The sequence below is a fragment of the Hibiscus syriacus genome, unplaced genomic scaffold, assembly GCF_006381635.1.
Source record: "Hibiscus syriacus cultivar Baekdansim isolate YM2019G1 unplaced genomic scaffold, ASM638163v2 tig00002237_pilon, whole genome shotgun sequence".
Lineage (NCBI taxonomy): Eukaryota > Viridiplantae > Streptophyta > Magnoliopsida > Malvales > Malvaceae > Hibiscus > Hibiscus syriacus.
The window spans coordinates 2,336,214-2,408,302 of record NW_024061918.1 but is presented as its reverse complement, the minus strand read 5'-3'; the positions used below and the strand labels follow the sequence as shown (position 1 = coordinate 2,408,302).

Here is a 72,089-nt window from a genome sequence, read left to right as displayed (position 1 = left end):
AACAAGAGCAATGTTGAGGGATGCAGACCTAGAAAACTCACTATGGGAAGAAGCAGTCAATATCGCATGTTATTTGGTGAATCGAGCTCCATCAATTGCAATAGAGATGAAGACACTAATGGAGATGTAGACTGGTAAACCAACTGATTATTCAAACCTCCATGTATTTGGAAGTATTGTGTACGTGATGTACAACTCCCAAGAAATTTCAAAGCTGGATCCAAAATCCAGGAAATGTAAATTCTTGGGGTATGCTGATGGTGTAAAGGGGTATCGCTTGTGGGATCCCATTGCCCGCAAAGTGATCATCAGCAGGGATGTTATCTTTATAGAAGATAAACTACAAAGAAAAGAAGACGATGATAGCGCTAAAAAGTTAGAGACTACTTAGATACATGTGAAAAAAGAGTTTGAACAAGGAGATTCTTCTGAAGCAGAACCAACACATGATGAACAAAAACCAGAGTTCTAAAGCTCCAACAACTCGTCAATCAGATCTTGTGAGAAGACGTCCCAATTGGCACTTCGATTATGTTATAGAAGGAAATATTGCATACTGCCTTTTAACAAAGGACAGTGAGCCATCAACATACCAGGAGGCAATAAACATCTCAGATACTTCACTGTGGATGATGGCGATGCAAGAAGAAATTGAAGCCCTTCATAAAAATAATACATGGGACCTTGTGCCACTAACACAAGGAAGGAAGCCAATTGGTAACAAACGAGTCTTCAAAATTAAGCGAAATGGTGACGATCAAGTTGAGAGGTATCATGCAAGACGGGTGGTCAAAGGATATGCTCAAAAAGAAGGTATTGATTTCAATGAAATCTTTTCTCATGTGGTTTGACTAACAACAGTTCTATTAGTTTTGGAAATGTGTACTACATTGAACTTACATCTAGAGCAGCTAGATGTTAAAACAGCTTTTCTTCATGGAAATCTTGAAGAAGAGATTTACATGCTCCAGCCTGAAGGTTTTGAAGAAAAAGAAAAAAAGAACCTTGTTTGCAGGTTGAACAAATCTCTGTACGGTCTAACGCAGGCGCCGAGGTGTTGATATAAGATATTTGATTCCTTCATTATGTGCCTTGGATACAACAAACTTAATGCAGGCCTTTGTGCTTATTTCAAGAGGTCTGTTGATAACGATTTTGTTATATTGTTGTTGTATGTGGATGACATGTTGGTTGCAGGACCCAACAAAGATCATATTAAAGAATTGAAAGCACGACTGGCTAAATAATTTGAAATGAAGGACTTGGGATCAGCAAACAAGATTCTAGGGATGCAAATTCACTGAGACAGAAGTAATAGGAAGATTTGGCTTTCATAAAAGAATTATTTGAAAAAGATCTTGTCACGATTCAACATGCAAGATTTTAAGCCAATTTCTACCCCTCTTCCTATTAACTTCAAATTATCCTCCAGTATGAGTCCTAGCAGTGAAAAAGAGAGGATGGAGATGTCTCGAGTGTCGTATGCATCGGCAATGGGAAGTTTAATGTTCGCTATGATATGAACAAAACCAGACATTGCACAAGCAGTGGGAGTGGTTAGTCGGTACATGGAGAATCCAGGCAAAGAGCATTGGAATACAATAAAGAGGATCCTGAGATATATCAAAGGGACCTCAAATGTTGCATTATGTTTTTTCGAATGGGTTCCCCATTTTCCTCTTGTATTGTCTTCTTTTTTTTTCAACATCGAATGTTCTCTCCTTTTTTTTCAACCCGAATCTCTCTCTCTTTTGGCTTTATGTTTTTTCTTCTCCCCCCACCGAATGGTCCTCTCTGTCTTCTCTTTCTTCTTTTTATCATTTTCTTCTTGCATACGTGACTGATGGCCTTTGAAGGATTAGAATTTCCTCGGGATATCATCTGTACTTGCTTTTGATTTTTTATGATATCTATGTTTTTTCTTACTTGGATTGGATTATTGTCACTGAGGTTCTCACTGTGTGAACATGAATGGCTCGATGAGATATTCGATGATGGCTCGGTGGCTTGGCGGCGGCTCACACATGGGTAGGAGCTGGAAGGCCAAGAGACGGTAGATGTCTGATGGCGTTAATATATTAGGGTTAACCCTAATATAAAAATACATATTAGACCGTTGGATGCTTTCAGATCGGCCGGTCCAGATGGTGCGGTACTTGGAATCATCAGAAACCTTAAGGGGTTTTAGGTTGGATGTTGGGCCTGGATATTGGGTCGGTTTGGGTCTGGGTTTATTTGGGTTGTAGCTGGGTTTATGAGTGATTGTAATTGGGCTCAACTTTGGGCCTACAAAAATAAATATAAATATATAAGTCATATTAATAATAGTAATAATAATATTTTTTTGTAGACCCGGAAAAAAATGAGTGTCTACAACTGCCCCTCTTTGCACATTCTTATGTTAACAAGAATAGGGAAAAGACGAAAAAGATAACAAGTTTTTGTCCAAATCTTCTTTTTTTTTTGAAATTTGATAATGTTTGTTGTTGTGGACGACACGACTCATACGTGATGAAGATATCTGGTCATCTAAGGGTGACGCGGCTCCTACGTGATGAGGAGATCTAGTCAGTGGATGACACAGTTCCTACGCGATGAGGACGGTAGACTATATTTAGGAATGGTGATAACACGATTCTTACACGATGAGGATAGTTGGTTATCTAGGGATGACACGGCTCTTACGTGATGAGGAGGTTTGGTCGGTGGATGACACGGTTCCTACGTGATGAGGATGACAAGCCATCTTTAGGGATGATAACATGGCTCCTACGTGATGAGGACGGTTGTTTATATAAGGCTGACACGACTCCTACGTGATGAGGAGGTCTGGTCGGGGGATGACACGGTTTCTACGTGATGAAGATGGCATGCCATCTTTAGGGATTTGTTTTAAGGGAAACAAACTCAAAGATGATGTTTTAAGATAAGTTGTCTCAAGAGAGACAAAATTGGTTTCAAGGGAAAAGATCTCAAAGATGGGTGTTTCAAGAGAAACTGTCTCAAGAGAGACAAAACTTTGTTTCAAGGGAAAAAGACTCAAAGATTTTTGTTTCAAGGGAAACAATCTCAAATTTTGGTGTTTCACGAGAAGTTTTCTCAAGAGAGATAAAATTTGTTTCAAGAGAAAACATACTCAAAGATCATAAATTTTGTTTCCAGCGAAACAACTTCAGAATTTGTGTTTTAAAGAAAAAAATATCTCAAGCGAGATGAAATTTGTTTTTAGAGAAATTGTCTCAAGCGAGACAAAATTTGTTTTTAAAGAAAATAGTCTCAAAAGCGACAGACAATCAGTTTGTTCCTCCATGTTGAAGAAATGCCTTAGAAGATCTAATCGGTCACTTCAGGATGTTTAATCTCCAAAGATGCCCCAACATTATCATTTCTTGCTTCAACACTGATTCTAAGCATGAGCTTTGTGTCTGAGAGCGACATGTCAACTACTAAGATCCACTCCAGAGAGATTATCTTGTTTGAAAAACATTTTTCTTCTTCTTTTATTTTCAAGAGTCTGAAAATATCAATTAAAAGGATGTTGAAAAATGTTTAATCAAAAGTTTGAAAACATTGCCCCTTTCTAGGTTTTACAATTGAGGTAAATTATAAAACAAGAGTTCATTGGGTATCAAAGAATTAATTACACTTTTAATCTTTCGAAAAATTATAGCTATTTGACAAGTGTCAAGATCAACGCTATCTTTGAGGTAGGATTAAGTAAGGAGAGGATAAAATGTCTGAGGTTGTTATTTTTCAGTCAAAGGTTTGGCATTCTTATTTCTTTGATGTTCACTGATCTGATGAAATAGCTTCTATGCTCATCTACCGGAAGTATTCTCCGACTCCCAGCTCTCATGATCACACTCGGGTTGTTCAATGCCTTATCAAGGGACAACAGCTGCACAGTCTTTATATTCGAGTCACCTTTTTCAAGTTTTCAACTCGAATCCTCCTTTGGTTTCAAGACATTATTCAAAATTTATGTCTTGAACCCCCTTTGTCATTTTTCTCATCTATCATGCATTAAAGATTTTAGAAAACCTTTTTTTAAATAAAAAGATTAATCCTGATGAGTGGGATGAGATCTGAAGATAGTCTCTTCTGTTTATAAATCCATGTATGATTAGAAGGGACTTTTAAGGCACGTAATGTAGGTCATGGTTCATGGTTGTGAAAGAAATGAATCAAAGGCCTAAACAAGTGTTTAAGGGTTATTGAACCAATGATCAATTCATTCTGATGCTTTCGATCTTGTTTTGCTCAATTTGAATTTACTCGTATGTGTCTTTATTTTCTTGATGTTCCATGATCTTCTAGTGAACTAATTTTGGAATGATTGTGCTTGATCAATCTCATAGTTTGAAGCTCGATGCGTCATTTGAGTCAAGGGACTCTTTGCATGTACTTTTTTTTCCTTTTTCTTTGTTTTTTTCTTTGTTTTTTCTTTGCTCTTTTTTTTTCTTTGCTTCATTTTTCTTTTCTTTTTTTCGTTCCTTGCTTTTTTTTTTCTTTTTTTTCTTCTCTCTTTGTTTTGATTTGATCTCCGTACTTTACATTCGGTTCACCTTTCATTATCTCATTTGAATCAATGGGTTCACTCATGTGAGCAGATTTCCTCCATCTTGCCCCACAGTGTGGAGGATGATCCTTGGTTAGGGTTGAATCAGAAGAAAATATCATTTAGGCTCAAATAGGGACATAAGGGATATATATTTTCTCCTGTTGTGAAGGGATAATGAAATAATTTCGTTAATCATTTCATACATGGAAGTCTTTGCAGAAGAGGTATCCCCAGGGGGATAGATTTTAAGGATTAATTTCTATTCATATGAAAACAATGTAATTAATGCATGATAAAATTATTTTGAATTAATTTCTTTTTTCTGCTTCTTGCTTCCAGCATGTATCAATTGTTCAAGCTCATCTTCATAAAATTGATACGAAATGCCCCACATTGTGTCTTTTTGTAAGAAGGTTTATGTTCAAGTGAATAATCTTGTACTCAATTCTTTAGGTTTTATTGGTAGAAGAAGATGTCAGTTTTGTGTCCAAGAAGACGATGGTGTGACTTTATTGGCTCAAAGAAAAGTAAGGGTATGAATTCTTTATCTCAAAAAAGATAAAAGCAATGTTTCAAAGTCTCAAAGAGAATGAATGTCAAACTTTGGTCCTTTGGTAGATTTTATTTTGGGGTTTTAGACGGGATAAGAAAGGTATAATCTTGTCATATGTAAAAAATCTATAATTCTTAAAGAAATAAAAGCATAAGTAATTCATTCGATATTCGAATAACTACAAGATTAAAACTCGTTCAATTATTCAACCTTAGAAGGTAGTATCAGTTTAATCATTAAAAGATTAAGCAAATATGAAAGACAGAACAAAAACGAGTTCAAACAAAACAATGCTCTCACTGCAAATGGTAGATGCAATGCCCTCATCCTTCTTCGATTGTCCATGCCCCTGAATCTATCAGGTTTTGGATCTTGCGCTTTAATGCCTTATAGTTTTCAGCGGAATGTTTGGAGCTTCTTATGTGATAGTTGCATACGATATCAACATCATAGACCTCAGGGAATGGGGACTCTTTTCTCATATCGTCTTGGAATGCTCAGTCTTACAACCAGCTGAACAAGCTCCCACCATACTGATTTTAGCAACTTCTTTTAATTGTTCGAATCTTACTTCTATTCTCAACGTGATTAGGACCACTTCATCGAATCCTCCACAGATTAATTCTATGTTTTTATGAATGATGTATGCGAAAATGCTTAAAAAATGAAATGCATATGCAAAATGTAAAGATGCAAATGCAGATGCAAAAAATATTGATCCCAACGATGAATATTGTAGAATAATTTTCACCAAAGATAAAATCCTTCACATCACAAGACAGTCCACTTTACAGACATGTCTTCGCTTAGATGTTGAGTCTGAAGTGGGTTGATGCTTCATATCGGATCTTCGTCCTTAAAACTGATTCCCCTCAAACGTTCTATAACCTAACTCCGTTAATGCCTCTGACGGTGCTGAAGTCAGTACGTCGCTCCTTGATGACTAGCAATGAAATTATCATAGATAATAATCTACTGTTGTATTACTCCTCAGATCAATGGATCATCTTTTCGGTCTTGAATGTTGCACGATCTTCGAGCAAGTCTCATTCTTGTACTCTGAACTTCTTTTAGCCCTCGGTGCATGTCTGTGTATGCAACTGCTTGATCGAAAACTTTTATTTCTTCTTGTGAAATTTTCTCTAATATCCCCTTACGGATCAACACTTTTGCATTATGTCATAACGATGCAATGCAATGCAATGCAAAGAAAGACGAAAAATGACACAAATAAGAGAAAATAAATAAGTGAGTACAAGTAAGATAATCAATAGAGTTAAAAGATGCTATTTAGAGGTAAATATAACACCTACCCAATCATGATATCTACCGGAGCATGATTTTATTATATAGTAATCCTACCCAGACATGCTTTCTACCCATAATGATTTATTTTCAAGAAAAGATCCTAACTGCATGGTATCTAGTTCACATGTTGTTATTCAACATAATTTAAAGAAAAATGAAAGGTTCAGAAAAGCTCCTCCTTTGTGTACACTTATTTTGGGTACCTACTGACGGACAAGGGTTCGGTATGACTATACCTAGGGTGATTGTTCTATGGTTCACTACATGCATTGTTTCGGCTCTATGAGCAAAAGGGTACTCGAATTATCCTTGATGTCGGTGCCCCTTTAGGCTTTCAAACCCTCGATCCTCGCCCATTACAAGTTTCGAACGGAACGAGTTCAATTCGAGGGGATTCACTGCCTTATAGCCATACGAGGAATAAATCCCTACGAAGGTATAAGGTGTGTATATCATGGGTTATTTGCTAAAACTCATACGAAGAATAAATTCTTACGAGAGTAAATCATTCACCCCGACTAATTTAAATCGAAGCTCGGGTCTGGAGCTTATGTTATGCAAATGAACATGATGTGTGTGAGGAGGAGCGTCCAAACCTTTGACTCTTAGAAAAAGAAAACTCTAAAGAGAGACTTGAACACTGCTAAAAACAAAGATTTAAAATAGTAGTACCATAATTAAAATGAAGAAATTAAAAAACTTCAATAAATGGATCATAAGTTAACTAAAGACTCGAACACATAATTTCCACCACAACGACAGTGTGTAAGCAACTTTACAGCCTGATTCTCTAAAAAAAAGTCCACATCGGAGTCGTCAAGCTATCATAACCATTTTTTGAAACAAAACAATTAAATATTATTTTAAAAAACAATTATGACTTTGATTTGGAAAATTGGTCGATTTTGAATTGATTTTAATAAAATGAAAAATGAGTTACCATCGACCTTTGGGTTAGGTAGATCGAATACCTAAAAACATCTTTTCAAACAATTTTAAGGAAAATCATTTTTTAAGACGAAAATTGTTCTGCATTTACCAAAGATTCGTTTAAACGAGTTCGTGAGTCGGTTACGTGTGGGGAAGGGTTAGCACCCCCACAGCGCCCAAAATTGGTATTGTGTTGCTTACACGTTGTCGTAAATGGTGGAAATTAGGAATCGAAAATAAAATTAAAATATGATTCATTTATTGAAATATAATTAATTTAATTTTAGTTAATTATTTAAAGAAAATCATTTTACACGATAAGAAATCTTAAAATTTGCAATCCTCTGTCGGGAAAGCTATTTCAACTACTTCTTATTAGTGAAAGAATATTATGTCCTCATTAATTTAAAAATGTGAATCGAATATAAATTGACTATCGACCTTTGCATAAATTAAATTGCTACATAAAGACACATTGAATCGTAAAAGATTTAATTAGTAAAATAAATTAAATTTATTTCAAATCCTTTTTTTGTTCGAACGTCATATTAGATTGTACCACTTCGATCAAGTGATACTTTCCACGCCTGTTCTGCAAATACATTCTTGAAATTATCCGAAACAAATTGATAGATAAAGAAAACAATGAAAACAAATACAATTTAGAATTTATAAAATAAATATTTACAACACATGAAACTAATAATGTATATAAAATAATACTGAGAGTCGGAATATACAAAATACATATACATGAAGGATTAGAACAAATTAAAATATTACAAATCAAAATACAAATAATAAAAAACAATAAATAATCATATTTGATTTAAAGGACTAAAATAGCAAAAACATAAACTTAAAGGGCTAAAATAGCAAAAACATAAACTTAAAGGGCTAAAATAACAAAAACAGAAACTTAAAGGACTAAATAGAAAAAACAAAAATTTAAAAGACTAAAATAGAAAAAATAGAAACTTAAGGGACTAAACAATAATTATAAATAAACCAGAGCCAAAATCATAAATATTAAACAGTATAGGTACTAGAAATGAAAAGTAATTGCTCGATGAGATATTCGGTGGTGGCTCGGTGGCTCGGAGGTGACTCACGCGTGGGTAGGAGCTGGAAGGCCAAGAGGTGGCGGGTGACTGATGGCATTAATATATTAGGGTTAACCCTAATATAAAAACGCATCTTGGACCGTTGAATGCTTTCAGATAGGACGGTCCAGATGGTGCGGCGCTTGGAATCATTAGAAACCCTAAGGGGTTTCGGGTTAGATGCTAGGCCTGGATCTTGGGTTGGTTCAGGTCTGGGCTTGTCTGGGTTGTAGTTAGGTTGATGAGTGGTTGCAACTGGGCCCAACTTTCGGCCTACAAAAATAAATGTAAACATATAAGTCATATTAATAATAATATTAATAATAATAATAATAATATTTTTTGTAGACCTAAACAAATATGGGTGTCTACAATGGCCATAGGTCTTGTGAAAACAGAAGCCACCACACTTGACGGGTTGACAAATTGAATCTCAATTCACTAGAGGAATTTTGGCAGTAGGAGAAGAAGAGCTTCAAATGAAGTTCCTTATGAGACGTGTCATTTCATTACAAACGGTCTTAGGAGGGCCGTTTGATTGAAATAAACGGGGATGGCTAAAAGGACAGACTTTACAATAGTAATCCTGCCAGCAAGTGAGAGAGTTTTGTCTGCCCAACCATTTAAGCGATCCTTAAATTTTTCAAGGATAAAGTCAAAATCCTTGCAGCGAGTCCTCTTATGGATAACTGGGACACCAAGATATTTCCAAGAGTATCAACAATCTGAAATCCTAATCTAGAGCTTATTAAAGCTTAATTCTCATGATCAGTGGAGGGGGAAAAGTAAAGTTCAGTTTTTCGCTTGCTACCCGATGGCCAAAAAATAGTCGAACTCCGTAAGGATAGTATCAATAGTTCTCGTTTGTTCTATATTTGCCTTAGCATACAAGATAAGATTGTCGACGAAAAAGAGAAGTGAGAGAGAAGTCCCGTTTCAGCCAAAGTAAAAAGGTTGCCAGTTTCTGGAGTGGACAGAGGCATTGATACCGTGGCCACGACGCTCTATAGCTAGAATAAATAGGTAATGGGAGAGGGGGTCTCCTTGCCGAACTTTGCATTCAGGCCGAAAGGTGGAAGTCAAGCTTCCATTCCATTGAATTTACATTGATTCCATGGTGAAAGAGTTCATAATAATACGAGTAATGCCCGGCGGGAAGCTAATGACATAGAGGGTGTCATTGATGAAATCCCATCGGAATCGATCAAGCCTTCTCGAGGTCAACTTTTATTGTCATCCACATTTAATTCGATTTGGATGAGTGTATTGAGTGAATCACTTCGTGGTTGTGTAGATGCTCGTTTCTGTCTGGGGCTAAGTCAGAGTAGACCTGAAGCAGAGCAGACCCGAAGCAGAATAATTGGAGGACCAATTCAGCGATCTAACTTCTAGCCCACATGAAGATTACCTGGAAAACACGAACAGTTACTGGAAGATTGAGCAAAAAAACGTGGAGACCAGTTTTTCGCGGGGATTGAGAAAGAAACTGTAAATGGGGTGGGGTCGGTTTTTTTATTGGCAATTAACCTCCAGAAACAGATAGAACACTATCATAAAAAATTACAGAAAAAATAGAAAAGAAAAACCAGAGAAGAATTAACCGAGAGGACAGGGAGAGTTGGAAAGCGCAGCGCAAAAATAGAGGAGAAACCAGTAGCCATTACCAACCATTAACAATCCATCAAGAACAAAAAATCGGTAGCCATTCCCAACCATTAACAAGCACCAAAAAAAATATTGAGAGATTCCAATCGGAAAATACCCATTCAAATATATTCATTTAGCCAAAAATCCAAACCAAAAAAATAGCCATCAACAACAAGACAGAAGCTTTTCAACGAGATAACGTAACCCTTACCTTCCGGAGTTGAAGAGGAGAACCACCACGTCGCTTGAAACCCGAATCCAGTCATCGAGGGTAAGACTTTCATATTTCTGAGTTAGTCACTGTAATATAGGGTTGGTGGGGTTTGTTTTTTCGAAAGAGAGGGTCACGTTGGTTAGGAATTTCTACTAGTGAGGAGCCGAGAGATTTGGTTTAGATTTGGGGGTTATGTTGTTAATTTAGAATGGAGTTTCAGTTGGGTTTAGAAGCAGAGGTGAGTTCATACCTATGTGTTTCCTTATCGGAGCTGTAAGCGGTGGTGGCCATGGCGACCACCGTTTGTTGTGTGGGTTTGGAAGAGAGGCAAAGAAAGGGGAATAGAAGAGTGCGGCTGAATGATTGTTTAATTTAGGATTAGTTTAGTTTAGGTTTTATATTAAGATTTTTGGGTTAATTAGTGTTTTGCCATCATAGCTTTAAAGTATAATTAGGTTTTAATCCTCCTAGGTCTAGGACAAATTTACATTTTAGTCCCCGCATGTTTGGTTTTATTATGATTTCAGTACCCTGAATATGAGAGTTTTGTGATTCATGTCGTGATGTTTATTGGATTAATTTGTTGTTGGATCTTTAGAATTGTTTGTCTTTTAAATATGGTCACCAGATTTTGTTACCATTATTGTGCATGCGTTTTTGTTAATTTATAGTAGATTGAGGTATACATTTATGAACGTTATGCGTATACAGGATGCATTTTTTTATAAAAAAAGTTGTTGAAAACATTTTGATATTTCGATATAACAAATTAAGTTAAATGAATTTTAAGATTTTCCAAAATGATTTTCTAAGTATATTCGATATAATTATTCGAATATCAAAACATTACTCAAAATATTTCAAAAATCATTTTTAATCCTTACTTAAGTGTAAAATTAAGTTTTAATCTTAAAACAATTTCAAAATAATCTTTCAAAGTATTTCGAACCATTTCAAAGCCAAAAATTCCAGATTGCTCAGAGAGAACCGATTCCCCCCCCAAGGGGTACCGATTCCCCCCTGAATGGTTTGGCTCCGAGATTTCCAGAATGCTCAGAGGGAACCGATTCCCCCATAGGGGGTACCGATTCCCCCATGTTCAACGGTCGAAATTTTTGAATTTTACACTTAGGGAACCGATTCCCTATGAGGAGGAACTGATTCCCCCCACGCTCCAAGTTGTTTTATTAATTGTTTTCACACTAAAACGGCTATATTATCTTCATTAATTATCCCCAACGTTCAGAAGTGATTCAAGGTGTATTTAAACAAGTTCTGAAGCCCTTGATCAACAAGAAATCATAGAGAAACAAGAGAGAAAGCATCAAACACCAAGTTTGTGCAAATCAAGCCAATTTTCCTTTCAATATTCATTTTGCTTTCAAGAACACCATTTGTGCTCATTTGTAATTATCTTTGAGTGTTCTTTTCTTGTTCTAGAATTGTGCAAACATCTTACCTTGTGAGGTTTTCCTTGTAAGTTTGCAAATTTGTAATCTTCTCTTTGGGAAAAGAGTGTTCTCAAGAATTGGGGTATATTCTTGAGGGTGTTGTAAGGTTATCTCTTTGGCCTCAAAAGAAAGAAAAAATTAGTGAATTTGTTGGAAAATCCTTAGTGTGGATAGCTAAGGTAGTGTACTTAGACTTTGATTGAGAAAGTCGAACCACTCTAAATCGCTGTGCAAATCTTTTCAATTTTCTGCAAAAGCTTCCACCGAATTTTTAATTGCCAATTCACCCCCCCTCTTGGCTAATTCTGTCGATCGATTAACTCAACAATTGGCATCAAAGCCTAACTCATTTGAAGGTTTAATCGTCTCTTGAGTCGATTCGGGAAGAGTTATATCGATTATCAAAGTCATCAATGGCCTCTACTTCAAACTTCGACTTCGGTCTCGATTCGATGCCCGTCAACAAGCCTCCTTTCTTCAATGGAGCTAACTATGCCTATTGGAAGAATAGAATGATGTACTTCATTCAAGCAAGTGACATGGGAGCATGGAATGCTGTAGAAGAATGATACATCAAACCTCTCACTCATCCAAGGTTGTGGAGTGAATGAGAGACAAGAATGTTCCAGCTCAACTCCAAAGCCATCCATATCATTTTTTGTGCTCTTGGACCAGATGAATATGGAAGAGTTTCATCGAGTACAATCGCAAAAGAAATATGGGACAAACTTTAAGTCACTCATGAAGGTACCGATGAGGTAAAGAAATCTAAAATTAGTATTCTAACGCATAGCTATGAAAATTTCAGGATGAAACCAAATGAAGATATCAAAGCTATGACGGATAGATTTTTAACAATTGTCAATGGTCTCAAATCATATGGAGAGATCATTTCAAATGAAAAGCTTGTGAGGAAGTTAGTCTACTCCCTCCCAAAATCGTGGCAATCAAAGAAGACGGCAATCATCGAGTCTAAGGACTTAACGTCCTTAACTCTTGAAGAGCTAATTGGGTCACTCCTCACTCATGAAATGATGCTCGAAGATGAGGTGGACCTCGACAAAATTGACGAGACAGCAAAGGAGAAGGAGAAGAAGAAAAACATTGGAGTTGCTCTCAAATCCACAAAAGATGAGAGTGATTCGAATAACGATGACGATGACGAGGAAATGGCATTGTTTGCCAAATGGTTCAGAAAAATGATGAGACCTTATCGAGGAAGAAAATTCAAACGAAATGAAGGCCTCAAAAATGAACCGAAAGAGAAGGACCCAATCATTTGCTACGAATGCAAAAAGCTAGGGCATGTTAAATATGATTGCCCACAATTGAAGAAAAATGGTCAATCAAAGAATAAGCACAAGGCTCATGTGGCTACATGGAGCGATGAAGAAAGTTCCAATGAAGAGGAACAAGAAGTAGCTAACTTGTGCTTGATGGCATTTGGGGAAGATTCTAAGGTAACCTCTAACTCATCCGATTTTGATGATTTATCCTATGATGAGTTATTAGAGGAATATAATGGGTTGGCTTCGGATTATGAGAACTTATTTTTAAAATATAAAATGATGTTTCAAAATTGAAAAATGAAAACAAACTCATATCCAAAACCAACAACGATCTTGAAAGTAAAATCAAAGACTTGCAAATCAAACTAGAAGAGTTTGAAAAGAAAAATTTATATTTGGAAAATTTACTTTCAAAGATCAATGATGATCATCAAAAGAAAATTGATGATCTTAAAACTTCTTTTGATAAAGTTGGAACAAAACATTTTGAAAAAGGTGGAAATTCAAAATCCAACTTTGTTAGAAAAAGTTTTAGAAACTACAATCATAGAGGTCCCCAAAGAACCTCTAATGGAAAAATCGTTAGAAGTATGTGGGTTCCTAAAGAACTCATTACTACTAAATATAAAAATATCCTACACAAATGGATACCTAAGGGGACTAGGATTTTGGAAACTAATGAATATGGACCCAAAAGAATTTGGGTACCAAAAATCAAAAATTAATCTATGTTTGTAGGGAAAGGAGCATTGCTACAAGGCACGGGAAACAAATTCAAATTCATGGTACCTTGATAGTGGATGCTCAAGACATATGACCGGAGACAAAAGCCGGTTCATTGAGCTTAACGCCAAAAATGGAGGAGAAGTGACTTTTGGAGACAATTCAAAAGGTCACATTGAAGGTATTGGTACAATAGGTAATACCTCTTCCATACAAATTAAGAATGTTTTATATGTTAATGGATTAAAGCATAATCTATTGAGTATTAGTCAATTATGCGATAAAGGATTCAATGTCTTATTTGAAATTAATGGTTGTAAAGTCATTGACATTGTATCTAATCGGATTATGCTTGTTGTTCATAGAATAGGGAACATTTACATGGTGCATTTAGATTCTTTTGATATGACTAATTTATGCCTAGTTGCTAAAGATGAACATGATAGTTGGTTATGGCATAGGAGACTAGGACATGCTAGTATGAGTGTTTTGCAACGGCTAATTCAAGGTGATTTAGTTCGAGGGTTGCCTAAGCTTAAATTTGATAATGATAAAATATGTGATGCTTGTGCTAAAGGAAAACAAAAGCGTGTTTCTTTTAAATCCATTAATGATGTATCAACTAGTAGAGTATTACAATTGATCCATGTAGATCTTTTTGGGCCAACTAGAACTACTAGCTTGGGTGGAAAACAATATGCATTTGTCTTGGTAGATGACTATTCTAGATATACTTGGGTTCTATTTTTAAGTACTAAAGATGAAGCATTAGAACAGTTCATCACATTTTCAAAAATAATCCAAAATGAAAAGGGTTACTCTATAACTAGTGTTAGGAGTGATCATGGCACTGAATTTGAAAATCTTGGATTTATTGAATTTTGTAATTCTAATGGTATTAGTCATAATTTTTCAGCACCTAGAACCCCTCAACAAAATGGAGTTGTTGAGAGGAAAAATCGAACTTTAGAAGAAATGGCTAGAACCATGCTTTGTGAAAATAATTTGCCAAAATATTTTTGGGCGGAAGCCACAAATACCGCTTATTATGTTGTAAATCGAGTAATGATTAGGCCAATTTTAAAGAAAACTCCATATGAAATTTTCAAAAATAAAAAGCCTAACATTAGTTATTTTCATCCTTTTGGATGTAAATGTTTTGTTTTAAACAACGGTAAAGAAAACCTTGGCAAATTTGATGCTAAAAGTGATTAAGGAATTTTTCTGGGTTATTCCTTAAATTCTAAAGCCTATCATGTATTTAATAAAAGAACTTTAGTTGTAGAAGAGTCTATACATGTTGTTTTCGATGATAATCCCCTTCCGAGGAAGGATTCTTGTGTGAATGATGATATAGGTGTTATAAATACAAATAACGTTAGACATGAAGTTGGAGAACCATCATCAAATGAAGAAACGAAAAATGAGGAAACTCATGATCCTCTTGAGAATCCAACCATTGAAGAAAGGGAAGTATCTTATCCAAGAGAGTACAACTATGTCAAGGATGGTGAAATTATAGGTGATCCATCAAAAGGGGTAACAACTCGATCTTCTCTTAGAAATATTTGTAATTATGTTGCATTTATCTCATGCATAGAGCCTAAGAATATTAAAGAAGCATTAAATGATGAACATTGGATTATGGCTATGCAAGAAGAGTTAAATCAATTTGAGAGAAGTAAAGTATGGACATTAGTTGAAAGGCCTAGTAATAAATCTACAGTAGGTACTAGATGGGTATTTAGGAATAAGCTTGATGAGAGTGGTAATATAGTGAGAAACAAGGCTAGACTTGTTGCTCAAGGGTATACTCAAGAAGAGGGCATAGACTATGATGAAACATACGCTCCCGTAGCTAGGATGGAAGCAATTAGAATGTTATTAGCATTTGCATGTTTTCATGAATTTAAATTATATCAAATGGATGTTAAAAGTACATTTTTAAATGGTTTTATAAAAGAAGAAGTGTATGTGGAACAACCTCCAGGTTTTGAAGATTCAAAATTTCCAGATCATGTTCTTAAATTGACAAAAGCTCTTTATGGTTTAAAACAAGCTCCTAGAGCTTGGTATGAAAGATTTTCAAATTTTTTAATTGAAAAGGTTTTTTAAAAGGAAAGGTTGACACTACATTGTTTTTAAAGCATAAAGGTAAAGATTTATTAGTAGTTCAAATTTATGTTGATGATATAATATTTGGTTCTACTAATGATGTTCTTTGCCAAGAATTTTCTAAGCTAATGCAAAGTGAGTTTGAGATGAGCATGATGGGGGAGCTCTCATTTTTCTTGAGACTCCAAATAAAGCAAAGAAAAGATGGCATCTTCATTAATCAAGCTAAGTACGTCAAAGATATGCTCAAGAAGTTTGGACTGGAAAATGGGAAACCTCATGACACTCCAATGAGCTCTTCAACAAAGCTTGACTTAGATGAAGGAGGTAAATATGTAGATGTTAAATTATATAGGTCATTGATTGGCTCTTTGCTTTATCTAACTGCAAGTAGACCGGACATTATGTTTAGTGTTTGCTTATATGCTAGATTTCAATCATGTCCTAAGGAATCACATTTACTAGCTGTTAAGAGAATCTTTAGATACCTTAAGGACACTCCTAGTTTAGGACTTTGGTATCCTAGAGACTCTAGCTTTAGCTTGCATGCCTTTTCTGATGCGGATTATGGAGGATGCAAATTAGATAGGAAAAGCACCTCCGATACTTGTCAATTCCTTGGAAATATGATGATTTCTTGGTTTTCAAAGAAGCAAAATTGTGTTGCATTATCTACCACTGAAGCGGAATACATTTCGGCCGGTAGTTGTTGTGCACAGGTTTTATGGATGAAACAACAACTTTTTGATTATGGAATTGAAGTAGGTACCATTCCTATCAAGTGTGACAATACTAGTGTTATTTGTCTCACTAAAAATCCCATCCAACACTCTAGAACTAAGCACATTGAAATAAGACATCACTTCATTAGAGACCATGTCACTAAGGAAGATGTAGTTCTAGAATATGTTGATACTTTGCATCAATTAGCGGATATCTTTACAAAACCCTTAGACAAGGAAAGATTTTTGACACTTAGGAGAGAATTAGGTTTGACCAACCTATCTTCACTTAGTGTTTAGAAATATTTTTTTAACACTTTTAATAAATACTGAAAAATGCTCATAATAGTAATTTTTTGATTGCATTCATTGCTATTAATTAGGGGGAGTTTATGATTCTTGATGAAAAATTAATTTTATGTTCAAATATCAATTAAAGATTAATTTAATTGTTTGAACATAATTATTTTTCAATATATGAGTTTCCAATACCACTAGAGAAAATTAATTTAGCATTTTGGGTGTTTAAAATCGGATTTTAGCATTTTGGTGCAGAGGGAATCGATTCCCCCATGAGGGAACCGATTCCCCCTTTGAAGGGGAACCGATCCCCCCACAGGGGAATCGATACCCCCCCTGGGGTTCTGTTAAAATCGGGCAAAACCCTTCAAAACACGCAAAAACCCTCCATTTTCTTCCTTACCGACCAAACTCTCTCTCTATCTCCTTTCTTACCTCAAATCAACGATATTAATCGGAAATCGCTTCAAATATCATCTTCTAAACCTGTTGGAGTCATTAAAATCGTGCAAACATCTAAATCCCCTCAATCTTCATCTTTCAAGGTAAATTTTTCTAAACTCTCTATTTCATTGTTTTTGAACATAGGATTAGTTTTAATTAGTTCTAGGTTGAAATAATGATCGGGCATTGATTGTTTAATGATTAGAAACTAGATGTTACAACTAATTTCATCAAAAACACAAGAATTTTCCAAAATTTTTTAAATTTTCGAAATAAAAAAAATTGTTAATTTTCAAATTATTGTGTTTTGATTAAATTATGTTGTTGTTATGAAAACTATACATATATTGTTTCTCAAAACCATATTTTTCAAAAGTTTTTCAAAAACTTTGCCCATTAGGATTGATTTAGAGAAACTTGAAATATTGAGGACTCAATTGAGTTTTGGGATTAATTTAATTGCATACATTTGTTTTTAAAATTGCAGGTTATCCAATCAATTCCGATTTCCTTCACCATGTCTAATCCTAAACGTGCTAGGTCTTCATCTAGTCGTTCACACCGTCAACCAAATCCACCTCCAAATCCTCCTCCTATTCCTCAAAATCCTATTCCAAATCTGGATCCTAACTTGACTATCCAAAATTCTTGTTTCAATCAACCAGGTCCTAAAGATTATCGTTATTGGTTTTACCAATATTTTGACGCGTATAAGATTAGGGAAGAACGTATCCCATCTCTTCAAACTATGGTTGCTATTAACTTTAAATATCTCCCTATCTTGCACGAATGGAATTTTGATAAACTTTTCGAACTTGAACCCGTTGTCTATCATCAACTTGTTCGTATCTTCTACTGTAATGCCGTTTGTATCAAAAATCGTGACAAGACCAAAACCATAGGAGTACATTCCTACCTCCTAGGTCAATATTTCCATCTTGATCCGGATTACATAGCCAATACCTTAGGCTTGGATAATGAAGGTTTATCAAATGAAAAACAAGTTTTAGGCTCACGATATAAACGGAATGATAGTGCAAGTGTTCTAGATCTTCATGAGCGTTTTCTTCATCTCATGATCACTTGGTGGTTTCGACCATCCGGGGGTCATTATTCTACTCTTAGAGCTTTAGACCTTTGGTGGTTGCATTGTTTTGAACACAACATAAAAATAAACCTTTCCGATATTATCTTTGCTGAGATCGTTGAAACCGTTAACCTAGTGCCAAATAAGAAACTCTGTTCTTCACTAGTTTACGGTTGTATCCTTAGTAATCTCTTTTCTAAAGCCGAGCTTTGAGTTGGTCTAGATGTCTCTTTTCCTCTTAAGAAACAAATCAATCTTCTTTCTTTAACAAGAGCGGGATGGGTCAAAAATAAAGAAACCGGTGAATGGGTTCGATCTTCTGCAACTACTCCGGGAGCTAATTCTTCACAAGCTCCACCCGAAGCTGACGAAGATCTCGAGCAATTAATGCGAGACATCGATGAAGCTGAAGATGAACCTGAGCAGCCCGAGGAGCAGCCCGAAGAGCAAGCACAACAATCAACTCAAATGCCTCCATATTTTCAATCTTTTATGGAGACATTTGATTACCGATATGCGACCATGGATTCGCGCTTTAATTCTATAGAGTCCCATTTATCCACAGTGGGAGCTCAACAATTAGAAATTCTTCGGGAAATGCGTGCAAATAATGAAGCAACCAAGGCACGTATTAATGACCTCACTAACGAAATGGCCGCTATGCGAGCTCGTTTTCTTCCTCCTGATCCGGATATGTGATTAAATGTTTTACTTTCCAAACTTATTGTTTTAACATTTTGAATATTTTGAAATGTTTGAATTTGTGGATTGTGAATTTGTTTGAATTTATGGATGGTGTGAACTTATAGGTTTGGTGTGATTTATTCATTATTGCATCATTTACATCATTATTAGCAATATGACCAATTTTACCATATCACATTGTTTATGAATATTGATTATGGAACTAATGGCTAACGATTCTCTTGATTGTGATCTTAGCAGCTTATGCATACATATACCTAATCAATTAGCTAAATATTTTTCACGTTTATTTGAATCTCTTTTTGATTTAACAAAAAGGGGGAGAAGTGTGTTTTTAAGTGTGTGTTTTTAAGTGTTTTTTTAAAATGATAAATGGGAGAAGTGTTAAAGTAAGGGGGAGTAATTTCAAAACTTGATTTCAAAATCTTAAAATTACTTAAATGTTTTGTTATATCAAAAAGGGGGAGATTGTTGAAAACATTTTGATATTTCGATATAACAAATTAAGTTAAATGAATTTTAAGATTTTCCAAAATGATTTTCTAAGTATATTCGATATAATTATTCGAATATCAAAACATTACTCAAAATATTTCAAAAATCATTTTTAATCCTTACTTAAGTGTAAAATTAAGTTTTAATCTTAAAACAATTTCAAAATAATCTTTCAAAGTATTTCGAACCATTTCAAAGCCAAAAATTCCAGATTGCTCAGAGGCAACCGATTCCCCCCCCAAGGGGGTACCGATTCCCCCCCTGAATGGTTTGGCTCCGAGATTTCCAGAATGCTCGGAGGGAACCGATTCCCCCATAGGGGGTACCGATTCCCCCCTGTTCAACGGTCGAAATATTTGAATTTTACACTTAGGGAACCGATTCCCTATGAGGAGGAACCGATTCCCCCCACGCTCCAAGCTGTTTTATTAATTGTTTTCACACTAAAACGGCTATATTATCTTCATTAATTATCCCCAACGTTCAGAAGTGATTCAAGGTGTATTTAAACAAGTTCTGAAACCCTTGATCAACAAGAAATCATAGAGAAACAAGAGAGAAAACATCAAACACCAAGTTTGTGCAAATCAAGCCAATTTTCCTTTCAATATTCATTTTGCTTTCAAGAACACCATTTGTGATCATTTGTAATTATCTTTGAGTGTTCTTTTCTTGTTCTAGAATTGTGCAAACATCTTACCTTGTGAGGTTTTCCTTGTAAGTTTGCAAATTTGTAATCTTCTCTTTGGGAAAAGAGTGTTCTCAAGAATTAGGGTATATTCTTGAGGGTGTTGTAAGGTTATCTCTTTGGCCTCAAAAGAAAGAACAAATTAGTGAATTTGTTGGAAAATCCTTAGTGTGGATAGCTAAGGTAGTGGACGTAGACTTTGATTGAGAAAGTCGAACCACTCTAAATCGCTGTGCAAATCTTTTCAATTTTCTGCAAAAGCTTCCACCGAATTTTTAATTGCCAATTCACCCCCCCTCTTGGCTAATTTCGTCGATCGATTAACTCAACAAAAGTATTAATTTATCAGCGTTTAATCGTCCTTAATTTCTTTTCAATTAAATGGGGTATGATGTTCTATTTAATTTATTAAGACCAAATGTACCTGTTAATTCATTTTATCATCTAAACTTGTTCTGAAATACTGTGTATATGTGTGCATTCACATTAACATATAGATTAGGTTTTATGTCCTTTATTCATCGGATTTGTATGATACCCTTATGTGCATAACTCGACTTATAAATACATAATCGGACTAAGGGTAATACCCTTTTAATTTAAAATTGTCTTGAGTGGCTTGTCTTAACTGATTAGAGAGTCATTTTGACTATTTTAAATTAAAAGTATATACCAAAAGTGAAACTAAAAAATCGATTCGTCACTTAAAATTTGGGAACAAAAGAAAAGGAAATGTTCGTTTATTTAAATTTATCGAGAAAAGGTTGTTATAACGTTTAAGATCTGATCTCGATATTTGTAAATAATCGAACATTCTTTATCTTTGTAAAACAACTTGGTAATTTTAGTTTAATTTATTTGAGTGCTTTTGAATGTTTTTAAATTTACATCTTTGTTTTATGGGATCAAAAATCAAATTAAGTTTGAATTAGTAAAGTTCAATGTAAAGACATTAATTAATCGATTAGGTACTGTTTTAGGGCATTGTGGGGGCGCTAATCCTTCCCCGCACGTAACCGACTCCCGAACTTGGATTTTGGTAATGCATACCTTAATTTGTTATTTTAATTAAAATTAATTTTTTATTATTTATTTTATTTAAAATAACAATACATTTTTGGATGCCTAATCACACCTAATCAAATATTGGTGGCGACTCTTTGTACAATATGTTTTTAACGAAAAGAGAATTTCAAATTTTTCGAAACGAGAGGTTTTTAAATCGCATTTGTTTTTAAATTAAAAATCAATTGAAAGAGGTAAATTAAAAATTAATGTGGTTTTTCAAAATCTCGTTTTTTCACCCTTAAGGAAAAATCGTTTCGACAGTTTGGCGACTCCACTGGGGACTTTTTTAGAGAGTCAAGCCGATAGTCGATTAATTAATTGTCTTTGCAATTGAAAATTATAAATTCGTTTTAATTTGGTTTTTTTTTATCCCTTGTTTGGTTTTAATATTTTTTTTGTTTATAATTTAATTAATCAATAAATAGTTGTACTGATATGTTTGTTAATGGTTTCAGATTATTTGTGAATTGAGAATTGATTTTTGAGTGTTTTTATTGTGTGTGTTTTCGCTTTTCCTCACACACTGCACAGTTGCATTTTCATGACATGAGCTAAAACCCCGCTCCATCCTAATTAAGTATGAGTGAGAGACTATGCCCTTGTGTGGTTTTCACCTCCGCATTGGATAGTGGATCGCTCCTAGAGCTCACGCCTTATGGTCCTCGTGATGGTATTCACCTCCGCATGGACATAAGGAGGTGTGTTCCCTCGAAATTGAACTCGATCCCCTAAAGCCTGTGATGGGCCAGGATTGAGGGTTCGGTAGCCCAAGGGGACACCGACAAGGACAATTCGAGAACCTATTACTTTAGAACTGAACTCAGCATATAGTGAATATAGAGCCCAAATTTAGGTCGAGCCTAACCCGAACCTTAAGAGTCCCGTGAGGAGGGAACACAAGGAAAAGCTTTTTGAGTCATTTAATTTCGTTTTTTGAATAAATGTATGCGAACTAGAAATCATGTGGTTAGGTTTATTTTTTTTTCTTTTCTTCTCGAACAAGCATGCGAACTAGAAATCATGTGGTTAGGTTTATTTTTTGATCATGTATGCGAACTAGAAATCATGCGGCTAGGATTATTTTTCTCGAACAAGCATACGAATTAGATATCATGCGGTTAGGATTTTTTGTGAATGACAAGGCATGGGGGTAGATATCATGTTGCGTAGGATTTGCTAAAGCATGATTGGGTAGCCAGCATGTGAGGGTAGGTTTTATTTAATGACTTTGATACTTATTATTTTGTTGTTTATATTATGTATATTAACCCATTTTTGTTTTATGTCTGTTTTATTTTGGATTTATTGCATTTGCATCTTCTTCATCCAAAGGTGTTAATTCACAAGTGATTGACTAATAAGAAGGCTGGTCATAATGAGACAAGAAATTCTTAACCATGTAATCAAAATCGGGAGATCCAGAGGCGTTCAGATGATTTATGAAGAATGACATCCGATGAATGAAGAAATTTGAACTTGACTGAAGAACGATTCATGAAAAAGGACATCCAATGAATGAAGAAATTTGAAACTGATTGAAGACTGATCCACAAAGAAAGACATCCTGAAGATGTTCCCTCAGGAGATAGATACAGTAATGCCAAGGATGAGAAGACCCTTCACAAAGACGTGAAGAGCACTTTCCATTGAAAGTGGAGATGGAGATCCCAAGATTCAATTCAAGGACAATCGATTTCATCAAATGTGATAAAATACGCTGACCATTTTGGAGATGCAATGTCAGATTCCATGAAGAGTACGGTTCAAGGAAATGAAGAATCACAATTGTATTTTGATTACATGGTGTAATGAAATCTTGTTGTCTAAATGAAGGTTGTTATATAGTGGTCACTTTTGGAATTAACACCTTTTGCATTTGCATTTTGCATCCACATTTGCATTTGCATCGCTTTAATTTAAGCATTTTTACACGCATCAATCATGAAAACGTGAGAGTAACTCATGAAAGATAATGTGACAGAAGCTCTGGAAGCAAATTGAAGTTACCCTGAGACGTGTTTCTGGAAAGATAGACAACAATGAATGAGATCTTAGCACGAGTTAGTAAGATCGAGAGAATTCAAGAATAGCTTGTAAGGACCCAACAAGAAATGATTGATGAAGCAAGGAAGTTCCAAGTTGAATCCATGGGACAGATGTCCAAGTTGATGAGCGTGATGATTACAGTGATATATGGGGAGAAATCATCAGATGACCCTATTACACAAGAAAATATGAAGACTTCGGGTGAGAATCTGAATGTTAGTGGTGCAACCAATGTGATGATAGCAAATGATCAAGAACAGATGAAGACTTCAGGTGAGAATCTGAATGTTAGTGGTGCAGCCAATGTGATGATAGCAACTGATCAAGAACCTGTTAGGGGATGTGGTAATTCAAGTTAACTCCAAAAATCAAGTAAGATTCCAAAAGATGCTACGGAGATCATACTGGGAAAAGCAGAAGTTAAGGGTGAAACTTCTAATACGAAAGTGGAGCCGGACTCAAAGAAAATGGGCATAGAGGAGGCTCAAATGCCAGTAAAGAAGGCCAAAAAGAATAGAAAAAAGAAGAAGATGACACCTCTGATTCCGATTCCGATCTCATATTCAGACTTGTTACCCTTTCTCTTTGAAAGTGGGCTCTTAAAGCCTTTTCCTCCGAGGTACAACACTTATTTGCGTCTAGACTAGCAAGGCGTCAAAAGATCATGCGGTTATCATTCTCAAGAGTTTAGCCACTCTACAGAAGATTGTACGATCCTGAGATTTAAAGTTCAAAACTTCATCACAAAAGGGTTGTTATGCTTTGAAAATGGAAAACCTAAGCTCCCCGGAAGCTTAAAACTTGTCGATGAAGGGAGATCTGCAAATCAATGTCTCTCCCAAGATGTTGGTCAAACGTTAAGCCTTCAAAGCGAACGTTCCAGTGGTCAGTCACAAGGTCTTCAATATGATCATAATAACGGCAAGGAGAAAGTGGGATCAAAAGAGCTTTCATATAGCCAGATATATCCAAAGTTGCTCCAAGCCCAACTAATTATCCCACGTCTGGCCAAGCCTTTGCTGCCCCCTTATCTGAGTTGGTATAATGAGGATGTTACTTGTGAATATCATGATGGAGCCTGATGACACTCCATCGAGAATTGTAGCAACTTCAAACGACAAGTTCGAGATCTTTTGGCTCATGGAGTTGTAGATGTGGATGCTCAGCAATTGAAAGTCAATCGCCAGAATGAAGTTGATGGGGTTGAAACAAGTGAAGTACATGCCGAAGATAGTGTTGAAAAGGAGAAAAATAAAATCAAGGAAAGCGAGATATGTGAAGCAAAGATAAAAGAATCAACTCTTGAGACCTCTCTGACGCTAACAAAGAAGATAGAAGTGGGAAGTGACAAAAAGAAAGTCAAATGAGAGGTAGTTCGAGACTGGCCGCAGAAGATGTCTTGGGAAAATACGACCCTCAAGGTTTTTCAAGTGCCTATTTCCGACTTGTTATCCCCTTTAATCAAGAATCGGTACCTCACTCCAAGGCCATTAAGAATGAAGACTAGCCCATCCGCTTATGGCTATGACCCGAATAGTTCTTGTGATTTTCATCTAGGGGCATTGGGCCATCACAGTGACAAGTGCATACCATTGATGGAAGAGATAGAAAGGCTTGTTGACAAGGGAGTCCTGACAAGAGAAATGATCGATAAATGGGGAGTAAGTGAGGGTAAAAACCCTAATCCAACAGGGCACCCCCATTCTAGGGAAAGTAGGGCCTTTTGGTTGAACAAGTGAAGGTTTTGCTCCACCACAATCGCATTTTCCATTTGTGGCATCTTGTTTAAACATGTTATTTTTTTACTTTCTCATCTTTCTGTTTGTAAGGATATTTTAATTGAATTCATGCTACTTTATGGATGGTGAGCATTGAATCGAATTTACGACTTGAAATTCTTTGAATATCAACTGAATTAAAAGCTCTTTAATGATTAGAGTTATAAATCTTTGACAAAATGACAAGGTTGAAACCTAATAAAACAAGGACCATGACCTTAACCCTAGAAGATGCACTCGAACACCATACCCTTTTCTTACAGGGACCGATATAGCCTTCTCCTTTCATAAGGGATTGAACAAGAGGCTTGGTATTCAGGTATGTACAGGAGCGGACAACATGGGGCATCTCTTGTGTATGATGTTACAAAACCGACTAGATTACACTTTTGTTGATGACATTCAATGATGATTATGATCTTTACGGATGAAATAGTCGAGTAGATGAATCTAGTTTAGGTCAGTTGCTTGGAAATTAAACTCTAACGATGAGATTTTCTAACTTTCAACAACACCTAGACTATGACAGGTTCTTCTTGACAAGCTTAAGAAATTGGATCCGTATACTTAGATTATAATATTATATGTATACAATAAAGCTTGAGCTGTCCCTCTAGAGCAATTGGTTAAAAGCCCCGGCTTTATGGATAGAATTCAGCTAGCCTGATAAAAATGATTATATATATACAATAAAGCTGAGCTATTCCGCTAAAGCAATTGGTTATAGAGGAAACTTGAAAGCCCTGGCTTTATGAATAGATTATATTCAAACCATGACCATGATTGGATACTTGGCAATTCGGTGTATGCTCCACTATGATTGTCAAGTCAAAGACCTTGTGATGAGATAAATCCTTCAGCTAGCCCGATAAAGGCAAATTACAATAAAGCTGATTTCAGCTAGCCAGACAATGGCAAATTAAATCAATTTTATAAATAAGGAGTTGCGGTAAAAATGGACTAAGGGAGATAAGGAACACCTGTTATAGTCAATTTCACACGTACACTCAGAAATTTCATTTTTAGATCAAAATTTCTGCACTGCCTTGGTTAGAGGAGTCTACGAGACTTGAAAAAATGGAAGATTTCAGAGAACTGAAATGGAAGTGTTCTAGAAAGTCTAGTAATGGATTATGCTAGTTGCGTCATTTTGTCCGCATCCGATTAAAATACCAAGCTAAGAAAGTAGGCCATGTTGCAATAGTCACGATGACCGAGAAGGAAATGATATTTCGGTGGTTGAAATATTAGAAAATAGGAAGCCAGCCCCTCAATTTTGACACTTGTCAAAGAGCTATAACCCTGAAAATATTAAAGAGTTATTGATTCTTTTGATATTCTGTGAACTCTTGTTTATGATTTGATTCAATTTTGAGCCTAAATTAAGGGGCAGTGTTTTACAAAATTATTTCATTCTTTGATCCCTAAAATAAGAGAAAGGGGAGAATATTTTCAAACAGGATAGTCTCAAATGTGAAAGGTCCTTGAGGCTGACGAGGCTCTTTTTGCCTCCATCGAAGAAAGAATAAGCGATGCCAGAACATGAAGCATTCCACAGTGTTGAAAATAAATAGTCCGAGAGATCAGAAAGACTGAGTAATGGAGCTTTTAACACTCCTTTGTGACGTTGTCAATAACCAGTCAAGCAAATGATCACCATATGGGAAAGAGGCGTATATCTCAGTGCATAGTAAAAATGCAAGAGTGTGACCAGTCAATAATAAGATGATCACTTTATTTGAAGAGATGAGCACGCATATCCCAGCTCATAACAAAAAGCAAGACATTGCGTTAGAAGGGTTGATCATTTCTTAAGTATCAATGACAATGTGAAGAAAAACCCTCAAGCTATTTGACAACACTGTTGTGTAGCGGCATGATAATTTGAGCATTCAAAGTTAAGAGATTTAGGTACGAAAGGAACCATGAATACCCACATCAGGGCATGACTAAACCCACATCATGTTGAGATGACAAGATTTGGACCAAGGAGTCATGAAGAATGAGCCTTAAAAATTGAGGTGATGGGGCATTTTGAAGGCTCGTACCAGTATGAGATAATGTCGGGGAACGACTGAACACACATCATGTTGAGATGATAAGATTCAGACCAAGAAGGCATTGAAAATGAGCCTTATAATTTGAGGTGTTGGGGCATTTTGAAGGCTTGTACCTGAATAAGATAATGTTGCGGCATTAGTGAAGGCTTGTTCCAGCTAGAGGTATTATTGTGGGGCATCTTTGGAAGCCAATGAAGACCTGTGGAACCATCATTGAATTGAAAAATAGTTCCAAGGGGATAAAAATGTATGAAGAATGAAAATGGTGAAACAGTGACAGTGGAGTTTACCATATATGATCATTTTGTCCATCATCAGTTGCATTATTTTGGTGATGTCACATGTATCAATATTGGCGAGCCAAAATATCCCACTTTAATCTTCATTGAGTTTTGGTATTCTTATAATCCCATACAAAAACTCTGGATGTTATGCAAAGAGCTTCTCTGGTCAAAAGATATGGGCAGAAGCCACAAGAAAAGATGAATGTGTTGACAAATGATTTACGAACCAGTAAATATGATGATGAATCAATGTTACGATCATGTTTTGTTTCCATTATCCGAGATGAAGGTTGTCATATGCAACTCCAAGGTTAAAATGAGAAATGACGTGGTGACATGAAAAATTGGGATAAATCCTCCTTGTGATATGAGTTAAAGCAGAATAGATGCTACTATCCCATTGATCTTTGTGGAGTTTGGCGCAGTCATGTACAGTCTCCAAAAACGGGGCAACACAATCATGCTTCTGACCATAGCAAGAAGTTGAGAGAGAAAACACTTTCTCCGAAATAAAGATAGATAACAAAGACTACAAGGAGACAGAAGAAGATCAGAGGGCTCGTCAAAGATACAAGTTGGAAACTATGAGTTGCTACATGGGTATATAAAGCAGACCCTGGAAAGGAATGATCAAGTATAAGAAGACTAAGTTCACCACTTTGAAGTCAAATGAAGATGGAATCGACATTTATGCATTCATGAGAACATCATTTGCATAAAAGAAAATGCATTACACTAATACATTTAATTGCATTCGTGTTCGTGTTTCATGCATAAACACATGGTTTTGACAGATCTTCCAGTGAAAAGAGAAGATGCATGATGTCAAAAGGCCAATCGGAAAATACCCATTCAAATATATTCATTTAGCAAAAAATCCAAGCAAAAAAAATAGCCATCAACAACAAGACAGAAGTTTTTCAACGAGATAACGTAACCCTTACCTTCCGGAGTTGAAGAGGAGAACCACCACATCGCTTGAAACCCAAATCCAGTCATCGAGGGTAAGACTTTCGTATTTCTGAGTTAGTCACTGTAATATAGGGTTGGTGGGGTTTGTTTTTTCGAAAGAGAGGGTCACGTTGGTTAGGGATTTCTGCTAGTGAGGAGTCGAGAGATTTGGTTTAGATTTGGGGGTTATGTTGTTAATTTAGAATGGAGTTTCAGTTGGGTTTAGAAGCAGAGGTGAGTTCGTACCTATGTGTTTCCTTATCGGAGCTGTAAGCGGTGGTGGCCATGGCGGCCACCGTTTGTTGTGTGGGTTTGGAAGAGAGGCAGAGAAAGGGGAATAGAAGAGTGCGGCTGAATGATTGTTTAATTTAGGATTAGTTTAGTTTAGGTTTTATATTAAGATTTTTGGGTAAATTAGTGTTTAGCCATCATAGCTTTAAAGTATAATTAGGTTTTAATCCTCCTAGATCTAGGACGAATTTACATTTTAGTCCCCGCATGTTTGGTTTTATTATGATTTCAGTACCCTGAATATGAGAGTTTTGTGATTCATGTCGTGATGTTTATTGGATTAATTTGTTGTTGGATCTTTAGAATTGTTTGTCTTTTAAATATGGTCACCAGATTTTGTTACCATCATTGTGTATGTGTTTTTATTAATTTATAGTAGATTGAGGTATACATTTATGAACGCTATGCGTATACAGGATGCATTTTTTATATAAAAAAAGTATTAATTTATCAGCGTTTAATCGTCCTTAATTTCTTTTCAATTAAATGGGGTATGATGTTCTATTTAATTTATTAAGACCAAATGCACCTGTTAATTCACTTTATCATCTAAACTTGTTCTGAAATACTGTGTATATGTGTGCATTCACATGAACATATAGATTAGGTTTTATGCCGTTTATTCATCGGATTTGTATGATACCCTTATGTGCATAACTCGACTTATAAATACATAATCGGACTAAGGGTAATACCCTTTTAATTTAAAATTATCTTGAGTGGCTTGTCTTAACTGATTAGAGAGTCATTTTGACTATTTTAAATTAAAAGTATATCCCAAAAGTGAAACTAAAAAATTGATTTGTCACTTAAAATTTGGGAACGAAAGAAAAGGAAATGTTTGTTTATTTAAATTTATCGAGAAAATGTTGTTATAACTTTTAAGATCTGATCTCGATATTTGTAAATAATCGAACATTCTTTATCTTTCTAAAACGACTTGGTAATTTTAATTTAATTTATTTGAGTGTTTTTGAATGTTTTTAAATTTACATCTTTGTTTTATGGGATCAAAAATTAAATTAAGTTCGAATTTGTAAAGTTCAATGCAAAGACATTAATTAATCGATTAGGTACCGTTTTAGGGCGTTGTGGGAGAGCTAATCCTTCCTCGCACATAATCGACTCCCGAACTTGGATTTTGGTAATGCAGACCTTAATTTGTTATTTTAATTAAAATTAATTTTTTATTATTTATTTTATTTAAAATAACAATACATTTTTGGGTGCCCAATCACACCCTAATCAAAGATTGGTGGCGACTCTTTGTACAATATGTTTTTAACGAAAAGAGAATTTCAAATTTTTCGAAACGAGAGATTTTTATATCGCATTTTTTTTAAATTAAAAATCAATTGAAAGAGGTAAATTAAAAATTAATGTGGTTTTTCAAAATCTCGCTTTTTCACTCTTAAGGAAAAATCATTTCGACATGTTGATAATGATATTGTCGGTGATGTTCTGTCCGACAACAAAACTTGTTTGGTTAGGCTTCAGAAGAAATGGTATAATTGGCTTCAAAGGACGAACAATAACTTTCGAGAGCATCTTATAAATCACTGAGCATAGACTAATGGACCGAAAATCCCTAAAAAATATGGAGCATCAGATTTAAGGATTAGAACGAGGAGGGTACGGTTGACGTCTTCTTTGATAGAGCCACCTTTAAAAATATTTTGAATAATCGCACAAACTGAGTTACCGGCAATACTCCAATTTTTTTTTTGAAAAAACTCATAATGGAGACCATCGATACCAAGAGATTTTAGTGGAGCCATATCAGTGAGCGCCGCATGAATTTCTTCTTCGGAAGGGACATCGTCAAGAGCCTACATCGTGGAAGAAGGCACATGAAGAAAACAACCACGAAGATTAAAGTTACCATGGGGGCGATTATCCAGTTAGTAAAGCATGCGAAAATAGCTAATTGCCTCACCATGAGAGTGCTATCATTGCTCACACACTCTTCATCGTTAAGTTAAGGCAAGAAATTTTGTTACGTTGTTTTCAGAGAGTAGTTTTTCCGTGGAAATATTTGGTGTTTCTATCTCCCATAACGATCCAACTGGCTCCTGATTTTTGACGCCAGGGGAGTTCTTCCTGATCAAGGACGGTTTCAAGTTCGACAAGCAACTCATTCTCAAGATTAATTAGAAAACTTGAGTGGGGGTATATAAGGCTCGCTGGATTTCACACAAGCGAGCCATTTAAGGACCACTTCTTCTTGCCAATGTAACCAAAAACATATTCATTCCAGGTGTCTGCTTTTTTTGTGAAATTCATGATAGTTTCCGAGAGGTTAACACTCACTTCCAATTATCTTCAACCATGCGCTGAAAATCGATGTCATTGCCAACCAGAGAAATAGCGGAAAAGTTTCTTGGAGGAGTGAATAGGAGGCCCCCCAAGCCGAAGGATAAGTGGCAGATGGTCCGATCGCAGGCGCGTAAGGCGCTCAACCATAGACACGGGATAGGCTTCATCCCAATGAAAATTGCATATGAATCTGTCAAGTCGGACATTATAATTTCCCTTGGACCAAGTAAATTTGGGGTCGTGGAATCCTATATCACGTAAGCCACAATTGTAAATGAACTCTTGAAAAAGCTTGAATGGTCTTGAAGAGTTTGCACCAATCTGACATTCTGAGGAACAAATAGTGGCATTAAAGTTGCCAAAAATAATCCAAGGAGAGGAGATTGTCAAAGCAAGACAGTGGAGATTAAACCAGAGAGAGTGCGGCTTTAAAGTGTTCGGGCTAGCGTAAACAATCGTGACAAGGAACATTTTGTTGTCGAATCTTCTAGAGACAGGATAGTGGATGTATTGAAAGTGATTGGATAGAATTTCTACATCAAGATGATCACGCCAACAAAGCCAGATGCCACATGACAAATAGGCATCCTCTACTCGATGGGAATTCTGAAAACCAAGAACAGCAATGATAGAATCAGCATGGATGCCGCTGATATAAGGTTCCACTAAACAAAAAATATCAGGGTGACTGTAACCCCTAGACCCGGCCTATGCGTTTCGACTAAGTCTAGTGGATCACATTATGATTATTAAAGACATTTTTCGAAACCGTTATTCCATCAATATAAAATCACATTATAAATAACATGAAATTATAAACAAATTATACTATCAAAATCCAACTCGTAAATATAGTACCAATAAATAATAATTTAATTTAAAACATGCCTTCAAATTCAAAATCACAATAAACCGAGCAGTATTAGCAAAATCATCATTATAAAATCCGATATTTTAAAATAAGGTCCATGTCACCAAAATAAAATCAACTTGCCAGATAAAAACATTACAATCTGATTTACTTCAAGAGATATGTTGATCCTCCAAGTGCTCGAACCGAGGTATCTAACCAACAGTATCTGAAAGGGGGAAAACATTTTCAAAAGGTGAGCTAGGCTCAGTGTGTCCCAACATTTCCATAAAATCACAATAGGTACAAATCATAGTCCAGTAATATCACAAATTCGTAAAAGAGTTTAACTTTTTGAAAATCATAGTTTAAACCCTTTTCTGGTACACCATCAGTAGTTCCCAAAATTATTTTTCCATATAGCTTACTTTATGCACATAGCAAAAAGAAAGCCGACTTAAGGATAGGCTCTGAAGCTTGTATCCTTAAGCCCAAGTCAATAAGTCCATATAGCTTACCCTAAGCACACAGCAAAGGAAAGCCGGCCTAATGAAACATCTTGGGGCCCTCAAGAGTCACATTAGGCCCAGTTAGCTTGATCAGAGCTATTCCATCGTAATTCAATTCCAAAATTCAATTGCACCGTGACATAAATTCCATAAATCAAAAAACATGGTAATCATATACCATTTCAAAACAAAAATTAGATAGCAGCCATATTCCATAAATTGTCACATTAAATTGGTGCATCAATAAAACAATAACCAATGAATTCGGTGTACTACATATTAAAACCAATAAAACAGTTCAGTAATAAGTAGGGAACACACCTCGACAATAGATTCAAATAGCAAATCTACTGATTGCTGGTTTCACCACGCTCTGCTACAGTTTTCGAACGGGTGAATACTGGCACACGTGGTTTAACTGATCTAGAAGAGATGGGCCGAGCTGTCGAACGATCCGGAGAGTCTCTTGTACCTTCAAACAATAATATTTATCAGTCACAAATCCTATTTAATTGTTCAAAGCTAAACTTCTTAAGTATATAAGCATTTTTCGGGTTTGACTATCAATTTGAGGTATTTCGAGTCTGAATTTGGCCAAACGGATTGCGGAATCGGAATCAGGGCGTCGAAAAAACATAAAGTATGACTTTCCGAAAATTCAAATTCTTGGTCAAAGTCAAAGTCAACCACTTTGACCGTAGATTTGGAGACCTTCGAATTCTAATTTGACAAAACGGACCACGGAAACGGATTCGGCACGTCGAAAACTATCAGGATAGGTATACTCGGAAAATATTAACGATCGTTTAATAGCCGGTCAAATCCGGTCAAAGTTCTGGTCAAAGGAGGTCAACAAACTATTGAACATTTTACACAAATAGCACCCTTTTAAAAATAATTACCATAATAGCACCAAAACCGAATTATTTACCAAAATAGCACCAAAACCGAATTATTTACCAGAATAGCACCAAAACCGAATTATTTATCAGAATAGCACTAAAACCGAATTATTTACTAGAATAGCACCGGGCAACGGGTCGGGTCAACGGGTAGGGTCGGGTCAACGGGTCGGGTCGTGACCGGTCAAACCCTTAAGAAAACCGGTTGAACCGGTCACTCACTCGCCCGACGGCGGCACGTGTGGCGCGTGAGGTGTCCTCCGGGGCTCTAAAAATTACGGAAAATTTTCTAAAAATTATTTTGAGCGTTTTCGAGATACTTACAAAGCTCGGTTCAAATTTTTGAACGTCGGAGAGCTCGAATTCATCAAATCGGGAAGTTTGACCGGTTTACCTCCCCACGCGCCGCTGCCGCCGGAGAAAAAGGGGAACACCGGTGGACTCGGAACGGCACAAGGAACACGATGGTGCGGGAGGTGTCGTAAACGGAGCAACGATCAGCGGTGAATTTAAGATTCTCTCGGCGATAGAGCTAACAAAAACGTCGCTACTTTGACTGGAAATTCCCGACGTTTGGCCGCGTTTCGCTTCAATTAATTTGAAGGGTTTGTTCCTCGCTCGATGATGAACACAACGGTAGTTTCAAAACAACAATCGGAATTCGGACAACGTCGGAATCGAGTTTGGAAGTTGTGTGCGTGAGGAAGAATTTGTGAAATTGATTTCTGTTTTTCAAAACAGAAATCACGCATATAACAATTGTCTGCCGACACTCCAAGGTTAAATTCAGGGTGGCTGAATTTTCTTTAACTTAAAAACAAGCTCCAAATTTTAAAATCTTTCAATTCAGTCTCAATTTTTGCTAAATTTTCACAATTAAACCCTCTAATTTTAATTAAATATTATTTTAAAAATCGGTTGTTACAGTGACAGTCACGTAATACTGACGGACAGCTGTAACAGACTTTTGATTTCCGCAGCCTTGCACATTCCAAAAGAAAATATTAAAATCCATAAAATAAAAGGAGAGGAGGGAGGCCACACCGGAACTTAGTTCAATGAAGACGAGCCCGGTATAAAGTTGGATTAATATCTATAGCATTCGATATTTTTTGTGCTGCTGCAGGTGGCATCAAAGGCGGTGGGGTGCTCGCATGGGCGCAAGTAGGGGGGTGTAAACGAGCCGAGCACGAGTATTGTCGAGCTCAACTCGAACTCGAAAACTAAAAATATAAGTTCGAATCGACTTAAAAATTCGCGAACTTAAAATTTTTAAGTTCGACTTAAATTCGAAAGATAATATTAAAACTCGACTTGAACTCAAAAAAAATCGAACTCAAAATTAATTCGAAAGCTCGACTAAAGCTTGAGACTCGAACTCGATTAAAATTCGATTTTAAGCTCGAATGCTCACCGTGACTCCGTAAATTAAACCAATGAGTTTAGACTTTAATTTATAGGATATTTTGCGGAGCACTTGTGAGATATCAATACTTCCCTTCAAATTACTATCGCTTTCTTGTAATCCAAACGCCACTTTTCTCTCATCAAATTATCATACCGATGGCTCGTACCAAGCAAACTGCCAGGAAATCAACCGGCGGCAAAGTTCCACACAAGCAGCTAGCCACGAAGGCCGCTAGGAAGTCGGTCGACCAGGACGGAGGACAACAGCCGAGCCTGCTAGAAAGGGCCTTACTTGCAATGCTTTGTTTGGTCTTGGGTTGCCAGAAGTTGTCGTTATTGCTGGAGTGGCTGCTCTTGTGTTGAACCTAAAAAGTTGCCTGAAGTTGGCAAGACTATTAGGAATATTGTCAAGAGTTTTCAACAGGTTTGTCGATTTCCTCACCTGGGTTTTTGCTCAATATGTAAAATGAACAAGAATTTGAATCCTTTTGTTCCTCTGTTCAAAAATGGTTCCTTTGTTATTGGGTTGTTCTAAAAATGGAAGCTTTGGTGTTTTCACTGAGGAACCTTTAGGGGGAAATGAAAAGTGAGGAAATTCTTTACTGTTGTTTAACTAGGTGAGCAATTAGAACATTCAGATGGCTTTTTATGGTGTATTGATTGAGATTCAAATTTGAGAGATGATTGAGCTAGGAAATGATAAATTTAATTTGATTGTTTCTTAAACATCCCATGTTCTGCATTTGAGTGATATTTGGCATTTCTTTGAATCATAACTGAAGGTACCTCTACAAGCTTGGTTTCCTTGGAATCATTACTGAAATTTCATCTGTAGATCAATAATAATGATTATTGAGTTTGAGTAACTTCAGTATTATACCTTTTTGACTGCCATTCATGGTACACTCATTGTCTTTATGGAACTTTATCTGAATAAGTAGGGTTGCTAGTTATACCAGAAGTGTTCAAGTTGCTAGCAGAAGTTCGTAGCACTGTCGGATTGCTTGTTGTTGGTGAAGTCTTTATTTCAAACACAGATTAATCACATAGCGAGAATGAAATAAACAGTAACACTAAAATACATTTGTTCTACTAAAGCAATGTATAATACCAATGGAACTAAAACAGAAAAATGATGTACCTTCTTTCTTGTGTCCTGTCAAAATAAAAGACAGTAGGAAATCTTAGTGTAAGACAACTTTGTTTTCTTAGGAGTTTCGTGTTTAAGGTAAAATCACTACGTTATTTCAAACTGACATCATGTAGTTTTCTAGGGACAGGTTATTACTTGATGGTTCTTGTTAGTGAACTTCCTATTCTTATAATGAACTATGTTCTTTTGCAATCCCTTAAGATTTTATTTCTTTTGCAATCCCATAAGATTTTATTTCTTTTGCAACTATTTTGCAGTCTGGAAAGAACAGAGCAATCTGTGGAGAATTCTACAGTCGTTGGTGAAGAGAAAAAACCAGATCTTGAGGTCTTTAGCTCAAAGGAGAACGTATGAGTTCGCGAAACCATTATTTAGTCAATAATTTTTCTGAACTCGATTCTCTGTTGTACCGATGAACATCGAACAAATAATTTTGAATGTAGATTGGTTATGTTAGTGATTGTTTAATTAAACGGTTAGACAATCTTTCAATACACTTGTTTCCGGTAATATTTTGACTGTTGAGTTGCTCATATAATTACAGGAAAAGGGTGATTTGATTCACAATTTACATGAAAAAAAGGGAGGAAAACGTTGTATGAACTTCATATGTTTTCCTTTTGTACAGATTCCATAAGGAAATAAACACAAACACGTCAGACTGTATATGAAAATATGTTTTTCTTCTTCCTCTTTCAGGTTATGCCTCAGAAAAAAAAAATCAAAGATCAATCTTCTTTGTTGCTAAATGAACAAAGAACAAAAAAAATCTGGATTCAAGCTTCTTTTTTAGATAGCCTCAAGTTAAAAGAGTTTGATCTTTTTCTTCATGAGTTCATGTCTTCATGTTGGTGAATCAGTGCTTGAAAGAAAATGACGGTGTTGATAGTCATCATTAAGATATGATAAAAATCATGTCTCAATCAGCAAGTTGTGTATATTTATTTTGCATGTTGATATGTTTATGTATAAGTATATGAATGATATATTTATGAGTCACATAACATCATTTTGCATAATTTGTATGTTATCTTCATGTGCATAACTTAACCCCTATCATATAATTAGATTAAGGGTTTAGGTTTAGTATTTAGGGTTTAGGGTTTAAGGTTTAGGTTTAGGGTTTAGGGTTTAAGGTTTAGGGCTCATTGCAAAGGCATTAATTAATCGACTTAGTATCGATTTATGAGGTAAGTACAATATAATATTTTGATATTAAATGCTCAAACTCTTGATATTTATGATATTTGAACCTGAAACCTCAAAATAATACAACAATTTAAATAATTAGTTATTAAAAATATTATCATTAGAAATATATTTTTAATAAGGGTTTTGTTAAATTGTTTTTTTTTTAATTTTAATAATCTTTTTTCTATAATCGATTTGTCTTGTTTTATTTTATATGGTACATGTTAGTAGTAGGGACTAGGGATGATCATTTTCTCTCAAATATGATTTGATGTCATTAATTTTGTTAATTAAGATATTAATATAAGTCTAAATGAGTTTTTTCTTTCTTAATTCTTTATAAAATCGGTTACATTCTATTTTGATATATTTTTTTAAAATTATTAATATTTAAATTGAATCATATTTTTATTTCATTATAGTTTTAAAATTTTATAGAATTTTTAATATATTTTTAAAATTTTATAATTATCAATAATGTATTTTAAATATATTTTTTAATAATGTAATTTTAAAAAATCTAAAATTATAATATAATATTTTTTCGAGCTGCTCACGAGCTTTTTGAGTCGAATATCGAGTAACTCGTTTCGGCTCGTTAAGAACTCGAGTCGTGTCCATTCGATTCGAGTATTTATCAAGCCTTAATCGAGTCGATCTCAAGTAGCTCGCGATCTGTCTCGTCTCATTTACAGCCCTAGGCGCAAGCAATAGCATTATAGATGGGCACGGGGCAGGGCGGGGCGGGTTTTTGGCCGCCCAAACCTCGACCCAAAAATATATATGTAAAACCCGATTCTCGTCCGTCCCGAGAAATTTATGTTTTTCCCGCCCTGAACTTGTTTCGATTTTTAGACTAAAAATCGAACCCTTACCCGACTCGACATGAATATATTAATATTTTAAAATAATTATAATAATATATTTATAATTATTTATTATATTTAAATTGTTAAATTAATATATTTTATAATATTTTTATATTTTTAATAATTAAATAATATATTTTAATAATATATAAAAATAAAAATTATGTTACAACCTCATAGAAACTACAAATATTATGACCAAAGCTTTAAAATAAAAATCGTAGATTATTTATATAAACTGAAGATTAGAAATTATAAAATCAAAGAAAGAGGCATTTTATAAATTATAGATATTTTTTCTTAATTAATTATGTTACATAAAAATAAGATATATTACATAAAAGATGTTTCTTTAGTAAAGTGGTTTTCATTAATTCGAATAAAGATGTATTAACGGGTAAATTTTGGCAGAGAGAGACAACAAGACAATTTCTTTTTATCAGAGATCAAACCAAGAATTAGGGGTGAGATAAAATCATAAGACTTAAGAATTAAGAGAAATATAAAGGTAAATAATTAATTTTTACCAAGTACACAACACAGTGAGAAGAATAATGTCAATTGTAATTATTTAATTGAAAAAAAACCCCGAGTATATTGTGTAAATTATATTACTCTACAAAAATAAAGAGCTTATCCCAACTGCCAACAGTACTACACCAAGGCCCCACCGTGAACCCAAATGACGGTGAACGCCGCCGCTAGTGTCTCTCTCCCGACTATTGGAATTCGTAGTACCGTTGAACTCGGGGTTATTGCCGTACAAAAATTGAATCCCTTGGATATCATCGTTCGCCAGTTCCACTTTCCTCATTCTCGAAGAGATCGACGGGTACATAATCGCATCTTCCACCGACGAATGCCCCAATCCCAACAAATGCCCGATCTCATGAACCGCCACCGACTCCAAGTCCACCGCCGTCGGCAGCGACGCCCTCCTGACGTCGCCGGTAACAACCCAGTCTCTTCCCCGTCAAAATGGAGCATCCCGCTTGTTGGAGAAAAGGCGTAGGCCAACGTCCCTAGAATCCCGTCAAATGGCTCGCCGTCTCCGTGGTCTCCGCTGTAAAACCCGATTTTGATGTCCGCCAGGAAGTAAGAATCCGTTTGCGTGAACGTCATCGGAATAACGGCTGACCATTTCTGGAAGGCGCTCGTGAAGATGGCTTTGACTTGATCGGTGAACTCGTTCCCCGGCAAGAAGCCGTAAGTTAATTCCCGCCGGGTCGAAGGCCAACGCGGCGTTCCGGGAAGAAAGAGTAATGCGTCGTCGTGTGAAAGTGTTCGGTAGTGTGGAAGGCCGACGATTTACCCGAGTTCATGGAAGTCGTACCGTTGATAATATCGGCGTTTCCGAACCTCGGCCGTAGGATCTGTCGAAGAGTCTGATCGTCGAGTTCACCGGTGACGTTAAGGTTGAAATTCTGCTGATACGTCCTCAACGCCTTCTCTAGCTCGTCGTCGAAATCCTCGGTGAAATTAGACGGTGAGTTGGGCAAGTAACCGAAGTAGTTAAAGTACATCTTGAGCTTCGACAAGCCATCCCGTGTTTCGCCCGGCCGGCAACCTGCGAATCCGGTGAACGCGTCCCATGCGGCGGTTTTAGTGGCGTTGTGGAGAATCCACGGCGGAATACCGGTTATATTAATCGGAAAGAATCTGGTTGAAACTGAATCAAAAGAGAGCCAAAAAACCCAAATCGCAATCACCAAAACTCGACATTTCATCTTCTCTAATCCCTGTGCTCTCCTCCTCTGAAAAAGAAAGCCTAAATGGGAGAGAGATATAGTAGATAAACAAACAAAAACCCAAAGTCTAAAAAATCTTTCAAGCCGGAGTTTTTTATTTGAAGGCGATGAATATTGTAATGAGTTCTGCGTGCTGATGTTTTCTAGCGCTTGCTTCGCTTTGTGAAGTAATTTGAATCGGCAACGGTGTTGGTGAGGATGGGATAGGTCAAATTTGAATGGCCAAAAAGTCTGCTTGTGCAATTATGTGCCTGGGAAGCTCACCATCATTCTCGACGCCCAGAGGAAGAAAGCAACAGCAGCGAATTACATAATTTACAGTCCCTCTCCATTTTACACTTGTATGAATTGGTCCCATCTTAAAAAAGAACAATTTAGTTCCTGTGGATTTCAAGATTAATGACCAAGGATTATGAAATCAACGTTTTGCAGCAATTATATGTTTTTTTTTTTAGAATTCGGCAAAATTTACATAATCTGTAATGATTTATATCTATATCTATTGTCATATCAATTAAAATTATATAAATTTGACAAATAATTATTAAAACCACGATTAATCATCCTTAATTACTTACTTCTTAATTATTCTTCTTTTTCAGAAGGATCCCTTTTTCTAATCTTGAAATCGAAAGGAACTTGAATTTAAGTAATTGTAAAACTAATAGTGGACCTAAATGTAATTAAATTCTAAAAGATGAGAGTTTAATTACACATAATTTAAACATGTGCATTGGATAGTAGACTAGTTTAAAGTGTGTATTAATTTATCAGAAAAATGATTTATTAATTATTTTATAACGAGGATTAGTTATTTTGAAGAAAAGTTAGGTGAAAAAAAGAGATGAATTATAATTTAATATATTTTAATGTAAAATCTTAATAATTTCTGTATTAGATATAAATGAACTAAACTCGTGTTGTAAGTTAGGATGGTCAAAATATTCAAATTTAACCGCTACTTTGTATTTACATATCAAAAAGAATTTTATGATTTAAAAAATTCAAAAATACTTTTTTTATAATTTTAAAAGTAAATTATGAATTTTATACAAGAATTATGATTTTTTTTAGAATTATTACTTATAAAATTTAAAAAAAAACACCAAAATAAAATTTTAGTTATAACTTAAATACTAACAGAGACATATTTTTATTAATTATACTATATTATGTCATTCCAATTAACGGCAATAACATCAAAATATAACAAAAATAAAAAATTAACATTTATTTTATTACTTTTAAAATTTTAATATTTATAAAAGGGGGTAAATTATACGTTTAGTACCTAAACTATTAGTTTTGGTTTGTTTTAGTACCTAAACTTTTAACTTTTTCAAAATCATACCTAAAATTTAATATTTGTTTCATCTTAGTGCACCGCCGTTAAAAACTTTAGTTTTTGCTTCATTTTAGTATCCTCGTTCAAAATTTAACGTTAAGTTTTGAAAAGATTGAAAGTTTAGGTACTAAAAGAGACCAAAACTGATAGATTAAGAAGTAAGCGCGTTAAGTTTTTAACGGCGAGATACTAAAATGAAATGAAAACTAAATGTTATGTATGGTTTTGAAAAGAAAATGAAAGTTTAAATACTAAAATAGACCAAAACTGCTAATTTAAGTACCAAATGCATAGTTCATCCTTAAAAATTATTTTAAAATAATTTAATAAACATAATTTTATCCAAAAAGGAATCTAGAAAATGGGAAGAGAGCCGTTGGTAAAGATCAACAATGTGTTAGCGAAGGCCGTCGATCTACACTAGGGGTTTGAATTTGAATCACAATCACATTTCATTTTTTTTCAGAAATATTTTTCATGATGAACATACATACGTTAACAACATAAACCTTTTAAATGACATAGGTACAAAAAAAAAAAGAAATTAGGTGGACATTAATAGAAGAAACTCAAATTTCCGGACAAACACGAAAAATCTCATAATGGGCACAACTCCGGTTTCTTCCGACCTATGCGGTCAACCCTCGACACCTTTGCATTTAGCTAACATCTTATGTTTTGTTTTTTATTTTCGAATATAAATATAATAATTCGTTTATTATATTGTATTTTTATATCGTTTTCGTGTTTATTAAACATGTGTTTGTTGATTTATTTATTTATTTATTGTTTATAAGGGGGAAAAAGGTTAGCTAACTACTTTCACAGTAGGTTGCCTTCCTTTGAATTGCTTGTTCTAGAATATTATTTACATCTAGACTTTTAATTCAATATGAAATCAAAAGAATGTTCTAAAATATTTGTTCTCATCAAAACAGAAACTAAAATAATTCCAATTCAAAGTAAACACAATTCAAATATTCAAAAAAAGGATGCAATATAATATATTTATTTGGCAGCAAAAACACCATAAAAGGCATTGTTTTCAATTAGAATCACAAGTATTTTGCTTTCGGCTATAAATTGTCTTGCTTATCCTATACTACCTGCTTTTATCCGTTAACTACAAAACTCGAGAAATGGAACCCATCGGGTCGTATGGAACCACATGGGCTGATCAATGGGACGACGGACCAGATCCCTACCCGACTCAACCTAAAAACACCAAGGCTAAGGTTTCAAAGAAGGTCGGAGACGGTGTCGGAAAAACGAAATCGGTGGCAATAACAGGGATGAAGAAAGCTAAAGTAGGAGCCACTGCGGGTTTTAATTGGATCAAACAAAAGTACACCAAAACTACCAAGAAATAACGTCATCGTGATCGATCGATGCTTGTCACTGCGAAAAAATTACGTCGTGTTGATATATATTGTTTTTCGTACAAATCATGTTATGTACATCTCGTCTTCTCTTTTTTTTCTTCCTTTTTGTATGTGTTGGATTCGCTCCATGATCTTCGTTTGTGTTATAATTGTACTTGTTTTAGGGTTTTGATTGTAGTTTGTACTACAAGAACGTACGTGTCCATGTTTGATCATTTGGTTTATTGATTAACATTTTCATTTTTATGTGCGTTCTGTTCTTATTATAAGGTTTTTCTGAGAAGGTTACGAAGAATTGATGATACGGTCCAATCAAATATGTTTTTGAGGATTTTTAGGGTTTTGTTTTACTGAATTTTATTAATTTTTTACATATAAATTTTAAATTAGCTATATGTTTTTTAATATTATACTTAAATTAATTTAATTGTATCTCATTTTAAAAAATAATATAAAATTAAGTACGATTGAATGTATGTATCTTAAATATTATAACCATAATATACTTTCTTATGTTTTGATTCCCCCACAAAAGAAAAAGGTTGTTGAGCACGAACCAAACGATCTCGGTGGTAAAGAAATTATTGTTATTTCTTGAAGTTTCAGGTTCGAGCAAGGATGTCAGGGGTGTGAAGGTTTAATATTAAATGGTTGAGAATTATCTTTGAACAAATATTGTCTTGTACTTCAAATTAATAAAAAGGTAAAAAAAAGTTGTTGAAATTTACCACTTTGTTTTTTTAAAAAAATGATATAGTTATTTTATTAAGCAGATGATTACAAAATAGTATATGTTCTAAATATTTTCAATCATTTGACAATGAACGCTTAATCACCCTACTACAGTCGTTGGTGCTCAAACCCATGACCTCTAGGAACAACAACGATTTCTTTAACCACTGAGATAAGTTAGTTCTTGCAAAAAAATTGGTATAATTTTTTTTTGATTGAGCTAAGATGATTAAAAAATAGTATAATTAAGAAAATCAAAGAGAAGATATTGACATCATGTATTGTGTTAGTTGGTCAAACACAATTCCCATGTACACAAGTTAGAGAAATGTAGGTGATCCTTAGTATATTCAGGTATTTTATCTAATAATATTTTTATCTTCATTTAGTGGATTTATATTGGTGACGTGGCCCTAAGCAATCCAAATATATGTTATACTTATCTATCTTGTTCATCATTTTAATCCAAATCAAACATATTATGATATTGACAAATTAGGTTTTGGAATTTAAAAAGAAATATTATTTTTTAGAAATTTTAAATTCAAATAATTACAATATATATAAATATTATCAAAAAAAAAATTTCATAAAAAAATTATAATCATTTTAAATTAATAAAAAATTAACTTTTAAATATTTAGCGGTTCAAATGTCATGATAATTGTTTATTTATTTCATTCCCATCACAACTTTCCATAACATGCATTACTTATATACATATATGAAAAAAAGAACTGCAATTTTTTCCTTGGATTTCTAGAACTCTTTGAAATTTTCAATGTCGTAGTAAACTACTTGTATAACCACTAAACTATAAGATAAGTTCTGTTTGGATCATTGAACTATGAATTTTGTCAATTAGGTCAGTAAAGTATTAAAATGATTTATTTAAACTACTGAAAATTTGTGTAGAATACACGTGTCTCTGTTGTCAAATAGTTAAGTCTTTAAACAGATACTATTTTATATTTACCCTAAAATAAAAAAAAAAAGTTGATATGTTAATTAAGAAATTTTATATAATTACATATTTGGACTTAATTACCTACATATTCTATCATTTTTAGCCATAATTATTTAAACATTAAGAAGAGATGAAAAGTGCAAATCATTTCAGATTTTTTTTTTATCGACCAAAACGTTATTAAGTGATCGAAGCATGAAAAATAAATTGCAACTGGAATGGGTGTAACGTACACAATCAACCTCCTCTATTAAGGTTCAAGTGACCAAATCATTAGTGCTCTAACGCTAAACCCTAAAGCGGCACTTTAGATAATTTACCCAACTAATATTCTATTGTATATTTTTCCGAGATTGTCAAATGATAGTTTGTGTCTACTTAATGCTAAGGAACCACTAAACGATATTATCTAACGTTTATTATCCCTATATAATCAATTAAATTTCAAGCTATATGAGCTTGAAGAAATTCAGGCTTTGAAACTAAACCTAACGTTATAATTCCACTTTCCCCTGCACTTGTTACCTCACTTGCAAATAACTCCAAAAGCAGCAGCTCCTATGTTTGTAGACCTGTTATAGAAGACGAGCTATCCGCTCGACCAAACCCAGCCTGCTTGATCTGAACCTAAGATAAAAGGTTAAACCGATCCGGCCCAACCCAAATTATAATTAAATAATAAAATTTAATTTAATTCATAAAGATATATGAATTATTGAGATAATATTTTAAATGGTACAACGTGCCAGGTAGGCCGAGTTGGACACCATTCGGATTTGGGCTCGGGCATTAAAGTTTTAGGAACCGAGCTGTTATGTAACCAGCCCAACCGGTCTGATCCATAGATGCCTCTAATCATGAATGAGTGCACAGATGATACTGATTTGAGTAGGGCAGCACATAGTATTTACAGATATTGTGTGGAAGCATATATATAGTGCAGGTGCAGTTGTAGGAGTTTTCAAGAGAGGCGTCTTTGCATTTAATACAGACATGATAGACGACAAACAGATTGCTATCAAACTTTTAACATCTTGGCATATGGTTCTAAGGTGTTGTAAAATGGCAATTTCATCCAATACTCACCCAGAATCTGACAGAACGGAAGACGGCCATCCCCGTTGTTACACCAACTAGGAAGGCGTGTTTGCTTGTTCTCGAATATCTTAAGCATGTATGCGTCCCAGATCTGTAAATGAAAACTCAATACATCCTATAAGACCAAGTCAAAAGAATATTGAAATTGAAAAATGACAGTAATGTTGATACTTATAGTGAATTCAGTGACTTGAATGAGTTAGCAATGGAACCAAAGACCCCGGCCTCCAGATACATCTCAAGGATAAAGGCAACACATGTTGTTGACTTTCCATCACTGTATACCCATTCATCTTGTTCCGGGATGGTGAGCAATTGATCAAAGGTTATGCCACACCTTTCAGTCTCCTCTAATATTCCGTACAGATCCAAATCCTACAACACCACCGAGACAAATTATCTAATGAACTTATATCTTTCCATATTCTAGTCCAAAGTCATTTGTTGGAGAGATGAGAAAACGGGTAGAGAGGAATAATTATTTCTCACAAAGTAGGGGTGATATATTTATATAAGTAAAAGAGGAATAAGCAGAATACCTCAGTCCCTAAGCGCTTATTTAACGCTTCATTCCACATATTTGCAGCATATGCTGGCTGCACTCTAGTCCAAATAGACACGACAGAAATGACCTGCAATAAAAAACCTAGTTAGGACTTGCAAAACAAGCTCAATAGAACTATCTGCAGCAGAGAATGCTCAGGATGCAAAGAATGATAAGAGAAGATGCCTACCAAGTGGGCATCAAGAGGTTGTGGATAGTTGTCAGCTACAGTGTCTATCCAACTAAATATCATGTTGTGGAAACCATATGGCTTGCCTGACATGCTCCGAGCATACTCCCATGCTACAGTGGAGTTGAACTCTGCACGTATATCTAGCTGTAAAGGAAGCAACGCTATCTGCGAATTAGAACTGTCCTTCAGTGACAGCTGCCACCATTCATCCCATGGAATAACCACTATAATTTCTTCACCCTGCAAAATTCATGCAAGTAATCAGCATAAGGAAGAAATCCCAACCAATAGGAGGGGACAGAGCACCGCAAATGTTGAAATCAACTTGATACAGAGTGGTCAAAACCTGATAATAGCTAAAGGGTTATTGAATCATGAGTTAATGCATCATACAACTAGATAAGGAGTTAAAACCAAGAGGTATTAAATCCTTGACAGCATTTTAACACCTTTAAATTCTTTTTTTTTGGGTCAAATAAGACTAATGAAGAGAAAAGGAAGTGAAGCACCACACAAATAAATAAATACTGCTCAAAATCTGCAATCCGCTTGTTATTTATAGGATACCTTTTCATTTTCATGTCTGGATTCAGCAACCCATAGATTACCCATGTCATCCTTCAAGCAAACTGCAGTATGACCAGCAAAGCTACGATCACCTATTTTTCTAATGTCTCAAATCCACCCCAATGGCCACGGATCTTTGACACTGCCAAAAAGTCACCAGTATGCACATCTTCTGGATTTATCATTGCACGCCATGGCTTTGGACTTTTTTTTCAAATGAGGCACCCATGTGTGTTTTCAGAAAAGCGAGGTTGGCATTCTGACCCCAGTTAGTGTTGAGTGAATGATGTAAGCTCACGTGAATGAAGAGTGCTTGTGTAATGTCATACATGGGAGCAGGATTGTAGCTGATGGATATAGCTTGCATACCTGTCAAGTCTGTTAGGAAACTATTCTAGAAGTTGTTAGTTTGTTAAAGTTTGTTATGAATTTACTATAAGTAATTAGCTTAGGTGATGTATAATGCAAGCTTAATGAAAATACTTCTGATATTCTGTTTGATTCAAGCTTTGTTTTCTGCAATACTCAACATGGTATCTTTCGCCAAAGTCCTGGGAATTTTGGTTTCACGCTCCTAAACTGCCAACCTGGAACTGGCAAAACTGCCATCGCCATGGGCATCACAAAGTTCCTTGGCCTTGAAACCCCTTTCTCTGTGCTCTATGGCAGTGAAATCTTCTCTCTGGAAATGTCGAAAACAGAAGCTCTAATGCAAGCGTTTCGAAAGTCCATCGGCGTAAGAGTCAAGGAAGAAATCGAAGTGATCGAAGGCGAAGTTTTTGAAATCCAAATAGACGGTCCGACAGTTTCTGGGGCGGCATCAAAAACTGGGAAATTGACTCTTAAAACGACGGATATGGATACTGTTTATGATTTAGGGGAGAAGATGATCGAGGCATTAGGGAAAGAGAAAGTGCAGAGTGGGGATGTGAACTTCGACTGTTCGGCGACTGGATTCTCATTACAGGCGATGGGTTCGAGCCAAGTGGCGTTGGTGGCTCTGTTGCTCATATCGGAAGGGTTCGAGCACTATCGCTGCGATAGGAACCTCTCAATGGGGACTGTTACTTTCATGTTCGAGAACCCAAAACAAGATAAGATAGCGGTTTTTGAGTTGAAGCTAATTGATATTGATGGCGAGCACCTTGGAATTCCAGATGTTGAATACCAAGCTATTGTTAGGATGCCTTCATTTGAGTTTGCAAGGGTTTGTAAAGATCTTGCTAGCCTTGGTGATACTGTTGTTATCTCTGTAACCAAAGAAGGTGTTAAGTTTTCCACAGCTGGTGATATTGGGACTACAAATATTGTTCTCAGGCAAAACACCAGTGTAGATAAACCAGAAGAAGCGACAATCATAGAGATAAACAATCCGGTATTGTTGACGTTTGCATTGAGGTACATGAATTCATTTACAAAGGCTACCCTGTTGTCGAATACAATGTCAATCAGCCTGTCTTTAGAACTGCCTGTTGTGGTTGAGTACAAGATTGCTGAGATGGGTTATATCAGGTTTTACTTGGCACCTAAGATTGAAGATGAAATGGATGGATGAGACTAATCCATTAGCTAATCATGCAGTAGATAAGTTTAGAATAGATAAAAGAAGGTGAATAAGAAGAACGAAAGAATGCATCGCACTTCCGATTCAAGTCGAACGGAAGGAAGCATCGACACTTCCGATTCAAGTCGAACGGAGGAAAGCGTCGGCACTCCCGATTCAAGTCGAACGGAGGGAAGCATCGGCACTTCCGATTCAAGTCGAACGGAAGGAAGCATCAGCACTTCCGATTCAAGTTGAACGGAAGGATGTATCGCACTTTCGATTCGAGTGTTCATCTTTTCATCAAGACGGTTGAGAAAGTAGGGAGAATGTTGAGTGAATGATGTAAGCTCACGTGAATGAAGAGTGCTTGTGTAATGTCATACATGGGAGCAGGATTGTAGCTGATGGATATAGCTTGCATACCTGTCAAGTCTGTTAGGAAACTATTCTAGAAGTTGTTAGTTTGTTAAAGTTTGTTATGAATTTACTATAAGTAATTAGCTTAGGTGATGTATAATGCAAGCTTAATGAAAATACTTCTGATATTCTGTTTGATTCAAGCTTTGTTTTCTGCAATACTCAACAGTTAGTATTTGAAAACAGGGGCAATACATCAACTAAAGAAAGCAACGTGCCAAGCATTCCAGATGGCATTAGAAATACAGAGATTCCATGTTGCTTTACCCGCAAAAAGAAAAAAAGAAGAAGAAAGAATCAGAATGTCAATTCCAAGCATTAAACATGTTTTCATGATATTCAAAGACAAACTGAGAAACATCCGTATTCCAACTCAGCAGGTTCTTCCTAAAAATTGAATTTCAATGTGTGCTCTCGAGCAGAAAAGTAGTAATTCCAAGTAACCCTATAAGGTTTTGCAAAGACATAAAGATCCATAAAAGTCCAACTGTGCGCATCAGATGTCTGTAAAAGAAAATTTTTACAGTTCAAACGATAATCAAGACTCCAGAATTAACCGTAGTATGTAAAACAATAACCAACGTCATCGAATCCAGACTCCTGCGATTTGAATATCAAAGCATTTGAAGTTACGGTAAACAACTTAAAGCTGATAAAACTTCTTAGGCAACAGTAGCCATAGTATACTAAACATAGATGAATAACACTTGAAGTTGCTCAAGCTTATTAAAATAGCAGTAACCATCGTCTAGTAAACATAATAAATAGCCTTAAATAAATTGCATAGCTCATAAATAGGAAGAGAAAAAAAAAGGAAAGCGATTCAATTGATACTCTAAAGCATCTGCAACTAAGTGGAATTAAACTAAAAAAAAAAAGCGTCAATCATAACAACAGCCATAATGATCATCAATAGGCCAAATAAACGAACCGTGAGATGAAGAACTCCACCGCCCAATCTCGAATCATCGCGATCACTCCCGGTGTACTCGAGACGAGCCTCGTTTCCTTGAAGCAAACTCCTTTCCAGTCAATCGAGCCATTGTTTGGGGGTCACAGATCCGACGAAGGCCGGCAACAAGTCAACAGCGGAATGAAAACTGTTCAACACCGGCCAAGAAATCTGGCGGGGAAGCGCCGGGAGAACATCATTGACCCTAAAGGGGACTTTGAAGGCTTGAGCCAAATCCCAACCATAAAACAAATACAAACAAGCATAAAAGGGACAATCGAGGCATGGGAGACGAAGAGCGTATGGAATTGGGCTAGGAGAGCTTGAGGAATGGAATTTGCCCTGGAATTTGGGGGGCCATTGGGGGTTGGATTTTGAGGGAGAAAGGGTCCGTTTTGGTTGTTGGGGAAGTTACGAGTTAAGCATTGAACTCGACTTTTGTTTTGTTTCATTTTTTTCAGCGACGGTTCCCCATAACGTGGCAAAAGAGAGGACGATAAGTCTGAGAATCCGAAAGGATTTTATTTTATTTCTTTCTTTTTACCGTTTATAATTTCCAGATAGAAAATACCAATGTTATCAAAACTAGACTGGATCGGTGTTCGATCGATTTAACTGGAAACTGATTTTTTGTCCGGTCTGATTAGTTTCTAAAATCAGTTTTGCAATAAATCGTTAAAGAATCGGTTGGGAACCGATAAAATCGGTGTGAACCGACGGTTCAAGCGGTTCACAGATTCTGTTTTTTTCAGAAAAAATTAAATTAAACGACTTCGTTTGTTATGATTTTTTCAACCTCAATTTTATTTTTTGATTTTGGAATTTGAGAGAATCAATTTCAATAAATATAATGATGATTGATACTTGTATCAATTATGTACTTTTTTATTTAGTTGTTGATGAATTTCATTAGGATTGACCTTAAATATTATGTTATAGTTGATTTAAATCATTTTGTTTCACTTGATATTATGATATTTAACTTATATATGTTATGACTTGTAATATTTTTATACTTTTTAATATTGTGAACTTAAAAGAGTGTTATATATATATATATATTATTATTGCTTTGAATATTATGTAAAAATATTTTAAAAAAGTATTTTATATAAATCGATTCAACCGCGATTTAACCACAATTAAACCAATGAACCAGTACCTTCATCGATTTAATGTCCAATTCGATTTTAAAAACATTGAAAAATACGAATTTTGGGCGTTATCTTAACATATAACGTTTGTTTTATACTATTTTGGCTTAATACCTTTTCTCCTTAATATTTGTTTATTTTTCTACTTTGATATTTAATATTTTCTTTTTTTGTTGATTATAAGATAGTAAATATTAAAATTCAAGTCCGTTAAAATTTAATTATTTATCATTATATGATACTATATGTTTTGGAAATGTTCCTACCAATGAAAAAAATGATATTTAACCCTATTAGTGATATTAAACACCTAAAATTTAATTTACAATCATGGTTGAAAAAAATATTTTTAATCTAATTTTTAACCTAAAATTAGTGATATTAAACACCTAAAAAATGATTTTTAACCCTATTAGCTTAAATTTCTAGTTTTTGACGTGGAAAATCAATTTTGGATTTTTATCCTCAAATACTATATTTTCAAATTTACAATATAATATCTAGAATAAATATTTTATCTTTTCTAAAATCAATTTTTAATAGTAATCCTAACCAATCAAATTTTTAAATTATATTTTTCAAAAATACTTTTAAAAGAATTTTTTTTACAGTACTTTTAAAATCAATACTAAATTGGATAGTTAATAATGTTTATACACTCGTAAATATAATTGCTTGAATTCAATACTTTTTTTAAAAAGAACAACTATCACTTTAGTTATTGAAGTCATTTGATGAGTTTAAATTTAAATGTATTTTTAAGATTTTTAACAAATACTTTTTTAATTTTTAGTTATTTTTAAAAAATAAAAAAAAATGGAAATGTTTTTGGCAATGAAAAAGTGATTTTTCACTCCCTAAATAATGTCAAACACCTAAAAATTGATTTAAAATTATAGTTGGAAAAAATTATTTTCAACTTATCCTCAAAAGTTCAATTTTCTAGCTTTTGCCTTAAAAATCACTTTTGTTGTGAATTTTTAATTTTATCCTCAAGTATTTAATTTTAATTTACAATATAATATTTTTTATTAAGTGAATGTGATTATGAAGTAGTATATGTTCTAAATATTCTCAATCATTCGATAATGAAAGCTCAATCACCTTGCTGCAGCCGCGGGTACTCAAACTCATGACATCTAGGAACAACAACGATTCATTTAGTCATTGAGGTAAGTTGATTCGTGCACAATACTTAAATTAAATATTTTCTGAAGTGTTTTTTAAATCATACTTTTTAAAAATATTTTTAAAAGTAATTTTTAGAAAACTTTTAAAAGTTAATAATGTATATACACTCGTAATTTTCAAAAAGTAATACCAAATGTTATTTTAAAATAATGAGTATATAAAGGAAAAAATTTAGAGGTTATTAATTTATTTATTTTATATTAACTTTTTATTTAAATATAATATCGAATATAAAATTTTAATTTAATTTAAATATTAACATTTAAATAAAATATTATTTTTATTTTTATTATTATTTGCTTTCCCGATTCCGAGGTTTACCCTTAACTAATTCAGACCGACACGCGTCGTACACCTGGTTTTGGTGAGTGAGTCTCCCAACGAGGATTTTTTACATACATAAGGACGCAAACCCGAGACTTTGCTTAAGCGATATCAAACTGCTTACTATTTGAATCAACCTCCATTGGTAAATATTACTATTATTATTATTATTATTAAATATAGACTAGATTTAAAATTTAAAAATAGGTTACGGTCATTTAAAATTTAAATAAAAAATTTAAAAACTAAATTAGTTAAAAATAAAATCTTGAAGTCTTGATTTGTTATTTATCATTTCATTAAAATCAGGTAAATTTGACTAGTAAAGGTAACTTTGATATAATATGATTTTATTGTTCTATAATTTTTTAACGATTACAGATATTTAAAAGATTTTTGTAAATAGTAGAAGTATTTTTTATTAAAAAATAAATAATTAGTAGAGAAGTAATTAAAAGCTAACATGAGAAGTTATAATTGGTCAAAATAAATTTAACGAACAATATTTTTAAATAAAATATATAGCGTCTGTATATTTTAAGGGTATTATTAATAAACAAAATCTAATAAATATCAAGATAAGAAAACATGTAAAACGTTAGAGGCAAATGATATACTAAACATATTTTTTATAATTATTTAATATTTATAGAAAATAAGACTATCCGTCGTACCAAAAAAATAGTGAAAGATTGTTTTTTTACGATAGTAGTGAAAGGTTGTTTAATTTATAATTTGATTATTATTTTCATATATTTTTTTATAGAAATGGGTGTGACAGAGATAAGTTTTAGATAATAAAAATAATTACTTATTAATTTTATATGTCACATCAAATAATAAATATATATGATAACAATAATAAATGGAATGGCAAGACTTTATAATAGAAGCAAGGAAGGGAGAAGCCATAAATGTGAGTATGTGCATCGTCATAAATTATATCACATATAAAGATTGTGACACCATTTACCTTTCTCTTCTTTTACGTCCAATTTAGATTTTAACATTTTTTATAGGAGTGGCTGATAAGTTGAATAGCTCGTAAGTAATTTGATTCGGTCAAAATTCGATTAAAGTTTGATTCGGTTTGATCCGACTCGAACTCCCGCTCGACTCGAGTGCTTAACGAGTTGAGTTGAGTAAAGTTCAACTCGACTAGATAAATTCTCGAATAGCTAGTTAATTTTTTTATAATTTTTACTAGTTATCTTAAAAAATTATTTCATTAAAAAATTTACTAGTTTACTACTAGATGATAAATGATTAATATATTAATTTTGTAATAGAAAATACTAAATTAATAATTATTATTTTATTACACCCAACAATTAAACTCTAATTGTTGTTTTAATGTATTTATGGATTTTTATTTTGAAGTTTAGATTTTAAATTTGTTTCATACACTCTTTTGATAAATTTTTGGTTAAATTTATCAGTTTAAGTTTATATTAAGCATTATATAGTATTACTAGATTTTACATATAGTTAAGAAAACAAGATAAAAAATTTGATCAGTTTAACAACCAACGAGGCGAGTAGCGAGCTTAACGAGCATGGGTCGAGCAACAAGTTTTTTTTAACGAGCATGAGTTGAGCAAAATTTTAAAGAGCTTAACGAGCAACAAATTCTTTTAACGAGCACGAATCGAGCATTGTCTGACTCACAATCGACTCACTCGATAAGCACCCTAATTTTTTCTAAGCCAACCACAATTGTTCACATTTTATTTACAAACAGTGTAGATTAGATTGCTCTTTTCTTTGGGTAAACCATGTAAATATTCATTAATGTTTAAGTTTTTTTTTTCTTTACTAATATTTTAAAAGTAACAATTTAATTATTAATATTATTGATTTATAATAAATCGTGTTAACAATAATTATCGAAACAATAAAATGCTAAGAGGATATTCTTTGGCTTCAAATATCCATGCACAATCCCATTTCTCACATGCTCAAAATCTTCATAACAGTTTACCCCCTGTAGTCACTAATTTCCACAAAAATATACAACACATTCTTCGGCAAGATAGACTCTATCTGATGACCCTCTCAGCTCCTGATTGGCCTGCATGTAAAGCTAAATTGAGCCGCGTTTAAACAAATTTTAGTGAGACAAGAGAGAGAGACAGAAGGCATTTTAGTTTTGATTTTAGTCACTTTGTTTTGATTTTTTTTTTTATAATTTTACATTTATCACATTTTTCTCTATCTTTATAGTATATTTTTCTTTATTTTTATGGTAAGTTTTCGAGCGTTCGATTTTTTTTGTTAGATTTGACATAAATACGACTGATCAAGATGACACTTGTTTTTTATCTTGTTGATCATCCTTGCTTTGGATCCTCTAATTAGATTCAGATACACGATTTGTGTCCATATATAAGTTTTTCATATCGTTCGATTCTGATTTACAGTTTATAGATGCCCTTTCAATATATTTATCTTCTTTTGTAGTTCGTTTACTAATGCAGTAAGAACGTTTATATCTATATTTTTTTCGAATTTTTTATTAGGTTTTTAACATTTTTTGTATGATCATTGTGTGATCTTAAGTGATTAGCTTTTTTATTAATGGTTATAGAAAAATATTCTAATTATGAGTTTAATTTATGTTTATGATTATAAACTTTTATTGTAATTATAAATATTTTCTCTTTTTTAATAAAATTAATATCTCCTATAAAAAGGAGAAATGGATTTAAAATTTTAATTCACTTAAAATTGTACATATTTTTTAATATGTTATTCTTTTATTTTGATTTTTTAAAATGTAGAAGTGTAATATATTCATTGGCTAAATAAACCATCATCAACAACGTCTTACTACATGCATACAAGATAAATACATTCATGTTTATCATAAACAAAATATATCGGTGATAGACCACTGACAACATGATAAGCAAAGCGTGAACAATTGGGCCAACGACATACAAAGATTGATCACTCCGACTTCCTAAAACATTAGACATAGAAAATGAATAATTGAGGAAAATTCGAAGTGAACGAATTAAAAATAAATCATCCTTTAATCACAATCTCGTCTAACACATATGTCCGAAAACCAACAAAATATTATATGTAAACGAACAAAGAAACCAAGCATAAAAAAAGAAAGCAACTATGAAATTCCGAAGAAACATAAATCAAGAAGAAGACCGATGGAATAAATTTGTAACGGGAATCCAAAAAACACCGATAATCATGATACATTTCACTAGAAAAAGGACTAAGAGAAAATATTATCTTAAATACATTAAAATAAAACTGAAAATTAACGAAATCGAACAATAATATAATAAAAATGGCCGGGAAGTGGCCGAAAGGGACCGCCACCGCTGCTCTTGACGAACTTGAGTGATAACCGCCCAGAAGCCTTTGTAACTGTAACAAAGGTTTTCTAATCTTTTGAATGAGATAACATAAAAAAACAATTAAAAGATAGATTTTATTTTGATTTTAAATAACATTAAAATGAAAGAGATCGTTTAAATAACCTATTACGTTACGAAAATAAAGATACATTCTTTAAAACGTCTTATGAAAGACACTTCCACATCCATGCATTTTTATTAAAAAAATATTATTTTAGTGACCACTCAATTATAACCTCTTTTTATTTTGATCATCATTTTTGAATTCTTATCAATCAGACTACCCAACTATTTAAATGCATTCAATCAGGCCACTAGTAGTTAACACTTAACAGAAGTGCCGAGAATAAAATCGGTATAATTTACATTTAGTCTTTATTACTTACAAATCTATCAAGTTGGTCATATTTTAAATTAATTCAATATATTTAATTCTCCAATTATAAAATTGATATAATTTACACTAGTCCTTATTACTTACACAATCTATCAAATTGGTCATATTTTAAATTAATTCAATATATTTAATCCTCCAATTATACGATGATACATGCCATGATATTATTGGAGGACTTTTATTAATTTAATTTATATTTAATTTAAATATTTTTCATCCAATCAGATGATACACGTTGCACTATGGAAGAAAAATAAATTGAAACAACACATTTTTATGGGGCTGGGGTAGGGCTGTAAATGAGACGAAACAGATCGCAAGCTACTTGAGATCGACTCGATCTTAGCTCGATAAATACTCGGATTGAATGGACTCGACTCGAGTTCTTAACGAGCCGAAACGAGCTACTCGATATTCGACTCGAAAAGCTCGTGAGCAGCTCGAAAAAAATGTTATATTATAATTTTAGATTTTTTAAAATTACATTATTAAAAATATATTAAAAATACATTATTGATGAATAAATATTCTTGAATTGAAAATGGTTAAAAATTATTTTTGAATAAATATTCTTATTTACTTTAAATTAATAAAAAAATTATTTATCTAATGACAAATATTTAATATATTTCTAATGATAATATTTCTAATAACTATTTTTTAAAATTGTTGTTATATTTTGAGGTCTTGGGTTCAAATATCATAAATATCAAGGTTTTGAGTATTTAATATCAAGATACTATATTGTACTTACCTCATAACTAATTATGTGATAAGGTTTAGGATTTAGGGTTTAGGGTTTAGGGTTTATAGTTTATGTGTTAGGATTTAAGGTTTAGGTTTATGTGTTAGGATTTAGGGTTTATGTATTAGAGTTAGGATTTAGGGTTTAAGTTATACACATGAAGGTAACATACAAATTATGCAAAATGATGTTATGCGACTCATAAATAAATCATTCACATACTTACACATAAACATATCAACATGCAAAATAAATATACACAACTAATTAAAGAAAACAATCCTAAACATGGACTAAATTAAGAAAAACCTAAATGTGAGGACTAATTTAAGCTAAAATTTAAACAATTGAGGGACTTTTTTGTACAAAACGCATAAATCTAGAGAGCCTAAAGCTAATTTACCCCTAAGGTTAAGGTGGCTAAACGATAATTAACCCCCGGAGAAGAAAAAAGAAATGAAAACAGGAATCGGAAGTCAAGAGGAAGATTAGTTTGGCTAAAAGAAGAAGACCTTCTTCTGCTCATACTCTCTTTGTCAACGGCAATAACAACACCGACATCAACAATGTTATTTTTATTAGATTGGATCCTACACTTTTCCCTCTCCTCCCTATTACCATATTTCTATATGATTGTTTCTTAAATGGTGCCTTTTGTTTTCTTTTGTTTATTATTCTTCTCTTTTTCTGGGGTTGTAGAGGCAGATGGGAAGAACAGTGATAAGGCTACAACTATGCGATCAAAACATTCTGTCATTGAGCAGATGAGTAAGATAAATGAGAGGTATGTGTCCATCTTTTTATCATTAGTTTATTTCCATGGAAATTGGAGGTTTTTTAGCCTTACCCTTCAACTAGTTCTCTTTGTTTAGGGAGCTAAAGTTATGACAATTGCATAAATCATTGATTGTAATGGCTTAGGATAGGTTGATCCTATGAAAGTTTTGAACTTTATTACTGTAAGGTCTACTTTTGTTATGTAAATATTGTTGCTGCCCAGCTAACTCACTGAATCATGAATTTAAGATGATTCTACTGAGCTTTTATGGAAGAGATCTATTTTTGTGTAAAGCCATCCGATTATGTTAGAAAGAAATGTTAAGTTCATTTTATAAAACGTTTAAGTACTTGAAATGGCACTGAAATTTTGGTGCTTGTTCCATGTGAATTGACCACAAGTGCACTGAATCCTGTGGAAGTTGATCCTATCAGAGATGCAGATGCGACATCCAAAACTATGGAGCAGCAACCCGAGTTGGCGAACATGGGAATGCTCTGCCAGTTTCGGGTGATAATGTGTTTGGTCATCCACTTCAGAAACTAGTGTCCGAGGTTCAATCAATTTTCTTATCAACAATGATCTTTTACTATATCCCAGATTCCCAGTATCCCACATCGGTAGGTTCAAGGAAGCTTTGTGCTGGGGATATTATAAAAGGCGAGGATACCAAGGGTAAGGGCAGCTTTGTGCTGGGTGCAATGACGCAACTCATGAGGTTCTAACCGATGCGCGTCAATTGCTTGTTCAAAACTATTTTCAATTGAACTTGAATCGAGCTTAGTTTTGAGTTTTAATAGAGCTTAGTTTCGAGTTTTAATCGAGCTCTTGAAATTTTTTTAGTTCGAGCCTTTTCGAGTTCCAGTTCGAGCCGAGTTACAATATTATCTTTCTAGTTCGAGTCGAGCTTGAAAATTTTAAGCTCGCGAGTTTTTGAGTCGAGCTTACATTTTAAGTTTTCGAGTTCGAGTCGAGTTTGGTAATACTTGAGTTCGACTCGGCTCGTTTACACCCCTAGGCTGGGGGTGGATTTGAACTTGGGTCTCCTTGTTTCATAAAGCATAGCCCCAACCACTACTCCAAGACAAGTTTGTGGTATTATACATACATCAACTAATATTTATCTTACAATATAATGAATGTCAGAACAATGAAAATAAAAGCAACACTAAAACTACTTATCCAACCCGATATAAATTATTAGTTTATTCTTTTATATCAATACTCGAGGGACGGGTTTAAGGAAAATATATATTATTTTTACTATTTAAATTATAATAAATAATTATAAATGTATTATTTTAACTATTTTAAAGTATTAATATATTCGAATCGGGGTGGGGCCGGATTTAAGGTAAGAAATCACTGACCGGACCAAAACTAGTATAAATTACTAGTTTACCTTTTTTTATATATTCAAACTAGATCGAGTTTAGGTAAAAATATATTATTTTAACCATTTAAAATATAATAAATAATTATAACTATATTATTTTAAATATTTTAAAATATTAATTTATTGGCATCAATTCGGGATGGGTAAAATATAAACAATATATTTTATGGGTGGGACGGGTTAAATATAAATAATATATTTTAAAATATTATTTTATTCAAATCAAGTTGTTTTATTATTGGTTTTATTTTCATTGTCGTGGTCTTTATTATACTATAAGATAAATATTAGTTTATAGAAGCATTATACCAAAACTTGTCTTGGAGTAGTAGATGAGGCTATTGCTTATGAACCAAGAAGGCCCAAGTTCGAATCCCCCACTAGGGAAAACATGTTATTTCAATTTATTTTCTTTCCGAGGGATTGGAGGAAAAATATTTAAATTAAATACAAATTAAATTAATAAAAGTTCTTTAATTTGAAAGATTATGTAAGTAATAAGGACTAAATATAAATTATACTAATTTTATTAATTGTCATGTCAACATTTCTGTTAAGGTCTAATTGAATGCATTTAAGTAGTTGGGTGGTCTGATTGATAATAATTCAAAAATAGTGGTCAAAATGAAAAATAACTATAGTTCGGTGGTCACTTTTATAGTTTACCCTATTATTTAATGACATTGCAATAATTTTCTTTTAAAGAAGTATTATTCTAATAAAATTGCCCGCCGCCAGTTCATTTTTGATAATCGTGGTATCAAAACGGATTCTGCAGTGGTCAAAGCAACTCCGCCCACATTCGTACTGAACAACTCCCGCCATGAGCACACACTCTATCCTCGCGCTTCCTTCTATTTTCCCACCAACCAAGCATTCCCAATTCACTTACTTCAGCTCCATATCTCAATCCTCCCCTATCCGTTGCCCTAATCCCATTCTCTCTCCACTTTCCTTTCGTTTCCCTTTCAAATCCCGTCGCTCTCCCTTCTCTGCTGACCCCCAACTCTCCGACGCCGACGACGAAGAACTCGAAGATGAGGAAGACGAAGACGACGATTATGAAGTCGCCGATGAGTACGACGAGTTTGAAGACGTTTCCGGTGAAGTTTCAGACGATTTCCAACAGAGCGAAGACGAAATCTCCGTGGATTCGTCGAACCGGAAAAAGGAATCCACTTGGCAACGAGTCGAAAAGCTTTGTAGTTTAGTTAAGGAATTTGGGGATGAAATGATTGACGTCGATGCACTCGCTGATATTTACGATTTTCGCATTGATAAATTTCAGGTTCCTTATTTTCAATATCCTACTTCTTTCTTTTTATTATTTAAAAAAATTGAAATTCTAATGTTCTTGCCTTTTTAATTTTTCTGAAGAGAATGTCGATAGAAGCATTTCTAAGGGGTTCATCGGTGGTGGTTTCAGCTCCCACCAGTAGCGGAAAGACTTTAATTGCGGAAGCTGCAGCCGTGGCGACGGTAGCCAGGAGGAGGAGGTTATTCTATACAACTCCGCTTAAGGCATTATCCAATCAGAAGTTTCGACAGTTTAGGTAATTTAAGCCATTTCCCTCCCCTCTCAACAGGAACAATGAACTGTAGTTTTCGTTTTCTGTTGCCTTTTTCAGTTTATTTAAGTTCCATAAGTTTGTGAACGATTTTGGGTTGAAAATACTATTACTGCATAAACTTTAAAACCTCACCATAATTCTAGGGTTTATGTGGCCTCCAAATAACTTCCACGGGGCCTTGCCACTATACGTAGAGGGATTGGATCGTTATTACTCTGGTGAAAATAATTGTAGGTGATATGAACCATTTGAGCTGATATGGTGATCTTTGTTGTTTTAGGGAGACATTTGGAGATAATAATGTTGGCCTTCTCACAGGAGATTCTGCTGTCAACAAGGATGCTCAGATTTTAGTTTTGACTACAGAGATTCTACGCAACATGTTGTATAATAGGTACTTCAGTTAACAGTTTCAAAAATTTCGTGGTATGAATTGTGGAAGACATACCTTTTTTTTATAAGAAAGGGAGGCTTCGTTAAAAACCCCTTCATAACCGTCAAGAACCCTAGAGTAACTCGACGAACATTGGAAGGAGGAAAAGAGTGCCTCAAAAATTTTATTACCAACGAACAAAACAGTACATTATAACCAATACACGAGGATCATCTAACAGCGGACAAAACAACCTATAAGAACCAAAAAAACAGAAGTTCACCCAATTCCTATCTTAGCTAATTCATCCGCTTTACAATTCACAACTCTACTAACATGTTTTACAGTAACACTCCTATCTTCTACCAATGAACTAATTTTCTTGACCAGCGAGCTAAATATCATAGGACAAGAACTCGGCCACTTGATCCAATCAACCGCTTTACTACTATCGCTCTCCAACATAAGTCTGCCCTTCGAGCTCCAACTTGACTTCAAGAAGAATAATAGCTTAACTTTAATAGCCAACAGTTCGGCCAAAATTGGAGGGTCCGACCCAACACTCTTGGAAAAAGATCCAAGCACCACCCCGTCTTCATCCCCGAGTATACCACCTATACCCCTTTACTCCAAGACTTCTCCACAGCTCCATCTACATTAAACTTGAAAAAACCCTTGGGAGGAGGATACCAAGAAAGCGAAAAAGCGCCAGTGTTAGCGCCCACACCCAGGAATCTGCTAAAGCCGGATTCCCCACAAGACAATCGAACATAATAGAGACATCAGGAAATTTCGCGATGAACCAAGAAACCAGTCTGTACCTTGGTATTGCCAAAGGTTATACATGACATTTTTTATGTTAATGGCACATTATATCTCATGCATCTTAATTTTAAATTGGATTATATGCTTATATTTACAAAGTACTGTATTTTACTTTGCAATTTGTGTTAGCTATTTCTACCTTCCATTGGGAGGTTATTGGCTGCCTACTGTTTATTCTTTTTAGGAAGAAATCTCATCTGTGTATTTCATGTCTTATAACTGTTTCATCTTCAAGTTGCAACCATTGTAAGTTCCTTCTTAAGTTGTTGCTAATTGGTGAATTAAGCATTTCAGTTTTTGTGTCTGCTGATTTAGTGTTGGAATGGCTTCTTCTGGGAATGGTCTTTTTGATGTTGATGTGATTGTTCTTGATGAGGTTCATTACTTGAGTGACATATCTCGGGGTACTGTTTGGGAGGAGATAGTGAGTAAATTTGATTTCTGAAATTCAATTATTTCTAGATTATCAATGGTTAATACATTTTCACTGAGTTAGGAAATATTTTAAGGTGATTTATTGCCCGAAAGAAGTTCAACTGATATGCCTGTCAGCAACAGTTTCAAATCCAGATGAGCTAGCCGGTTGGATTGGCCAGGTAGTGTTCTTTGTCTTATCATATTATATGTTCCATCCCTGATATCCGTTCAGTTTCTTGAGAGATGTCATGGTATGTACTATATCCTGCTGTCTGTATCTTTCTTTGCCTTTGTCTGTCCTGCACTCTTGGGTTCTCAAAATCAAAATGGATGTTCTGATGAAGTGTTCAGCCATGATCTTGGAGTTGGAGATATTTATTGGCACGACGTGATTTCTATGTTACATGTGCATTTTGGTTTCTCCTCCGTGTCAAAATTTATTTCTTTGTTTGTCACGGGCAGCAGAGATATAGAAACAGTTCTGAGTTCTAGAAAATCTGGAAATTCTTGCTAAGACTTTTATTAGCTTCTCACTCAATTTACAACTTATAGAAATTCCCAAACTTATAGAATCTTAGAGAAAACAAACTCTGCAACAGACTAGAGATAAGTCTAACAAACTAATTTTAAATTTAAGTATTGAATCTTGAACTAACTGCCTAATATTTAGGGATCTGTAACCGACACTCCCCCTCAAGCTGAGGAGTAGACATTGTAGAGACCCAACTTAGATGTAAGCTCATCAAAGGTAATTCTTGGAAGAGCCTTGGTGAGTACATCAGCTAACTGTTGATGAGTAGGAACATAGTTGAGTTTGACAGTCCCATTTGTAACATTCTCAGAAATGAAATGACGATCTATCTCTATATGTTTTGTCCTATCATGATGCACCGGATTCTTTGCAATACTAATATTTAGGGATCTATAACCAACAACAGTCGAAGAAGACGAGGGAGAATTGGGGAAATTAGTAGGGTTAGGGATTTCAAATGTTAATTTAGGGAAATTAGGAATTGATACAATAGAAGGAAGGGCATGTGATAGCATTGTGAAGATTAATGAAAGGAGCATACCTGGACTGGATAAGAGAAGGCCTGTTGAGTAAAGCCCAAAATGGGTGGACTCCTGTACAAACAGTTGAGTTTGTTAGAGAATGGCCAGCTAGAAGGAATCTAGTGCATCGTAAATTGATAATACTATGTACTGCAGGAAAAATCTCAGAAAATGAATGAATGAAGATTTCACGTTTCTAAAACCTCTCCTCTTTTCTTCTTCTATCTTCTACTTTCTTATTCGCAAACCTCAGTCCATACCATTGTTCTACTACTTGCTACACTCCTTGATGTACCTTTTAATTCTCACAGCTTGATTACTGAAATCATGTGTAATATACTGTCTGGTCAAGCCTAATCTCATGGGACTTGGTGATTTTGATTTGATGTCCCAGTTTAGGCTTGGCATTCTATTCCAAGATGAGCGTTGTCCGGAATCCAATTGACCGCTCTACTTTAGTATTATAATTTTGGTTACTTTACTGTTTGAGGAGGTGAATTAGAACAGAAAGTGTGTGTGGGTGGATGAGTTTTTTTTTGTGGGGGGGGGGGGCACTTCACACGGCCACCATTGTGCCAAGTGGTCAGGGAAACTGGTTTTTATTTTGCCATCAGCTTATGTTAAACGAGCCTTAAAAATTTGCTTGTTATCTTTAAGAAAATTGATCATATATTATATTTCTTTATAAGAGGAGGGTGGAGTTGAACTGACGTCTTTACAAGTTATCTCCATTTACTATTGACAACTCTGGTGAAGAAGTGTTATCACCATGAGCAAGAATGCTGTTTTGGATTCATTTATATTATGAATGTCCTTGTCTTGGGTTTTGGCTAATCTTCTGCTTATGTTTTATCTCATTCAGTAAATGCCTAAATGGTACTGGGACCAGGTTCTATTTAATAAATTCTTTATTTGCATCCTTCTGCCTTTGTTTGACTCCACATCGAAAACTGTATTTATTCTACAGTTGAAGGGTTTGCTTGGTTCATATTCCAATTCTGATTGGTATGCACATTGAAAGTGCTCAAAGATTTGAACATTCTCTCCTATCTATGTGATCTTCCATTCACTTATGCATGATTTTCGTGTTGGCTTTACCTCAGCCTATGAGGTGATTGAGATTTTCCCCTTAATCTCCTTTTGTTTCTAGATTCATGGTAAAACAGAGCTGGTAACATCGTCATGGCGTCCTGTTCCACTGACTTGGCACTTCTCAACAAAGACTTCTTTATTTCCGCTTCTTAATGAAAAAGGAACACACATGAACAGGTATTTGAATAAAACTACTGGCCTTATGGAAATTCTTTGGGGGAATCCAGATGCTGGAGAAACACTTAGCCGTGGGGGTTTTAGCAAAACATTATGAACACTTGACATGGGTTTCTGTTTTTATATAATTTGCATATTTTGTGAGGTTAAGGTTTAGCAATTTAGCACTGCTTATTCCCACTTTTATACCAAAATACTTTGCTTATATCTTTTGTTTCTGTAATAATAATTTGGAAGGGGTAATCTGTGACATGATGGCCAAAATATTGGAATGTGTAGTTTTTAGCCTGAAATTATGGACATTTGACATGTAGCTTGTAGGCTTTGTTGGTAAGGTGGAAAGAAAATTGGAAAGACGGAAAACTGAGAGTAGAAAAGTAAAGATAATTTTTTCTTTCTTTTCATTAGTTTGTTTGTTAGGAAAGAAAAAAAAATTCTTTCCATTCAATGCTTGATAGGGATAAAAACTGAGGAGAAAATTAAAAAAAGAGGCATATTTTTGTATGTTTCACATTTTCTCTCCACTTATCATTCCAAATTGGAATGACTTGTTCCTATTCATGGGTATGGAAAATGATCACCTTCACCATTTTTCTCCTCCACTTATCTTTCCTGCCAATAACACTCAAAATTGATTTTCTTTCCACTTCTGCGCTCTCCTCTTTCAATCTCTCCACCTTTCCCCTCTACCAAGCACACCCTAAGTATTTTATTGGTTAACATAAGCACTCCCTGTTTCACATTATCAAAACACTTTACTTAATTTAGCATATTGTTTATATGATAATAATTTGCAAGGGTTAATCTGGGTAACTCCCAACGTTATCTTGTTAATTCTCCGCTTAATTGTTGCTAGATTTTCCCATTCCCATACCCAGACAGATAAGCATATCCTATTTATACTATGGGTAATTGTTGCCATTTTCACCGTACACACGCTCACATTTGTGCATATACAATAAAATTGTTTATTTTTTTAGACATTCCATCTCTCTATGCTAAATGAGAATTGATAAAATTTGATAAAATTTCGTTATTGTATTTTGGAAAATGAAACTTGATAACAATGAAATTGTAGTAGTAGACATATTTGCTTGCAAGTTATATAGCTTTCTATTCTCCAATTATCAACATCAAGGAATGTGAATATTTTTGAATTTTGTCACTCTTCTAAATTATAACTTCATTGAAATCCTTTTTTTCCCTTTAGATGACATTTTGCATACCATAACACATATCTGTTAGTAATACTAACAAGTTTTCAATTTCTTTTGTAATTTGAAACAGGAAGCTGTCACTCGATTATTTACAACTTTCTGCTTCAGGAGTTAACTCATACAGGGATGATGGATCTAGAAGGAATTACAGGGATGACGGATCTAGGAGGAGGAATTCACAAAGACGTGGAAGAAATGGTACCGTTGATAGTACAGATGGCGTGTCTGAGCAACCTCTTTCAAAGAATGACAAAAACATGATTCGCCGTTCACAGGTACAGTATAGTGGTTTTATCTTTGCTGGTGGTTGACAGAATTTTTCAAATGAAAGATACTTTCAACAATATCCTTTTTCCTTACAGCCTACATAATTTTCAGGTTCCTCAAATTGTTGATACACTATGGCATCTCAAAGCAAAGGACATGCTTCCAGCAATTTGGTTCATTTTTAATAGGAGAGGTTGTGATGCAGCTGTGCAGTATGTTGAAGATTGCAGCCTTTTGGACGAGTGTGAGGCGAGTGAGATAGAACTCGCATTGAAGAAGTTTCGACTTCAGTATCCCGATGCTGTGAGGGAGACCGCAGTGAAAGGACTAATTAGAGGAGTTGCTTCACATCATGCTGGTTGTCTTCCTCTATGGAAATCATTTGTTGAGGAGCTCTTTCAACGAGGACTTGTTAAGGTTGTCTTTGCTACGGAAACCCTGGCGGCTGGAATCAATATGCCTGCTAGGACTGCTGTTATTTCATCTCTTGGCAAAAGGACAAGCACAGGACGCATCCAATTAAGCCCTAACGAGTTGCTTCAAATGGCAGGGCGTGCTGGACGTAGAGGCATAGATGAAAGGGGCCATGTTGTGATAGTGCAGACTCCTTATGAAGGTGCTGAAGAGTGCTGCAAGCTTCTTTTTTCTGGAGTTGAACCCCTTGTATCACAGTTCACTGCTTCTTATGGAATGGTGTTGAATCTTCTAGGAGGCGCAAAAGTTTCTCGTGGGTCAAACGAATTGGATGAAACAAATACCTTACAAGCAAGGAGAACTTTGGAAGAGGCAAGGAAGTTAGTTGAGCAAAGTTTTGGAAACTACTTGGGGAGCAATGTAATGCTTGCTGCAAAAGAGGAGCTTGCTAAAATACAGAAAGAGATCGAAACACTGACTTATGAAATTAGTGATGATGCTATAGATAGAAAGAGCCGGAAACTTCTGTCAGAGGTGGCATATAAGGAGATTGCAGATTTACAAGAGGAATTAAGGGCAGAAAAACGCCTAAGGACTGAACTTCGAAGAAGGATGGAGTTGAAGAGATTTTCTGCCCTGAAACCTCTCTTGGAGGATTTTGAAAGTGGACATCTACCCTTCATTTGCTTACAGTATAAGGATTCTGAAGGTGTTGAAAACTTTGTCCCTGCTGTTTATCTGGCAAAGGTTGAATGGCTTGTTGGTTCAAAACTTAAGAACATGGTTTTGATCGATGATTCTTTTGCACTGAGCAAGGCTAGAACCGAGTTAGATGATGGAGAGTCTGAGTCTGACGCTTTTCAAGATGTCGAACCAACTTACTATGTGGCCCTTGGTTCAGATAACTCGTGGTATCTATTTACTGAAAAGTGGATTAAAACTGTTTATAGGAGTGGCTTTCCCGATGTTGCTTTAACTCAGGGGGAGGCTTTGCCCCGGGAAATAATGAGGTCACTTCTTGAGAAAGAGGAACTGCAGTGGGAAAAGCTTGCTGACTCTGAGCTTGGTGGTTTATGGTCGACGGAGGGATCTCTAGAGACATGGTCTTGGAGTCTAAATGTTCCAGTTTTAAGTAGTCTTTGCGAAAGCGATGAGATGTTATACATGTCACAAGAATACATTGAATCTGTCGAACATTACAAAGAACAAAGGCGCATAGTATCACGTTTGAAGAAAATGATAGGCCGTACTGAAGGCTTTCGAGAATACAAAAAGATCGTAGACACGGCTAAGTTTACCGAGGAAAAGATAAAACGGTTGAAGGCTAGATCAAATCATTTGATCAATAGAATGGAAAAAATTGAACCATCTGGTTGGAAGGAGTTTCTGCAGATCAGCAATGTCATTCATGAAACAAGGGCATTAGACATCAATACACACGTAATATTCCCTCTCGGTGAAACAGCATCCGCAATCCGAGGAGAAAATGAACTGTGGTTGGCAATGGTACTTAGAAACAAAATCTTGCTAGAGTTAAAGCCTGCACAACTCGCTGCTGTCTGTGCGAGTCTAGTTTCTGAGGGGATCAAGGTACGCGCATGGAAAAACAATAATTACATATACGAGGGTTCCTCTACTGTCCTAAACGTCATAAGTTTATTAGATGAACAAAGAAACTCCTTCCTGCAACTTCAAGAGAAACATGAGGTAGAGATACCTTGTTGTTTGGATAGCCAGTTTTCGGGAATGGTTGAAGCCTGGGCTTCTGGGCTATCTTGGAGGGAATTAATAATGGATTGTGCCATGGATGAGGGCGATTTAGCTCGACTTTTACGAAGAACAATAGACATTTTGGCTCAGATTCCAAAATTGCCCGATATCCATCCTTTGCTGCAGAAAAATGCGACAACTGCATCCGATGTCATGGACCGTCCACCCATAAGCGAGCTCGCCGGATGAAGCTCCTTTGTAATAAACTATAGCATAGAGTTGAAGAAGCATATAGTCCATTTCTTGTCATGCAACCACTTGAAGATAAGGCAAGCACCACAAACCCAAAGATAGGAAGGAAGAAAAGAAATCGACTAAATACTACATTAAGATCAGCAACCAGAAGTGTAAATTCAAGCTTAATGATGTCACAACCCATGTATATCTGCTTCACCCAATATGTGAGATATGAAAGGAGCCACAGTTCATAATTTGTTCTTTAAACTACTCTTTTCTTTTTCTTACTTTGTACCTTTATTTTATTTTTTCATTTATTTTGATGTTAAGACTTAACATTAATAAAAATATAGTTCATTCAAACTCAAATTTTAACCTGAAAATTTATAAAATCATAAAAAAATTATAACTTAAATATGAAAATTCACCAAATATGCTTGAGACATATCTTAAATATGATTAGAAATTATATGCGTACACAATTTATCATATAAGAATTAAATTAAAAGATAAAAGTTAAAAATATTAAAAGATCTATTAATTGGTTGAATAATAATAAAATGTTTGGTCGAATAATAAAAAAATGTTTAGTGTCTCACAATTTAAATTTTGACATTTTCATTAAATATGTAATGCCTCTCTCTTTTAATAAAAAAATAAGATAAAATGAAAAGAACATCTATAAAATAAATTAAAAAGTAAAAATCTTAGCCATGAGTCAAAAGGCTAAATCATTGTCAAACTGGAACATTATTATTCAATTGGACTACCTGTCTACCTCTATCTTCTTGGTCGTTAGAATAATAAAATAAGATTAAAAAATACTTATTTTAGGTTTTTCTCTTTTATAATTTTATATATGATAAATATCTTTATAAAATAAGTATTATATTTAATAATATTAAAATCACATCATATTCCAATGAAATTTTAAATTTATTTAAATCTTTAGTTTATTATTTATTTAAAATGAAAATGAAAATCACTTAATTTGTCAAAAGTTGAGAGAGCCTAAAGCATCAAAAGTGTTAAGTAAAACGAAAGGAAACTTCATAGCTAACCGAAAGCAACAAACTCTTGAACAAAACAAAATAAATATATATATATATATATATATATATATATATATATATATATATATATATATATATATATATATATATATATATATATATATATATAACTCATCAAACGATCATAAATTAATATAAAATTAAATTATTTTACATTTCATAAGTAAATACTAATACATATATATAAAGAGACTAAAATTAAAGGCGTGTTGTATGGTATGAGCAAAGCTTTATTAGGAAACACGCTTTCTGCATTATGATCAAATTTGGTCAATTAAGCATATAGGCGTTTGACGGTGAAAATAAAGACCCTTCGCTAGTGGTGTTTAGATAATATTAAATATTACTTTAATTATATTTTAAAAAATTAAATAAATTATATATATATATATATATATATATATGTTAAACATATTAAACATAAATATGTTCAAAAATGTTTAGTTACGATTCAAAAATATATTTCAAGGTGATCATATATATATATATATATATTAATCACATAAAATTTTCATAAAGTGTGAATATAACTAAAATTTTACGGCGGACACAATTATTAAAATATGTAACTATCTAAAAAAAATTGAATTTTACGATAGACACGTATTTATCCCAGATCCAGATCGACCACTGATATATATATATATATATAACGGATAACCCTTTTCATCTTATAACTATTTTTTTAGAGAAAATAACCTCAGTGACCAAAAATGCCTTATAATATACGATTTTAACCAACTTTTTTTGGATTTGCCAAAATGACCAACTAAATCGCAATGCGATCGATAATTCGCAACGCGATCTCCGGTATCGCAAATCAGTTTCCAGATTCGCAACGCGATTCTGACTATCGCATTGCGATTTCCCAAATTCGCGTTGAGATTTTCCTAATTCGTAATGCGAATACGTAAATCGCAACGCGAATTTGGAAAATCGCAATGCGATTACGTAAATCGCAATGCGATTACGTAAATCGCAACGAGATTCTGACTATCGCAATACTGAATTTCAAATTCACAACTCGATTTCTGAATTCGCAACAGGTTTTAGTTTCGCAACACAAATGTTTTGGGTATATAACTACGCAGCAGCAGCAACTCATAACCTAAATCCCTAAATCGCAACTCATTCCATCTCCATCTATCACTCTCTCCGACGACATCCGTTCCTATATCCAACGACATCCTTCCCCATCCGGCAACAGGTTTTAGTTTCGTAGCTCGTTTGTTTAGTAAATTAATTTACAATAATGAAATCATCTAATGTTGATCATGTTTGGATAGATTTGTGTTTTGGAGGGTCATGGGAGAATGTTCATGGTGTTTTACAATATATGCCTTTACCCATGAATCTTCAACTAAAACTGTCATTAAAAAAGTTAACTTATGAAACTCTAATGTTACGTGTTGCAAATAAATTGAATTTAGAGCCCCTAAGTGGATTTAGGCTATCTTATCAGAGAAATGGTAAAGTTTATTTGTTAACCGACAATGAAGATGTTGAACGATTCATTACTTACATTAGTGTTTCAAGTGATGATGTTACATTGTATGTTGTTGAACCTAGAAGTAGTGAAGTTGGGTTAGTAGCGGGTAGTAATCAACTAAGTTTTTCAACCCCAGTTTATGGTACTCAAAATTTAATGGTTCCACCACAATTTCATCACCAAGCAAATTTTGTTTCACCACATTTCCAATACCAAACACAATCTCAAAACCCACAACCTTTCCCTAATCCAAATCCCAATCAACTTTCAGCACCAAATTTCGATTTTCGTATTGACCAGTTAGACGATGATGAGCCAACAGAAAAAATTGTGAGTACTAGTCAGTATTCGAAATTTGATCTTGGTCAATACCCGGACTTTGATCTTGGTCAATACTCGGATTTTGATGATTTTTCAGAAGAAGAAACAGACCCTGCGTGTAATGATTTTGATATTGGTCAATACCCGAATTTTGATGATGAAACAACCGTTGCCGAGGAAGATGTTGTTGATGATAATGAGGAGGAAGTTACGACTGTAAATGAACATGTTGAACATCCATTCTGTAATTCATATAACACTAAAGAAGAAGAAGAAGAAGAAGAAATCCCCAAAGAAAATTCCCCGAAGAAAATGCCACGGGAGTATAACTGGAATATGCCAGAATTACTTCAGATACCAGAAGAAGAGTTGGTAAAGATAGCAGCTGATTGTTACACAAAAATTATTTGTATCAAGAAAGATGATTGTTTTGATACAAAGGAAGACTTGAAGATAGCTTTGTATACGAAATGTGTGGAAGATGGCTATCAACTAAAAGTTAACAAATCAAGCAAATATCGTTTCGAAACAAGGTGTATGATTGACAAAAACTGTACGTGGCGTATGATTGCAAAGAGGATAAAAGATTGCGAAATGTTTCAAGTTAGAACTTTTATTGATAAACATACATGTTCAAGAACCCAAGTTTTTCCTCACCATAGACAGGCAAACAAAAAGGTGTTGGGTGGTTTTCTGGCTGAGTTAATGTTTTTGAATGGCAGGGTATATCGGGGACATGAAATTATGACTGACATGAATGCTCGGTTCAAGATTAGTATCTCATATTCTCAAGCTTGGAGAGCCAAATGTTATGCCTTGGAATTGTTGAGGGGGTCGCCAGAAGCATCGTTTGCCCAACTGCTGGCTTATTGTCACAATTTAAATTTGAAAAATCATGGGTCGGTAACTCATATCAAAACAGATAGAGATGGACGCTTTGAGTTGCTGTTTATCGCCATTGGTGCTGCGGTTAGTAAATCAATATAA

At 34.5% G+C, this 72,089-nt stretch overlaps 3 protein-coding genes and 3 pseudogenes across 3 annotated transcripts; 4 read left to right on the top strand and 2 right to left on the bottom strand.

Annotated features, from left to right (window-relative positions):
* The first annotated feature begins 34,953 nt into the window (after positions 1–34,953).
* Positions 34,954–36,849, top strand: LOC120138911 (histone H3.2-like). The gene is made up of 3 exons (XM_039154297.1): positions 34,954–35,153; positions 36,208–36,298; positions 36,811–36,849. The coding sequence occupies exons 1-3, from the start codon at positions 34,954–34,956 to the stop codon at positions 36,847–36,849; spliced, it is 330 nt and encodes a 109-aa protein (XP_039010228.1).
* Positions 36,850–38,605: 1,756 nt separating this feature from the next.
* On the bottom strand, positions 38,606–39,752 carry LOC120142004 (annotated as a pseudogene).
* A 5,327-nt stretch (positions 39,753–45,079) lies between these two features.
* Positions 45,080–46,968, bottom strand: LOC120141985 (annotated as a pseudogene).
* Positions 46,969–47,413: 445 nt separating this feature from the next.
* LOC120141994 (proliferating cell nuclear antigen-like) lies at positions 47,414–48,213 on the top strand. Its single transcript, XM_039156761.1, has one exon. It carries the CDS (start codon positions 47,443–47,445, stop codon positions 48,139–48,141), a length of 699 nt encoding a protein of 232 aa, XP_039012692.1. The 5' UTR covers positions 47,414–47,442; the 3' UTR covers positions 48,142–48,213.
* A 9,940-nt stretch (positions 48,214–58,153) lies between these two features.
* On the top strand, positions 58,154–58,328 carry LOC120143718 (annotated as a pseudogene).
* A 1,284-nt stretch (positions 58,329–59,612) lies between these two features.
* LOC120141975 (DExH-box ATP-dependent RNA helicase DExH15 chloroplastic-like) lies at positions 59,613–68,456 on the top strand. The gene is made up of 8 exons (XM_039156745.1): positions 59,613–60,154; positions 60,244–60,419; positions 60,718–60,831; positions 61,951–62,059; positions 62,145–62,231; positions 64,256–64,374; positions 65,662–65,866; positions 65,970–68,456. Exons 1-8 carry the CDS (start codon positions 59,690–59,692, stop codon positions 68,229–68,231), a joined length of 3,537 nt encoding a protein of 1,178 aa, XP_039012676.1. The 5' UTR covers positions 59,613–59,689; the 3' UTR covers positions 68,232–68,456.
* Positions 68,457–72,089: the final 3,633 nt, after the last annotated feature.

Coding starts and splice junctions, on each gene's coding strand:
- LOC120138911 (XM_039154297.1), top strand. CDS start 34,954: ATGGCTCGTACCAAGCAAACTGCCAGGAAATCAACCGGCGGCAAAGTT. Junction 35,154..36,207: donor TTGCTGGAGTGGCTGCTCTT/GTGTTGAACCTA, acceptor ACTATTTTGCAG/TCTGGAAAGAACAGAGCAAT. Junction 36,299..36,810: donor TCTTTAGCTCAAAGGAGAAC/GTATGAGTTCGC, acceptor TTGGTGAATCAG/TGCTTGAAAGAAAATGACGG.
- LOC120141994 (XM_039156761.1), top strand. CDS start 47,443: ATGGATACTGTTTATGATTTAGGGGAGAAGATGATCGAGGCATTAGGG.
- LOC120141975 (XM_039156745.1), top strand. CDS start 59,690: ATGAGCACACACTCTATCCTCGCGCTTCCTTCTATTTTCCCACCAACC. Junction 60,155..60,243: donor TTCGCATTGATAAATTTCAG/GTTCCTTATTTT, acceptor ATTTTTCTGAAG/AGAATGTCGATAGAAGCATT. Junction 62,060..62,144: donor GTACTGTTTGGGAGGAGATA/GTGAGTAAATTT, acceptor AAATATTTTAAG/GTGATTTATTGCCCGAAAGA.